This window comes from Solanum dulcamara, chromosome 12, assembly GCF_947179165.1.
Source record: "Solanum dulcamara chromosome 12, daSolDulc1.2, whole genome shotgun sequence".
NCBI lineage: Eukaryota > Viridiplantae > Streptophyta > Magnoliopsida > Solanales > Solanaceae > Solanum > Solanum dulcamara.
Genome location: NC_077248.1, coordinates 6,171,374 through 6,243,462, shown reverse-complemented (window position 1 = coordinate 6,243,462; position 72,089 = coordinate 6,171,374). Strand labels below are relative to the sequence as shown.

Below are 72,089 nucleotides of genomic sequence, written 5' to 3'. Positions count from 1 at the left end.
CTGATTTCGAAATATGATGGACCTTTTAAAGTAATAGTGAAGGTGGGTGAAGTTCCTTATCGGTTGAACTTGCCGAAAAGATTGAAAATTCACCTTACATTTCATGTGAGATTTCTGAATCCTTTTCATGAAGATGTTGAGGATCCAACAACATAAGAAAGCAGTTTGAAGAACAGCTTGAGAGGATTCTGGATCATAGGACTTCAGGTCAAAGCAAGAAGAATCGGCGAACGAAATTTTTGGTTCAATGGAAAGGGAAGCCAGTGTGTGATGCTACATGGGAGAAAGGTTCATTATCGTGGTAGTTTGAGGACGAGATCAAGGCGTACTTAGATTCTGCCTCATCGAGGAAGATGAGCTCATTTGGTGGGAGAAGTTTGTTAGACCCTCAGCTTGATTGTTCGAGTGGCTCGGGCTTGACTAGAAATTTACATGATGAGCCTAGTCAAGGCCCAATGCAATCATTCAAGATTAAGTTCAATTGACAAGACCTTAGCAATGCCGTGGCTAAGGCATGCAAAGCAAGACGTAGCTAAGACACGATAAGGGCTGGGCAAGCTAAGGCAAGGCTAAGGCATGAAAGGAAAGACTTGGATAAGGCATAATAAGAGCTGGGCAAGTTAAGGCAAGGCTATGATCGTGGCAAGGTCGTGGCTAAACAAGTGGGATAAGTGCCGGACGAAGAGGCAAAGGCTGAGGAAACTGGACCACAATGGCAAGTTGTGCGAGGCAGAATCTGGGCACAGTGTAGGCACGTGGGCAAGCGCGAGTTTGGGCGGCCAGAGACTGATTTTGGCACCAGAATTGAAGGTTGAGGCACATGCGTGAGCAATTGGGCGGTTGGACAGTTTCTAGCCGTTTTAGCCTTGTCAGCATTTTGAATAAGCTTGTTTATTTCAAATTTTGAATTAGCTTATCAGTTGAGGATGTCAACTGACTTTGTATGGCACATGACTGGCATGTGACTGAGTGTTGTAGTCTATTTAATGGCACATGCAGACCAGTCATAGGCAGAGAGAGTCATTGGGTCAGAATTTTGTAAGGTTGATTTTGTGTGCTTCTTTGTGGCACGAGTTTAATACAAAGTTAGAACTTTGTCCTGTATGTGCTTGTATGTTTCTATATTCGTAGGCATTGTCTAAGTGTGAAATAAAATTGAGGAAAAAGAAAGAAAGGGTTGAGTCTAAGTGTTAGGCTGCCGAAGTGGGTTAGATCATCGTGAGTTGACCCCCTTACAGACCCCATAGTAACTAAAATAGCAAAATTCCTTGTCGAATAAGTTTCGACTGACATGAAAGGCGTAAGGGCATTATATCGTAAAGAGGCTTATTCAGGGGTTACGTGTTTCTTTCCTTCTTTTTTTTAGTTCGGCTTATTTTGTCAAAATTCCAAGTTCGGCAGATTAAAATCTCTATTCTACTTTTATTAAAATCTCTATTCTACTTTTATCATCCTCAATTCTACTTTTATTAAAATTTCTATTCTAATTTTATCATCGTAAAATTTTGTCTAATTAAACTACATGGCGATATTAAAATTAGCAGTTGGATGATGTTGCATAAAGCCAGTTGGCTCAATTGATCTCAATATCTTCGAATTTCCACACATAGTAAAATATATTTGTGAAAAATCACTAAAATTGTAGAAAGAATTTAATTTTAAACCTATAATTTCAAAAGTGTACTGAATTAATAATAAGAATTTAGAGATTAAAGTCGTTGTCAGCAGTAAAATCTAAATTCCGATCTCTTAATACTAATACACTCATTCTTTTGAAATCCTGAATTTGCCTTTGTTATAATGAACAAAAACCTTTAAAATAATACAATCTTTGATTTGCCACATAAGAAAAATAATGCAACATTTGGTTTGAGGTATTATATAATGTTGCCATTAAAGTATGTGAGAAGTTAAAATATTAGAAAGTAAAAGTAAAAGAGGCGTCACTCGAAAAATTTTATTCCCTCAGGAATTTATGCTTTAAATGAAATAGCAATATGAATTGATCGTGAGAACAAGAATGTTTTTATACACTTGAAATAAATAAAAAAACTTAAATGCATCCGATGTTTACATCAAACAACTAATGACGATAAGACAAGCATTTTGCATATAACCTTTTGCTATCACAAGTCATATGTATTCCCACTAATATTAGATCTTATGATTAAATTTCTTCATTTGGTAGAAACACCGAGTGCGAATAAGTATTTTTCCTTGAAAGAAGACCAAAAAATCAGCAGTGGCAGCCCCTCCTTTCAAAGAGCAGGAAGTGATCAAATCAACAGAATAGATCCAACTGAATGGAGACAAATCTCTACAAGTAATTGATGTCTGAGATGGGCATTTTCCAATAGTTCCATATGTTATAATCTTCCTGCAAACAGAATGAAAATCCAGAAATATGTGACAAAGTGCGTGCTTAGTAAATCACAAATTTAGTCAAATGTCCCAGATAGATCAGTAAATGAAAAGGTGGTTTGTAATGGAAACTGACTAAAGAGAGGACGGAGACGTGTTCATCTAAATAGCCAAAATGATGATGGTGGGGATCGAAAATAACAAGAGATTGATCATTTGTGCAAATAACACGCATTTTGTGGGGAAGATAGTTGTCAACTTCCCAAATGTAGCAGTGATGTTAGATGTGAAAAGTCACGGGAATGGAGGGGTGAACAAGAAGAGACGGAGAGAAAATGGAATTCTCAACATAGATCACACACAAATATATGGTGCTTTTGTTACAGCATCTGACAATGCTAATCTTAACTCTGACAGCATTGCATCTATTTCACCCCTAAACTGTTTCAATTATCTCACCTTTTCAATACTAGAATTACATGCAAACTGACGAGATGATATTACATGGAAAGATGAGAACTGCTTCTTACCTGCTCAGCCATGGATGTCGGCGGGAACATGTCATCAACTAGACTGTGTAATGAAGTATAGGATTTCACATCAATTTGATTATTAATTGATACCTCCCCCTGTAAGTCCACTTTAACATGTTAGGCAAATATTTTACACTAAATTGACAAATCCTGTAGTTGACAACAAAGCATCTGGCAAGGATTGCTGACCTTTGGATTGATTATAAAAATTTTCCCTTTAGGAATACCAATTTTTCTGTAACTGAATTCATCAGTGTCCCTATTCCCGAACCCTGCATAAAATGGGTTGTAATCTTGTGGGAAAAGTACCTTGATGTCCTGAGAAGTACAAATAGCATTAGAAAGGACAACCACTAGAAGATACCATTCGATTGGAGTCCGCATGAAGAACTGTCAGCTTGAGGTGCATACCTCTAAACAGGCTATCTTGAATTCATGAGGAGCTCTTCTTATAACTGTCATAATGAAAAGAGAAGGAAGAAGTAAATCGAATCAGATTACATGTAATCCTTCTTAAAGTAGGAAAATGATTGCCTTCAATGTGCATTCAAATGCAACTTTGAAAATGATGACATGGTATCAAATAATAGGCAAAAAAGAAACAGAAATCCCTACCATAAAGTTTCCATCAGACTATCAGCAGATGCACATGAAGAAAGAGTTACGGAAATGAGGACATCTAACGAATACAATTGAAGAAATATCGTGCTAAGTGTATCTACTTTCACTAGATTTAGATGACCTTATAGAGCTTGAATATAATCTGCATACTCCAAGATAGAGAAAATAGCAAAGTCTATGATGGAGCTAATTATGGCGTACATGCATTCTTTTGCTCAATGGCCGAAACATATGCAACCACCCACACGCACTTAAAATTTTCATGATCCTACCAGAAAATACACCTAAAGCATGCAGTAATATATAATAGTAAATATTCAAGAGGACATATGTTAGATAACCACAACTACCGAGAGAAAGCAACTAAGCCATTTCTTCTTATGCACCGATCAAGCACTTTGACGCAAACAACAAGCATGAGCAGACATTAGAAGGATGCAGCCGTACCTTCTCTATATAATGACGGAAATAAACCGTCGGGAGAAATGACAACAGGTCCAGTGGGTAGGGTTTTTCCATCCTACAAAGCATATAACCTTTATAGTCAGAGAGATCTGTTGGATAATCGGACCACAGAACAATGACAAGACGAACAGAAGCCACATCCAAGAAATTCAAGGTGGCACATACAGTTGAACGACAAGTATAATGAGCAAAAGAAAGGCCAAGTTGTGAGAGTTATGAGTCAAGCTAATCTAAACACCATAAGGCCCACTAGCTATTTGAAAATGTGTAAGCGGAATTTTCAACCAACTGTTTCCCCTAGGATTCAGAAGAAAATGTCGCTATAATTCAGAAGCCTACGACTGGTGTGGTTGATGTCTCAGATGCATATACTAGTACCTGTTTGAGATTGAACAGGAAATTCTTGGTCAGATATGCTTGAACAATTGCACGCGCACTGAGAAAGAGTAGCTGATACCCGTTTTCCTGCAGTTAATAAGCTAAAACATATGAAGTCAAGTCAACATGATAAACTATTAAGGAAAACTTGGGTCAATAGAAGTGAAATAGAAGTGAGGTCAAAAATGTCCAGCCTCATTTGTGTCAGACACCCATGCTATTTCATATAAGTCTTCCTTGGGATATGCAATTGAACTAATTTTGTGAAAATCCGATTGGCCATTAATTTGAACTTTAGGCAGTTTTATAATTAAAGGTCAAAATATTAGAAACATCAAATGTAGACATATTTTGATGATTCGTTTACAAAAGAATAGCATAAAACAGATTCCACTGCACAATATACTCAGAAATTCAGAGAGGAATTCCCAAGAACTGTTACTTTCCTCAAAGAATGGCATCTCATCCAGGAATTCTGCATTGTACTTGATACATATTGTAAAATGTGGTTGTGTAGAAAAGTAGAGACAGTGGTTATCATGATATGGTGCCATTGATGAATAGTCTCAAGCTGGTTCTTAATGTGACTGTTGTCACAACCCAAATGGGTAAGCAAACACATGCCCCTAAAAAGTAAAAGCAAATACACTAACTTTTGTGAATAAGAAACATGTTCTGAAATCCAGATTTTAAGTCCTCAATAAAGCCAAAATACAGATTCTTAATCCTTGAATAAAGCCATATTCAACTTCGGCATGTAATTATCTCAATGGAGAGTGTGGTTAATAAGCTATTTGGAGAAGATATTGATATACATAAATGTGCCTGTATGTGTATACACAAACACACACACACACACGAAGTACCTTGATTGCAGAGAAAAGTCTGGCAGTTCCAAAATGTGTCCAGTCCTTCCCAACCAAAGGCATAAACTGACCAAGAACATCGGACCTGGACGATGAACATGTACCCCAAAGATATGTTGTCATATATATCCACATCCACAGTCAATTTTGACAGTAACTAATAAAGTGGATTATCACTTTTACTTCTAAAGATATAATGATCATTAAGCATATTTTTCTCACATAAATCAGACGAAGCTTACAGCAGCGTATTCCTCAATAGGCATCCCAAAGAAAGATATCTGCTCACTGTACATACAAATCAACTACGCATGAATCAGAGTTTGTGGTACTTCAGTTCTACTCATTTCCGATAACTTTACCCAATCTAACCTTGTCAGACTTTATTGATAGGCTCATAAACTTTTAAGTTTATAGATATTCTTGGGAAAGATATAAGGGTTATAAATGCATTAAGCAACATTCAACTGAGGTCAGAACTTCACCTAATCTAGTAACTTAGACAATGCATAATCCATATGTTGTCTAAAAAGAAGAATAAGAATCATTCCATTTTATGCCTCAGTTCAAGAAAATAAAAACTACCAACTCCATCCCGATTTATTTGACAGAACTTCTATTTTTCTACATAATTTTTAATGACTTCAAAGGGTTTTATAAGTTCAAGCATACAAAAGACAATCTCCTAGATAGCATGTACAAGCTATCAATCTTGAAGGCCAAAAATTTTAGTGCAAAATCTTACTTGGTAATAGTCCCATCAACATCAGAAATAACAATTTTTGCGTTCCACTTCCACAAGTATATATGGGATTCAACCTGTTTCAGAAAGTTGCTTGAGCAACAAAAATAAGAATGCAAAAATATAGTAAACCACATCATTAGAACTAAATTTTTTGAGTGCAAGAAAGACGACAAACCTTTTGCTCCCCTAGGACTCGGGTTGAGAAAATGAAAGTTACCATATTCTGCCCCTCCTTCAAGTTTAAAGATGTGATTTGACTGGAAGTGGGAATATTTGTTCTCACAAGTTGCTCCCGAGGAGATTCCTTTCCTCCTTGAGTGATAGCTATTTGTTCTATAGGCTGGTACGTTGAACTAGATTCAGAATCAACAAAGACCTCTTCATCTGATGAATTACAGTTACTTTTCTCAAGCGTCTTAACCCTTCTAAATGGATTTGGACAGAGAGTCCATCGCCGTCCAGAAGGAACTGAAGAGATCCCACTGTCATCCTCTCCTGATTTTGAGGTCTCCTCCATCTCCACAGGTATGACATCAGCACATTCAACAGGCAGTTCCATATCACATTCAGCCATACCAAGAATGATAGGAGCAGCTCTATCCCACAAAATATAGTTTCCTCGAATTCTGACGACTAAGTTTTCGTTCTTGATTATGGATTCTGCAGAACTTCTGAATTCTTCCTCAGATACGCGATTTGCATCAAAGGCTTCTCTAGCAGCACTAGAACCCATTCCAGCATGAAGCAAGTTTCCACAAAGAGATATCTCAACTCCTGTCACTATTACTAAAAGTGTGTGAAATTAGTGAGAAGGTGCAATAATCAAAGACTAAATGAGAAGCTACATCGTAATCAACATCATAAGGGACACCCCACTTGTGCTGAATCAGCTTTTGTACCTTTGAGAAAAGCTTCTATAAGACGCTTCATATTTTCACATTGAGTACATTCATCTGGTTCTTGCTGGCCACTTTGTAGTTCTTCAGTTGCTAAAGATACATCATTCTGTTTCTCTGTGGGTTTATCACTAACAACCGGATGGTCAATTGAGCCATCAGAACCATTAGAATCCGTCGCTGATTCGCCTTGTGGAAGGGTTTTACTAGGATTTAACGAACTGTTGTCTCCCAGTTTCCCGGGATGCTTCTTTTCTAAATCGTCAACCACTTCCAGGATCTTCGCAGGAGAAACCACATCTGGCTGATTTACCTTGTTCTTAACATGCACGCCAGATGCTTGTAGCTCCAAACAGCTGTTGTACACTTCATCCTTCTTAATGACACATGATGCAACCTCCACATTGCCATTTTCCTGGTTCTTCACATTTACTGGAAATTGACCATCTACTTCAGAAACATCTGTCTGGTGTTCAACCTTACTGCTCTCTTTTTTCACATCGCAAGCGTCAGCAGGAGAAATGTTTGGTGAAGCCTGATAACTCAGATACTCATCAGCCCATGTAGCTTCACCTGAGATGAACTCTGAGTTACTATCAGAAAAATCTGTTCCCTGACCAGGGCCTAGATGAAACCTAGGCGTGTCTAATTTGACATCTTCCACATTTCTTTCAAATGATAAGATGGGTGCCTTCAATATATGGCCATCCACACGCACCATAACAACTTCCGAGCTAGAGTTCTGTGATTCCAACACCTCCTCAACATTATCCGAATCCTCATATCTGCTGGAACCAAATTCTGCTACAACCGAATCCTCCAAAGAAGATTGTTCATCCAGAAACTCATAAGATCTCCTGTCGCCATCGGAATCTCCCCTATCTAATCGTTCTATACCCAATGTCACACCTTCATCTCGCGATGATAAATCATCTTTATTAGAGTCATCACCCTCCTTTACACCTTCATTGTTGTTCACATTATCAAGATCACTAGCATCCACTTCTTCCTTTTTACTTGAATCCCCATTCACCTCATTTTCATTATCAGCAGCAACCTCTCTGATAAAATAAGCCTCACCCGAATTATCAAGATACATATGAAAATCAGCTTCTACACCATTAACTTCAATTCGAACCACTTTTTCTGCCCCTTTAAGTACACCCTGAAATTTACCGAATCGAACATGCCAAGGGGTACTCCTAAAAGTCTTATCATGCTGCTTCACAACAATTATATCAACTGCTCCACCAAAAGGGTGAAATGGGGTGGCAACTGAATACACACCCTGTGTTATAAAGCTACTAACCTTACCAACCACATTCATTTGCACCCCTCAAGAACTCAAAACCCCAGATACAAAAATTATCGAAAATTCCAATTAAACCTAGGAAATATTACAATGTAATTTTCTTCTTAAATCGAAAAAACAACCTTAGAACGATCCAATTCACAATTCAGCGTGGAAAATGACATCTGCATGCAATCAAATAGTAGCAAAATCATGTATGATTATAAATGTTACAAATTCAAAAAACCCAAATAAATTTTATATCTATAAGCTTCAAAATACAAAACCCAAATGAAGATTTTCGATATAAATGCATAAGAACAAAGGATTCACGAAAATAATTTTTTTAAAAAAAAAAATTATAAAGACTTACAGATTGAAGTTTTTAAATGTGACAAAATTGAATGTAGCCCAGAAAATGCTGAAGCTCCACTTATAAGTGGATCAATTCGAAATTGATCTCACCGCTGAATGGGGTTGGAGAAAGGAGAAGAACAAGAAAATATACCCGAAAATTCTCTCTTAGAAATTTTTGTTTTATACTTCCTCTGTGTAATTTATGTGGCACGTAATTCAAACTATATACAATTTTTTATTGAACATTTTATCATACTAATAATAGAAATTATAATTTATATTTTTATATTTTAATTTTAATTTTAAAAATATTAAATTAATTTAAATCATAAATTAATTAGGCATAAAAATAAATTGACATTTTAATTTTGAGGATGCATGTTTAGAATCCTCAAATCTTCTTTACTATATCGGATAAACACTTCAATTTTTAAAATGATCAACTAGATATTTTTAAAATTATGTGTTACATCATCACCAAATATTTACGAAATACTGTCAAAATGAATTGAGAAATTTAAATGTGTATTTTCAAAATTCAAATATTAATTATTAATTGAGACTATATTTAAAATAATTATTTACATATTATGTCAAATAATTATTGAAAACAAAAAGTATAGCATAAGTTGAAAAAGGAAGAGTATGTTTTTGGTATATTATTTATTAGTTGTTTAGAAATTAAATTTAACGTCAAAGATTTTTCTGCAAAGCTTGCTCATAAATTCCTATGTTTTATTTGTTAGGATTATCTCAAAGGATCAAATAATGATCGAAAACTTCTGTATTTCCTCAAGCTTTTCGTGTAAAATATTCTGAAGGTTTATTTTTATTAGTTTATTATTTTAAAAATAATTTTATTTTTATTGATTAAAAATAATTAGAATTATTTTTTTTCCATAATTTATTTTTAATATTAATTATTTTATTCATTAAATTTATTTTCAAAATAGGATAATAAACATTGATTAATATAATATTATAATAAAATACTTATTTCAATCATTATTTTTTAAAGTTGAATTGTTTTTAATTATGAAAATGTGACATTCTTTTTAGGAAGAATTAAAAAGTAAAGAATATCACATAAATTGGGACAGAAGAAGTATTGAATTTTGGGAGTTGGAAGGTGAAACAAAATTGTTAGCCATTATCGAAATTTAGTAAACGGGGCTCACTTGAGTGAGTGTTGTTAGAAAAGACCGAGTATATCTTGACGAGTCTATATCTCGAATTTGAAGAATTTTGATACGATTTTGAGATTGGTTTGACTGATTTTTTTTTCTTAAAAAAATAAGGTTAAAGATAAAAGAAAAATTATGGGATTAAGCAAATGTATATTATTGAATTATTTATTATATCTATAGCTATAAATAATTACCGCTCGCCACTAAATAATTACTAAGAAGAGAGAGAAGGTTTACTTTGTATAATTGGGTAACAACTTTGTTTCACCTTCCACAAGTATTGTATACTATATTACAAGTATTGTATACTATATTTTATATATAATATATGTAATTATACAAATAATAATTGTTTATATATATACAAATATTATTTTCTTGTACATACACACATACTGATTAATTACATATTCATACCAATAATTTATTCACAGATTATACAAATTAACTTTGTATGTATTTTAGATTATTTTTCAGAATATAACTCCAACCACAAGGGAAATTGAAATTATTCCATTACCGCCTGAGTATTTTGAATCAGATCAATTCCACTTTGAATTGATTGTATCATGTACCTATTGTATAATAAGTGAAGAAATCAATTGATTTATTTTGGATTATTTTTGTCGATCTCATGAACCCAGGTGGAATCGTCTTGTCCGTATGAAGGAAGTCATATTTGGTATGAAATTTTAATGTGATACAATACTATGATTTATGGAATTGCTTTTCTATTTTCGAACCAAAATTACCGTCCATTTTCATTAAAAATTTTAAAAATTGAATTGTATAAAATATTAAATGTAAGCAAAATATATTAACAGAAATACTCATAGCTACTGAAACTATAGTTACAGTAAGTAATTGGGTAAACTGTAGCTAAAAAACCTCATTATATTTCAAGTCTTTACTATTTTTGAAAGTTTCTCTAAAGATAAACAATGATGTTACTAAGAACTTTCGTAGACACATCCCAATTTTTTCATACTTACAAAATTAACCAATTTTCGACCCCATTTAAAATAAAACCTTTCCAGCAAGCAAATTTAATCTTGATATTTAATTTTATTTAAACTACGAATAGGCAGGATTAGTAGAGAGGCAATTTTGGCCCAATTCTGAATATAAAATGCAATTTTCTTTTAAGGAGAAGAGTTAAAATGTCTCTAACGCATGAAAATAGTTTAAATTTATCTTTTTTCATATATTAAACCTCAATTATCCTTGACATCAATTTTCATGTTAAAAATACATCTATTGAATCTTAATTGTTTTTAATATTAATTTTCGAGTTAAAAATAAACAAAGTACTTTTTATAAAATAATATCGATATAAGAATTTTTGCTTTAAAAAAAATAAAGCCCTTCGAATCTCATTTTTAGATTTCAAAAAAATCTTAAAGGAATCATCTGATCGTAATGGAATGATTGAGATTTCTTTATGCTTAATAAGACGTTTCAAATTTAAACTTTGAATATAAATTTTCTTTTATTAAAAATGCCGCCTTCAAAAATAAATCTCGCAACTCATAAATCTTGAATAATCGAATTTCAACACCGCCATTAAAAAAAAGGTGAGAAAATCTTGAAGGATATGAAGAGTACTTATAGTTGAGTATGGAGTATGGACAACTGGACAGTGTTCTAGAAGGTGAAATCCAGCTCAAGTTGGTACATGTTTATGTAAAAAAAAATTCTTTTTCACCGTCAATTTGATCATTTTTTATTTTTTTTAATCATATGAGCAATTGCAACTTATATTATTGTTTGTATAATTGTTTGAATATCTGAGCTTTGATTTTAAAAGATTGTGTTGATTTAATTTAATTTAATTTTAATGAATAATCATATTAATTATAAAAAAAAATCTAATTAGAATTTATGTGGTATAATTGAAAATTTAAGATTTAAATTTTTTAACTTTGATCATGAATTCGGAAATAGAGGTTTTAAGTTTTTAAAAATAAAATTTGTATATTTGAAAATAATAATAATAAAAATATTATAAATTATAATAATTAATAATTTAATATATTTAATAGGCGCATGAAAAAATTTGATTGACTCAAAATTTCAAATATGACATATAAATTGAGATAGAGATAATATGTTTTCATCATGTATAAATTTAGGTACAAACTAATTAGGAGTTAGGATATACGAGCAACTAATTTAATCCAACTTCAAACTTACCAATAATAAGAATTTCGTAATATATTAAGTTCTCAAATCTCAATATAATACATACGGATTCATACGTGTGATGTATTGTTTAGGTACATTTCATGCACGACCATTTCCTGACTATCTTTCTTATTACTTTTATTTGTTTTAATTCATGTGACATTATTTGAATTTTGAGAGTTAAACAATTTAATTTTGATTGTGAATTCGAGCATGAAATCTTTAAATTTTTTAAAATAAAATTTACATATTTGAAAATTACATAAAAAGTACTAAAAGATCTCATTTGTTTGCACTTAATGGAGGTTTGAATACGAATGGTTTAGACATTAGATTATTAATTAAGTGCATTTGTTTTCACTAATATTTGAAGTACTTAATTGGTTTGAATAGGTGTTAATCATTAAGATCTTAAACAAAGTCTTAATATCAATAAGATGTATTCTTGTGTGGATAATATTCACCATTACTCTATCCACAATCACTAGCCACCACCACTACCCATCTCCTCCATCACAACCACCACCACTACCATCATTATCAACTACCATTACCATCATTTACCATCAGCCACTCTGACATCACAACCATCACCACCACCATCATTGTCAACCACCATTACCGTCGTCTACCATCACCCACCTCTGCCATCACAAACATCATTGTTGCTAACAATTACTATCAACTGCTACCACACTTATCTTCTTCATCAATATAATCATGTCAATTACCGCCACCACCCCATCTCTGTAGCCGCCTTCACCTCCACCTCCACCCCCACCACTACTACAGTCAATTTCTACGCCCAACAAATTTCTCCATCACAATTAACACGTCGTCAACTACCACCATACATTCTTCCGTCACTACCATCACCGCCATCTCCACCACTACTATCAGTCACTACCACCACTCTGGTAAATCTCTACTACTAACAAGCTCCAACATCATAACTAGTACCGTCATCAACTACTAAAAACACATTATTAACCACCACACATTATTCAGTTACCACCATCAACACCACTAACTACTAATATCAACTAACTTCACCATTACAATCACCAACACCACTATTAATCGACACCATTATAACAGTCACCACGACATCAACCGTCTTTGTCATCCCAACTTTCACCACCATCATTACTAATCACTAACAACAACTATTACATTAACACCACCTCTACAAACTATCTCCACCATTACTAGCAAACACAAGTGTTTCATTTTTTTAATCAAATAATGATTTTATTTCATTAATTATTTTAATATTTAACTAATTTTTATTTGAATAGTATTCTTATTATGTAGATATAATAAATTATATATATTCAGATATTGAAAAACAAACAGTCTTGATCATTCATTGTTCAGAACGTAAGATAACATCTTAATCATTCAAATGTTCATTCAGATTCATACATCTAAATCTTAATGAAAACAAATGAGGCCTAAGTCACAATAATTGATAATTTATGATATTAAAAAATATACAAAGAACTTTCACTCCTCTATATTTAAAATATGCCTTTCCAAGAACATTACGATAATGGTTTGAAGTTGGTTTGTCGAGCAAGAGGAGAGAATGATTAACAAAAATTGATAATGGAAATAAAGATGATGATAGAGATCATACTTAAAAACAAAAGTATGAAAAAATTAGGGTCAAATAAATATATTTTTGAAATTCGAAATCCAAAAGATGATGCATAAATTAGGACGAAGAGAATATTACTATTCATTTACATGTGTGTTCGGTAAAAACGGAAATGTTTTTTGAAAAAAATGTGAATGTTTACTTTGTTTGATATTTAGTATGTATGTAAATAAAGCTTTTATTTCAAAAATATTTATATAAAATCCAAATAAATATTTGGGAGGAAGGAGATGTGGATAGAGTTAGATTTAGAATTGTAAGCTTATGAATTCTAAATTTTAACTTTTTTTATTTACTAAGTTAATTTCTTGATGAATTATATACACATATTTTATGAATATTTTTACACAAATACAAAGTTTAAACTATGATTGATTTGCTCCTAGTGGGAACAAGTTGGTGATACTGAGACTATCAATATAAAATGTCACTTATAAAAATTATCTTTTTCGATTGTTTCCGAAAATTATTTTCTTGAATTTTGATTCCACCAATAATAAAATTTTTGAAAAATCCATACCAAACACACCAAATTGATATTTACAATTTGGTTTGACCTTTGTTAGAGTAATAACGCACATATCCTTTGGTGTTAACTTCAGAATAAAGACTACTATTGTTAACTTTTTTCTCCAAAACAAGATCCAGATCTAATACAAAAGGCTAATTCCGTCATTTTCTTCATATCTTCCCATAAATTTTACTCATTTATTCATTTCGTTTCAGCCTCTACTACCAAAATTCGTAAAATTCCCTCACATCTCTTTTCCGGCCCGTTATCCTCGCCGGCATTGCCGTCCTCCTCCTCCGTAAACCACCATTGACCCACCACACTCGCCGTTTTCATTTTTTCAAAATGACGAAATTACCCCTCCCCTTCCTCCTCCTCCTCCTCTGTCTCGTCTCGTTCACCACCGGCGAGATAAAAAAGCTGAAAATCTCCTCCGATCCACGTGCAATGATCCTTTTCGAGCGGTTCGGGTTTACACATACGGGTCAAGCCGCCATCAGCGTTTCTTCCGTCTCTGTTATCTCAACCTTAGCCTTGCCGGACCCTTCACGGCTTGGGTTTTTCCTCTTATCGGAAGAAGCCCTAATTCAGGTCCTTCTTGAACTCCAACAAAACCCGACATTTTGTGTTCTAGAATCCAAATTCGTCAATCTTTTGTTCACTTTCCGTTATCTTTCTCCACCCCCAAATTCTTCATTTAACCGATCTTACCCTGTTACTTCTCCCAATGAATACTCTCTCTTCTTTGCAAATTGTGCACCTGAATCGAAAGTATCCATGGATGTCCGTACGGAACTGTATAATCTTGATAATCAAGTGAGGGACTATCTCTCTGCTGGTCTTACTCAGCTTCCCACGTTGTATTTTCTGTTTTCATTTGTGTATATTGGGTTTTTGGGGTTATGGTTGTCTGTATGTTTCCGTAATAAGAAATCTGTTCATCGGATTCATATGCTTATGTCTGCTTTAGTTGTAATGAAGGCGTTGAATTTGATTTTCGAGGCGGAGGATAAGCATTATGTTAAGGTTACTGGTACTGCTCATGGTTGGGATGTGTTGTTTTATATTTTTCAGTCGATTCGTGTTGTTTTGCTTTTCACTGTGATTGTTTTGATTGGTACTGGGTGGTCGTTTTTGAAGCCATTTTTGCAAGAGAGGGAGAAGAAAGTATTGATGATTGTGATCCCACTTCAGGTTTTGGCCAATGTGGCATCGGTTGTGATTGGTGAAACGGGTCCATTTATTAGGGATTGGGTGACTTGGAATCAGGTGTTTTTGATTGTTGATATTGTTTGTTGTTGTGCTATTATCTTTCCTATTGTTTGGTCGATTAGGTCGTTGAGGGAGACTTCGAAGACTGATGGGAAGGCTGCAAGGAATTTGTCAAAATTGACTTTATTTAGGCAGTTTTACATAGTGGTGATTGGATACTTGTACTTCACAAGGATTGTTGTGTTCGCATTGAGGACAATTGCTGCATATAAGTATCAATGGGTGGCAAATGCTGCCGAGGAGATTGCCAGTTTAGCGTTCTATATAGTGATGTTTTACATGTTTAGGCCAGTGGAGAAGAATGAGTACTTTGTTCTTGACGAGGAGGAAGAAGAAGCTGCAGAGTTGGCTCTTCGAGATGAGGAGTTTGAGCTGTGAAGTTGAGTTCTGGTGGAATGTGTCCTGTCATTTATGCGGTTTGAAGCCTAACACTGTGAGTTCACTGAAGTGATAGTTAGGTTTGCTGGGATGAATTATCATTTACTGTTCTTTTACTTTTTCATTTTTATGAAAAAATATTTTGGTCTGTAGTAATAGCACTGTAATCATGGAACAGTGGTTTGCATTTTTGGATATTGGAAGTTCTTTCATTGAAAGTGTTATGTAAACCTCATTTTCGATAATATAGTGCATTATCGTGATTTTCCCTTCTTGGTCTTTTATCCTTCTGGAAGTTCATGTGCTTGAATATGAAAGTGTAAAGATTGTTGTTTTCCATTGAGAAATTAGTCTATATGTGCTTATATAGGTTCAGTTGGATGATAATGACCTTGCTGTCTGTCCATTTATGGCCATTTTATTCCATGTTCTGTTGTTTGCTTCATGATTTTCCATCACTCTAGACTGACCAAATTTTTTCCACTTAGAATGCTAAATATTCCACTTAGCTATGATGAACAATATGGTATCTGTGTCCTATTTCTTTACTCTGAATTTCTGAGGTGTGATATTTTAATCTTTCTTAGTATATTACATGGATTCCATATAAACTAGTTGCATCGTCCGGTGTGGAAGCTAAAAGCATCATATTGAGAGGATCAGTATCAGAACTGAAAGAAATTGGTCTTTTTCTATAGTTCTTGTACTTGGTAATCATATTTGCTTCATTGAGGTTAAGCACACGATATCTATCAAGATATCTCGTGGCTGTCCTAGTTATTATTGGCTAGGCATCAGGTTAAAGGTTATAGGATCTTACATTTTTTTCGTGACAATACTTTCCAATTTGAACTGTTGGTGTTGAAAATGTTTTGTATTAAAAGAAAAACACCTTGTGGCCTAATGAGCTGTAGCTTGTATGCTATTCTTCACTTGACTTTACCCTGCAACTCCAATTGGTCCCACGGATAATTCATATTGTTGATACCTTCTGTTACTCTCTTTTGTCACTTCCGCCTCCAATAACTACTCAACAATACTATTACATGCCACTGCCAATAACTTTACCATCAATGTCCCAGCAGAAAATGTTTAAGAACATGTTTTATCCTATAAAGCATTTTACATCAAACAATGAGGAGTAACAAACAACGGGGCATAGGTCAAGGAGCTTATTATCAAAGAATCAGTGGGGAAGGGAATAGGTCAGGGATGGTATATTGGTGGAATTCACAGTTTTTGTATTTGTTGTCTGGACTATCACCGAGATCTGAGACCCCTTCCAGATTTAAGGCTTAAGGAACCATGATGCGATAGAGTACATTAATTGACGGGCTGCTATTCATCAGGATAATTCTGCCTTTATGTGAGAAACTGTTTAACTGACTTTTATATTTTTTCTCTTTGATCTTCTACACCAGAAAGCTGGCTAAATTAAACAATCTTGATTTGGAAACAAGGGTGGTAATATAATTAGGTATTTTCTGCTTGTTGTTTTAGATGCATTTGGGGGTCCTCCCTCATTTGTCAGCATATATGTGAGCGTAGTTGTACTTCCTTTTTGCTATCTTATTTGTTGTCCTTGTCAAAATACATATGTCATTAGATATCTAGTGATAGTCTATTAGATGGAACAGATGTGAAAAATAGAAAGCACCATTACAACCTTGTTTACGCTGATACAATAGATCGATAGACTCTTTCATACATTAGGCCATAATGATAGATTAGATTGCATGGAACTTCTGCCTTGACTTCCATTTTTCTGGTTGCTTCCTATACTTTTCCTAGCTGATATGGTTTCTTGAGATGGTGATAGTATATTATGTTGCGGAAAATGGTAAATTTCAGCATCATACTTGTTTTCACTTCCAGACAGCTAATGAATTTAGTTTCCCCATCCTTCTCTCTTTGCTCTTGCTTATTTTGTGACACCTTTTAGTTATTTTACGCATGGACAAAAACACACTCTGTTTCTTTTGAAATTCAGTTAGTACTGTTCTCCTAGTTAAGTGTTTTGGTGATATGATAGTCGATCAAATATTTGCTTATTCTTGAACAGTATATCAAATATTTCATGGCTCTGCTTTGATCCACTTGTTGGGAGCAGTTAAAGTGTACTAATCACTTAAACAGAAATTGTAACTTCTGAGTTCTGACCATGGAGGGTTTCTTTATATTGTTTTGCATATTTCTTACTTGATAAATAAGGGATTGATCATCTGACTTTTATATTAGGCATGCCTCGTTCTTTGTTTGGTGATACAAGATAATCGATAGATAAGTTAAAACTTGGAAGCATATCAAATAGTCAACAGGGGAAAAAACCTATGTTCTTACGCGGGATGGGAATAAAGGCTACTAAGATCGGAACTCACGACCTAAGTACTAAATAACCTTGGAATGGAGATGCCAATCTTATAAAGAAAATACCGCTATCTAAAGTAATTGAGACTTCCTGGAGAAAAACATAATCCTCCCAGTGAACTGATTGTACACCAAACCGACAAAGGTGAACAAGTATAGTATACTACTATACTTAGGGAGCTTGAGAGCACCTTGTTGAAGGAACTCGACAAAATGACCCCGTAGCTTGAGGAGAAAGGGTACATTCATTACTATCAGCTCATACTTCTTGATGCCTACCCATTGAAAGCGAAATTTGGGCAACAAGAAAGCCCACCTAATGGCTAATGGGACATTTGATCCTCTTTAAAACGTCTATTATTGCGCTGACTATTTGTTTGTTTTTGGTTAAAGAGTATAGAAAGGCCTTAACAGTTTATTCCCCTTAAATGGTTCTTTATTTGCTAAAATGAGTAAGTACAAAATAATAATTTATTTTAAATATGAAGACCAAGTAAAATGAAATGTATGTAATACATAATCTCCTCAAACTATACGAAGAATTGCTATTTATTGCATAACAACAATGAGTAGCAAAATGATTAATTTTCTTTTCTTTTCTTTTCTTTCTTTTGGGCAATCCATGAAACCGTTTGCCATTCAATATCGTCAACGGATTAATAAATCAAACAAAAATAGAAAATTAATTTTGGATCATCGTGCATTGTGAAATTCAGTTCTGAAAACTTCAAATTAATTGCAACGTCTTTTTGAGTATTATGATTATCTTCACAATGGATGATGAGCAGCTAATTAAAACCTCCCACACATCCTTCAATAATATTTTCTCCGTTTTATATTAGTTGTATACTTTCTTTTTTACACACTTTTTATAAATCATAAATAAGATGAGTAGTTTTACAAATTTACCATTTAAGAATTTTTTTTGAAACTTTACAAACTTGTTTACTTTCATTTTTTTTAAAAAAATTAATAGTAAGGGTGAAATGAGAAAAATTTAATTACCGAGGACATGATTTCAGATAAGGCGAGGACGCGAATTAGGATAGAAAGTTAGAAGGTAGGAGTGTGTCTATACTAGTAGGTAGGAGTGCATTGTCTTGTTTCCCTTACTAATACGATCTGCATCTCAACTAAATCAAAATTTGCATCGGAAAGTCCCAAATTGGGATGGGGGTGGTAAAACGCTCCCTAACAAAGGAGACTATGTATTCGGGGGATTCTAACCTCAGACCTTTAGTTAAGGATGAATGAGTATTTACCATTCAACTACAACACTTATTGGTTTGTAAATTGATACTTTTGATAAGTTATCGCAGTTCAATCGACAGGTCCACAATTGAACTTATTACTGACTTTATACGTTTGATCGTGTGATTTGATGAATGAGATAAAGATAATAATTTCAAGATAAAATGTGACTTTCTTTTTTGTATTTGATTATGAATATTAATTAATCTCAAAATTATTTTGTTCCATCATTTATATTAAAATGATAGGATTAACTATCCCATGTAAAAAATGAAATAACTAATTTCATAAAATATTTTTTTCTTTCTCATTTCTCCAACCAGAGGAACCCTTAAATAATAACCCACTCTGCCACTCATATGCTCGATAACTATTTTTCTAAAATTGTTTTTTTTTAAAGTCAAACTAATTCTTTTAAAAGATAATTAATTTGCACGATTAAAGCACTTTCACTGCTAATAATGTGAACTTATTACTATAGTACACCACACATGGAGCATTATCCCACTAATATCAATGTACCACATTTTCCATGCCTCACACTATATAATGTATTTTCTTATTTCACCGTATACGTGTATAATCTATTCGTCTCAATTTACGTAACATATTTTTATTTTTAATCAATTTCAAAATAAATGATATTTTCCTATATTGAGTTAATAATTTAAAAAACACATTTAATTATTATACTTTTGCTAATTTCATATTTTAACAACTCATTCTTTAATTATCATATTAGTTTTTTTGTATTAAAACATGAACAATGATGAATTGCCTACACACTTTATAGTTGATTGAGATAAAATATTTGACCAATTCATCATCGAGGCGTAGGGCTTCATATCGATTGTTTTGTTCGATTTTGAAGTTTATCTGTTTGACTTATCGGTTATCAGTTTATAGACATGTCAAAACGTTATAGAACCATTACGATATTGACTTATTGGTTATCGGTTTATCGGTTATTGACCATTATCGGTTCGGTTATCGATTTAATCGTTAAGATTTGACACACAAAAAAATTATTGAAAATCACTTAGAAATAAAGTGACAAACTAAATGAACCATGCATATGAGTTGATAAATTACGTTTTGCTCAAAAGCAAATGCAAACTAAATAACCAAGAGTTTGAGACAGTCAGAAATAAAATTATGAAAACTAAATCCTAAGTGAAGGACTTTATATACCGAGTGATAATAAATATAAATTATTATGTTACTATTGGGTCATCGGTTAATCTGTTAAGAAAAAACCTTAAGCCGTTAAGAATGATAACTCAATAATAAGAAAAATGAAAATCATTATCAAAATCGCTAAATCAATAACCTATTATCGATAGATTAATAACCTTTTTTTGATTCAGTTTATCAATTATAGTTCGATTTTGAACATCCCTACCGAGGCTTGGTTTAATATGAAGAGAGTGATAACTTAAATAGGTAAAAAGAGTCATAAATAATTAAAATATGATACTAACGAAATAGTAATTGTTTAAATGAGTTATTGACCATTAATTTTTTATATTTAATATTTTGACTAAATTTTTTATTTTTAATAAAATAATTTATTAACTCATAAATATTTTAAATTTGTTTTAGATTATTTCAAAAATCTTGCTTTTACTTTTAGATTTTTTTGTATAATTACACGTCATCACATAAATTGAGCCTATGAATATATAATAACCTCTCTTCTGACAATAGTCTTTCATTCCCATTTATACACAACACAAAAACGTGAAAACAAAAATTTCACTGAAAAATGGCCATAGCTGAATCCAACGTGGAGTTCCTGAAGATTAATTCTCCGGCGTTCTACGGCGGCATAAGACGGCATCTCTGGCAGACGCCTAGGGTGGTGGACACCGTGTCATGCCGCCAGCTGTACTTGAGGAGCGCTTATACGTTCTCGAGAAAAGAAACTATTCCTCAGAAAACTAAGAAGTGTCTCGGAAAAGTCAGAGAAAGAGTGGCGAACGGCGGGAAAAAGAAGGGAAAATCCGGTGGGAGACGGAGGCGCGTGAGGAGGATCGCGGTGGTGAGGAGAGTGAAGAAAATTTGTTGTGCGGCGTTGTGCGGTGTTTTCCGAAAGTTGTTATCGTGCACTGCTACTGTTGATGTTGTGGATCATGAAAGTTAAAAAAAGTTAGTGTTAGTTACAGTATTTTATTTTTTTCTCTCTTTTTGTCCTTTTTACCTTTAATTTTTTTGACTTTTTTTTTGTCTGAGTTAGTATAATTTGTATTCAAAAAAAAAAAAAAAAAGGAAGAGAAGTCTCTGTGTCTTTTTTCTTCGGCCAAATAATAAAGCATCTCTTAGTTTAAATGTTTACTAATATAAATTTTGGTGGATGATTGAGATTCTTTTATCCTTAAATGAAGTTCTTGGATTTGAGCCTTAGAAATAATTTTTTTTTTGGTTAGAAATGTCTCTCCTAAAAATGAGCCCTGCAATATACAAATTTGAATTTAGTCAAATTTCAATTCGAATACTTCGTATGAGAAACAAAAAGAAAAGTTCAAATTTTGAAGGAAAAAAAGGTACAGGGACATGCAAGTGTAGCATTGTCACCCACCAATGGGATTGATGCCGTGAATGAGGCTACTCGTTCCTTAGCCAGATGTCTAGGTTTGAGTCTTGGGTGTGAAAAATTCTTGGTCAGGAGCATTTTTCCTGAATGAGGCCTTACGCGACTTGAATTTGAATTAGCTGGACTCCAATACAGATCCCGAACATCAAATGAAAAAAAGTGTATCATTATCCTTGTTTTAATTTATTTTTCTTGAGATTTCAAATTCGAATTTTAAATATAAAAAAGTATTATGATAAAAAATGTTTTTCCTTTTATTAGCCGAATTTTCATCTCAATATCGGACACCAAATGAAAATCAATTCCTTCGGAAAACCTAGTACAAAAATTTCAATATGGTTCCATCCGTTTGTGATATAAATACAAATTGAATTGCATCATCTTTATTTTCCAAGTTAAAAAATCAGCTTTGCTATGAAAAATTAGTAATTATATTGATTGTCCTCTCTGTTGTAAACAAAGGAAAAAAGCAAAGGTAGAGATGTTACCGTAATTAATGAGGGGAAAAGACGCAAATGATAATGCAAGATTAAATTGAAGATTCCAATTAACGGCTATTGACCATGAGATAAGGTTGTTTATTACTGTAATTAATGTGACATTAAAAGCCCCCAAAGTGGTTAACCTCAAATCATTAACATCACTCAACTATCATCCCCCCCAAAATGTATACTAAATACCTTTAAAATATGAGTACTTGTAATTTAACTCATCACACTCATATATCGCATCACTATAAAATAAAAAATATAAATTATTTGAAAATTTATCTAAAGATGATACAATTTTTTTTACCGATAATTTAATTTACTGCAATTTTTTCTATCAAAAGAAAATTGGAAAAAGCTTTAGGATTATAACTTGGGATCTTTGTTAGTTCCAAAATTCAGACTTTTATATATATAATTTTTATTTTTTTTTAGGAAAAACTTTGCAGTCGATTCTCAAAATTTTGGTGACCACTCAAAGAATCAACATAATGTAAACATGGTTGCTCTAATACAAACATTTATGATTATTTTTTTCGGCTCAAACCCATGACCACAATTTTATCTCCCTTCGAGGTAAAACCTAATAAAATAAAAGTGTAATATGAGTTATAAAATTGGTGTCAAATAAAAATGCTAACCGTTGAACAGCGCGCGAACTGTTCCTCAGCCTTTTGCTGACAAGCAAAATGCCGAGCCTTCTTCCGCCATGAAAGATCTCGTGAAGGTTTGGGAAAAAAACCTTTCATGTAATCTCCTTCATCATCTGTCGCACGCAAAATCAACAATAAACGTTTACATGTCAACGATGCATCGAATTCCGATCGTGTTAATTTTGTGTACCACACTTTTTCACAGATTGCTCCCAAGTATATTTATTTTATTTTAGAAAAAACAAAAAAAAGATGTCCTTTAATTTTTTCAATTAATTGGTTATGAATATCTTATATTCATTCTTACGAATTGATTTATCTAATAGTATAAATATTCATCTCACAACGTTCACTTTTTTTGAGATAATACATATTAGTTGAGTTACCATCTGATAAATCAAATCCATTCTTGCTGTATCCATATTTTCTCGGTTTAAAGGAGATAAACAATTGATCTTTTTTGTTTGTTTAGGATTAGTCAGAGTTGCAGTCGTTACACTTGATTCGATTTAAATATACAAGAAACATGAAGTATTCGGATCCAAACCAATAATATTTTTTTGGTGCAAGGGAGAAAACAAGACAATTCTGCCAGATGTGAAGAAAAAACATGTCTTGTATATCTTCAAGGGCGAAGAGTCTTGGCAGGTTTATATTGACGGAATCTCTCTCAATTCTTTTATTTACTTTTCTATCAATAATTACCTGTTTGGAAGGGAACCTTGGAGCAACGTTAATATTGTCTCCATATGTGTTACCTATAAGTCATGGATTCGAATTGTGGAATCAATTACTAATACTTAAAGTAGGTTACACACACCTCCTATTTTACACCCCCTTGGGTGTGACCCTTCTTCGGACATGCTTGAACACGGGATGCTTCATGCACTGGACTACCATTTGTCACAATGTTTGATCATCAAAATGCTAGCTTGAGCCTCGATGCTACTATCATAGTTGCAAAGAGCCCTTTCCTATTTTCATGTATATTTGCATCTCGACGGATACAATGTAATTACTATCTCGTTGAAAAAAATTAAAACTTGTGCAATTGTATTGTATGTGGGGAAAAAGATCCAATTTCTATATGTTGCATATAAAACATGAAATATGGTAACAGTTACGCCTTTTTTTCCCCTACTAAAACATAACACATTGGAGGTTTGAGTTGCTGTGAGAGGGGAACCTGTTAACCCATGTATTTTCAAAAAACTATTATGTGTAACCTGTTAGCCCATGTATTTTCAAAAAACTATTATGTGTGCTGCTCGAGAGCTTCTGAATTTCTGTTGTTGTAGAAATACCCAGGTTTATGCTTATCTGATGTGCATGGCATAGGATAAATCTCCTTCCAGAATTTGACATTGATTTGAATTTTATGTTTTAGCCTTTGACAGAGCTTACAGATAAAAAGTGCAAGCGATGCGGGATCTATGAGAAGGACACAATAAAACCTGATGATACTTTTGATGAGTGAGAGTTATGTGCTTCTGATTTTACTAGTCCTCATGGCAAGTGTAGTCATTACTTAAAGAAAAAGTTCAAAGCCACATTTTTGTGTCCAGACTGTGTCCACCATCGCGATGGTTAGTCTTCTAATTCCTTAATGGTCTTCTCTTTCTTTATTCTACGTGTATGTTGACATTTTTTCGATCTACCCACGCATATCATAATAAGTATTCAGATAAAATGCACATCAGAATTGTGTAGTTTCACTATTAGTTTCTTAGAGGCAAGAGTATTGGCTATGGTTCAGCTGAATTCAATAGCTTTGGTTCAAATTTTATATTTGTCTTAAATTTTAAAAATCCAATGAATATATACATATTATTAATTTAAATCGCAGTAACTTACCCAAAATCCATAAGCTTTAAATCCCGGCTCTGCCTTTGTAATGGCGGAAACAAGCATAATGTGTTAACTCCCCCCCCCCCCCTTCTTGTGGGGAAGAGTGGTGTTAAACAAAATATTGAATAAGCTTTTTATTTGCATACAAACGTAGGATTGTATTAGCAATTCACCCTTTATTCAATATACTTTCCATGAGACATATACAAATCGGTTTGTTAAACGTCTCTGGCAAGATTTAGCAATTTTGGCAATTACTCTAGCTTCAAATCACTCATCTGGCTCACAAAAAGGCGGAAACAGAATGCACTGGGCTTTCCTGTTTCTCATCTGTGCTTTAGCGTCGATTGTTTTAGTTCTTGGAGCAGTTGCTACCTACAAATGTTGGAAGTAAACAAAGAGGCAGCATGAGCAAGCTCGTTTCTTGAAGTTGTTTGAAGAGGAAGAATTAGGCATTGGGCCGCTAAGTCATGTTATTTAGGAAACTAGTATCATTTTTCACGTCTCAACATACGTGAACATGCTTAACGTAGTTGTATAGTATAACTTAAATTGCAAGATATGTAGCAGATGTAGGTAGAGAGCTACGAGCTTGGAAGTTAGAATCCGACAATTGGAGATTTTTGAAACTTGATAGCCTTTTAAATAGAAGTTTTTATTTTTATTTTTCAGGTAAATTGTATTGGAGTTTAAAGGTGTGAATGAGAAATAAAAGGTTGTAACTTTCTGAAAGGTTGTGACTTTTCCAAAAGTTATGACTTTTTTGAAGAGTTGCAACTTTTCTTAAAGATTGTGACTTTTGTGAATGGTTGTGATTTTTTCGATAAACCACAATAAGCACCTATTCACACTAAACATTGAATTTCTCTCTCTTCTGCATATATATTTTCTTACAAATAAAGTTGAGCCTTTGTGTGATTTGTTGCTGGTTTTTGAGTTCACTGAAATTATTGAAGTTTGAGGTACCACTACTTCTTTAATAGTTTATCCGTTTTAACTTGGGAGGAAATAATCTATAACCTCGGGTACAATGAGTGAATTAAATTCCTTAAGGACACACAGTGAATTCTATGGACTCGGATACTGTTTTTTATTTTCATCTTTATTATTTCTGATTTGCTAACTTTGATACTAGCGTAACAAATTCCACTAAACATACTGTAAGATGACTCGATTAATACACCTTCTGTATTTTACATTCACACTTGCGCGATCTGTTGATTGACTCGATTAATACACCTCCTGTATTTTACATTCACACTTGCGCGATCGGTTGACACTACAAAAAACACGGCTATTAGCCACGCGTAAAACCGTGGCTACATGTTAACCAAACCGTGGCTACCATAACTTTGCCACGGTTGTCAGCATGCCTATAACGGGCGTCGCCAGTAAATTAGCCGCAGTTTTATCGTCCGTGGTAACATTTATTTAGCCACGGTCTTGTGTGTGTATTAGCCACGGTTCAGTTGTAGGTAAAGTTAATTGCCAGAAAATAAATTTTATTTTTAAAAATTAATTAGCGACGATTTAAAATTTTAAGTAGCCACGGTTAACCTAATAAAATGCAGGACATTAATCGTAGCCACGGTTGAACCGTGGCAAAATGTGTAGTTTTTTTTAAACAAAGTAGCAGTTAATTCCCTACAATAACCTGATACTATACACTAACAAATCCACAAATCCTTACTTTAATTGTCTACTCATCTTATATATATTACTAACAAAATATAAGTTTCATTAATAGCACAAGTACTGCTAGTGTAATCAAAATGCAAAAAGGTTTAAGCAACACCATATATATATATATAAACTATGAAGAATCTAAGTTCAAAGTAGGCAATTCACTACCAAATTTAGCTTGTAAAAATCTATGAAGAGTTGCCAAGTGATTCTCATTTTGCGCAAGCCGTTTCTTGGTCTCCTCAAGATTTTCCTTGGTCTCTTCATATCCGATCAGCTTCTCTTCCAAGGTTTCTACATGTTTCTCTAGGTCTTCAACACGTTGATGAGATATGTTACTGGAACTACCGACGTTAGCATGACTAATTGAATGTCTAGGCATCCCAAAAGCTGTTGAAGGACAAACATTACCACCTATACCACGCACACGACCAGAATGTTCAACTCCAAACACTTTTCCAATGACGTCATTAGGATGAGCCAATATCTTCAACGGAACACCTAAAGTAGCAGCACGTTCTTGATCTTCAGGTAGATGCTCCGATATTATATCCTACAAAAAAAATAAAAGACATGATACTAAGTAGTTGCAATATTTGATCCATCCAACACCCTGCAACAACATTAAAGAGTCAGCAGCTGATCATGAAGCTGCAAACATTCATCTGAACTGCAGCAACATACAGAGCTACAAACATTCATCTGAACTGCAGCAACATACAGAGCTGCAACATGTTGTATTCAATGCAAGCTGCAACATTCTTGGAGTTCAAATCAACTAGAGTGCAGATACATAGAGTTCAAATCAAATAGAGTGCAGATACATAGAACTTTAGCTCAACCAAGTCAGAATTCAACACTTCCTGAACTTATAGAGAAACAAGAATTGCTATAGGCACTTCAATACAAAATTCAAGTGCAGTGTTACAACCAAGACATAAGAAAAAAGGAATAGGATGATCTCTATAGCTAGTAACATAAATCATAAATCATTAATATGGCAAAGACCGGAGAAACAGTTAATTCAAAAACATGCTGAATTGCCTATCGCTTTTCACTAAAACTAATCATTCTTTCATGATTCAGTTATAGCTACATGAATCAAATGAGCCAAACAAAATCTTTAACCAGGTCATCATCTTTTTTCCCTATACATTCAGCTATGTTTATGTCTCAGCTTAACAGATAAATAATTATGATTAACTCAATTGGCTAGCAGATCTAACATACTGCAGCACCAACACTGACCATAAAAACCATTAGATATTCTAAAAAGGCAGATGCAATGTCACAATGAGACTGTTAAAAGAAATTTCCAGGTGGTCATTGGCAAATACCCACGTAGTTCAGTTATTTCCACAAAGATCAACAAACCATGTGTAGGATAAAGTTACATAACTTAAGAAGATAAATAAAGTATATTTAAAACAGAATAAAAAGATGTCATTTCTAGACCAAGACTGTCACAAAAAGTAGATAAGTATTTAAATCTTACCGCTAAAATCTTTCCCTCTTCATTAACATAATTGCCATTCTTTTTCAGTAAAGTTGACAAAACAACTTCACTTCGGCACACGGGCCTTCCCAATTTTTGCTCCTATCATTAATCAAGTATAGATAAAAATAATTAACAAGCAACACATTTTATTTTGTATAATAAAGTTGCTCTCAAATAAGAATGGAATTAACACGCAAGCAAAACAAAGAACTACAAGAGTTCTGCTTGTCCCTCTGTTTGTCCCTCTTTAAAGAACTAATAAGTCGATATTTATACAAAATCTTCTAGGAAGAGTTGTCTCAAAAAAGAACACCCTACAAGAGAAAACAACACTCTTCTTCTTTTACGTTACTGCAATAGGATGAAAAACATAGCAAGATACATATAAAAAAGAAGAAAGCTTAAAGATAAACAAAATGAAGGGTAAAGCTGTAAAGTTATAATTCAAATGCATCTCATATTTTCATTTTCATGGCATTAGCATACTTATGGAGTTTTTCATATACTCCTTATCTACATAAGTTAACAAAATTTAAGAATTACAGCTCCATATCAGACTTTGTGAATTTTCTTATCAAAAATAAATTTTTATTCAGAAAATGTTAAAAATTGTTGTTCCACTCTGAGGCTGCAGCTAATTTAGTCTATTCGAAAAGTACTTGTGTTTCAAAGAGATAATATAACATATAATCTTGACACTTCAAAAATTAGGAAGTTCTTGATTTATTTTAAGGCGATATATTGCCGACATGGCTAGTAGATGACGGATTGAGTGAAGATGAACAATTGAAAGCACCAAAAGGAACATTATTTTGTATAATAGAGTTGCTCTCAAATAAACTTCAAGGTAAAGAAACTTACCATTTGACGACCTCTCCTTGCATTGCTTTTACTACCACCGGCATGTGAAACTTTAAGTTTTTTTCTATTTCTCGCATTTTGTGCACTTTGTGTCTGCGATAATCAAACATTCGTCCAAATATATAAACTCAAAGTAGCAATGTCTATACATTAAAGTAGCGACATAGAAATTTGTGAAGCATTACAGTTCTTTAAAAGTCTTTAAGGCAATAAATTTTGGCCAAAAATGTAGAAGTAGTGATTGTTTTGAGTTTCAGGGTGAAGGATGATGAAATAAACTAAAGAGCCAATTACAGACAGCCTAAGGATGGACGAAGGGGGTATTGGTATGAAGAAATATCACTGGGCATCATGGGAGACCCTCAGCTATCCTGTGGAGGCAGAGGTGCAAGCAGCAGCTATTGGCCTCAATTGGTGTCTCCAACATGGATATAATAGAGTGATATTGGAAGTTGACTCAGAACTATTGACTAAGTGGCTGAAACAAGACCTCAAACCACCTTGGAGCATTCACAGATATGTTACAAAGCTACAATCTTTGGTCCAACAATTGGAACTCTTTCAGTGCAAACATATCTTCAGAGAAGCAAACCATCCTGCAGATACCTTATCAAAATGCAGCCACAGGTTCAATGATACACAACACTTCTACAACCTCCAGCAGCTACCACAGGAAACAAAGGGCTACATCAAGATGGACAAGCTAGGAATGGCAAGTTTCAGAAGGAAAACTCTAAAAAAGATCAAACTATCTTCTTGACTGAACTATTTCTCAAATGTGTAATAGACTATCTATTTGTAATTTGTTTTACTCTTTATTCCACCTAGTTATCACCTATTGTAAGGGGAGAGTCTCCCTTGTTTATTACTTCAGTAGAAATAATAACACAATGCTAGAAGTAAAAGATAGAGTAGGAGTGCCCTCTTGTGTGGAAGCCTTGTGCAGGTATTCTACACATCTGCACCCTCCAAGAACAAGAACTTCCACCTATCACAACACTCAAGAGCATACAGCAACAACAACCCAGACCAGCAACACAACATCACACACATGGATCCACACTCAACATCCATCAAAAAGGAAGCTTAAGTTCCAATTCTGTTTACTGTTGGGTGTCTCATTGTTCAGGTATCATGCAACTTTGAGACATGTGGTGGTGTTGCAGCAGCTGAGCCTGGAATTCATGCAACACCTACCATCTACATACATGCAACAACTCCACAGCAGCACATGGAGCAACTATAGTACATCAACAGCAGGTGGAGGCTCATTCAACTCTAGGAGTTCCCTTCTTGTTGGTTTTAATTTTGCAGGAACAATGTTTAAGGACCAACAACCCACCATAGACCTGCATCAACTCAACAACATCAATTGCAAAAGCTCCATTACATCAGCAGAAGTGACTGCCACTAATCATCATCAGCAGCAACCTAACAGCAACAACAGAAGCCAGAGGCAACCACCAACACTCAACAAATACATCATGCAACACCAAAAGAACTCCAAATTGGGCAAGATTACAGCAAATACACCTCCTGTAGAGCCCAAGAAGTTTCAACTCAAATGGATAAGTAGAGACGTTAGTCGAGCGACCTTGAAAAAGTTGGCCGACTTAAGTCTCATGATGGAGCAAGTCTCAATTTGGAACTTCCAACTTGTGGAAAAGTCCTCCAAAAGTTGCAGGACAACAGAAAATACAGTAATTGCAAAGCCCAAGAAGTTTCAACTCCAACGAACAATCGAAGACGTTAGTCGAGTGACCTTGAAAAAGTTAGCCGATTTAAGGTTTGTGCATGTTTGTTTTTGGTCTTGCTGGCTTGGTTCTATGCATTTGCAGATAGCTGGAGGTACACTAAAGCATGTAACACTTGGAGACATGTTCACAAGCCACAACACACAACAACTCCAACAACATGCAGCATACAAGGAGAAACTATATGCCCACAATGGACATTCAGAACTACAGCACAGTTTTTGTTGTGCAGAAGTCTTGGAGGTACTTTTCCTCTGGTTCTTTTACTTGTGCAGGTACAATACACAATTGAAATCTCCAAGAACAAGGTCTCCAGCATACAACAACTCACTAGAACATAAAGCAACATCAACACATACCTGCAACAGATGGGCTACAGCAGTAGCAACATCAGTACTATATTTTTGTTCCCTGTTGTGTGTCTCTTTGTGCAGGTACAACTGCTTCAAGACTAGTAAGAACATGAGGAGCTACAGTCTCAACAATTGGTCCATCCACAGTAACTATACCTTAACCACAACAACTTGGGGATTTCCATTTCTGTTTGTGCCTATTGGTTTTTTGTTTGGTTGGCTTGGTTTTATGCATTTACAGGTAGCTGGAGATACATTAAATCAAGTAACATTTGTGGATACAAGACACAATACACAACACCTCCAATAATATGCAGCACCCAAAGAGATTGCAGACTTGCAGGAATCAGCAGAATTACAACTCTTAATGGCTCTCTATTGCAGGATACCTCCTACAATGCATGCAAGTAATAAAGAAACCAGCTAGAGCTCCATTACAAACTGTCTTCTGCTGGCTACTACAATCACAGCAACACTGGAGTACAACAACCTGGAAGCCCTCAAGATCATGCACACTGCAACTGCAAGATGCTACTTACTTGCTGAGATGCAATCTAGGGACACAAAATGCAGCCAATACATTCCTAAGACCTTTACTTAGGCGAATACAATCTAAATAATGTTGTATTATAGAAAGGAATGTAGTAAACCAAAATAATGCAGTAAAATAATACCAAATCTATAGCAAAATTGAAGAGAAAGAGAGAATAAAATTATGAAGATCAATTACCTTCATCTTGTCCTCTTTATAGTGATGAACAAAAGCAGTCCAATCATTAGAATCCACGCTTGCAGGACGATTAGCAAGTATGTCTTCCTTACTTTTGTTAGGATAGAAGCGCTCACATCTTAACTTATATTTATAGGCCCCCCATCTTTCGCATAGAGAATGCATCACCCATTTAATTCCAACTGCATAATCAAACTCAAAATTCTCCTTCAAACATTTTTATATTTATAATTCAATATCTAATGAAAAAAGATACATTAATTAAAGTAACTTGAAAGAATGTATTACCTCAATAATCTGCCACTGAAGGCGTGTTTTTGCCTCTGGCATTCTATCCCATCTCTCAACTGATATGGGGCAAAATATCAACTTTTGAGAAAGTTTGCCAAGAAATCTTACGAGCAAATTTGAACCATTATCACTTCCTTGTCCATCTCCATTGAGTTCCACCATTATTTTTTTATTTTTTTCCAAGTTCCAAACTCGATCTGGTTGTATCTTTTGAGTAGTAACTTCTCCGGTCAAAGTATCTATTATTGTAACAAGCAAACAACATTAATCAGTTGATTTGTTAATAATAAAACTTGAAAAGTTTGAAGAAGAAAAATATGGTCTCTTATAGATCTGCTAATTTGACAATAAATGTTACGTTTATTGCCAATAAATAAATAATACCAAAATAAGATAGAGATTAAAAAATAATAATCAACTCTAATATGAAATTACTTCTAACCTTTAACCTTGACAACTAAGGGCTCCTCTTTCTCTTTGATGTTGGCTTCATTAGAGCTTGAAGAATAATTTAAGTTGTTATCACTAAGTGCAGGAGTTATTATGTTCTCATTTTCAAGTTGATTTTCTTGTTGATCCTCATTAAATTGTTGTTGCATATCTTGAAAAATTATGCTAATGTTGTCAGCTTGTTGTCCTCGTAAGCTTGCCAACAGTTCTTTTACCGACTTCTTATGTTTTTGCTTCATATGGAACTTATCCTGTAGAGATTACTTTAAAGAAACAAGCTTAAAGTAAAAATCAGCACCTATTATGCACACATACCAGAAAAAAGCTTTTTCATGATCACAAGACTGTAAAATTTCTTAAAATGTAAGTTTTTATTCCAAGTCACTAGCAAGCAAGACAGGAAATCATCCATGCAATAGATTATGCAAAATATCTATCATATGAGTAGATAAATATACTAAAGATACAAAACACACACAATTAATTAAAACAAGGCAAGTAGACTAGAATCTTAGTGCAATTCTTCAATTTCATAACAAGGGAATTGAACTAATCTCGCATTCCTTCACCATTTCATTCACTCCCATCATCATCATCTCCATCACTATCACCATCATCATCATCTCTATTATTGTCACTTTCATAATCATCATTACTGGAATCGTCTTGTTCTTGTTCATCACGAATATCTCGGACTAATGATAAGTCTTCAATATTTTCCAAATGTTGCTCACGAAAAGGTATGTCCTCCATTGATGGCTCCTCTAAATCTACAAAATCCACATCTCCCATATCATATATGTCTCTCGGCTTCATATGACAAACACAACACCAATCTTCTTCAATTGGATCATCAACATAGTACACCATTCTAGCATCAGTTGCAAGTATAAATGGTTCATCTATTTCTTTTGCACCTGTGTGTATCAAACGGGAAAAGTTTTTCACTTGTAATTCCAAATTCATCTATCTTGATTCCCTTGTTAAGTGTAATTGTGACACCCCGGAAAATTTTTCGCAAATAATCAAACATTTCTTCACGTGTGGGTAGACTCGGGCCGGAGGACTTGTAATTCTACATGTGAGTTAGGATTAATTCCTAAGTATTTGAAGTTGTTAGATGTGTTTAGGGGTCATAAGGGATCTCTAACACCAAGTCGAGTCCAAAGAACTCCAATCGATTAAGTTTTCGGATGAGTTAGTATAAGGGTCAACTTTAAACGACCATATCTCCTAGGATATAAAGAACTGGGTGGACCACGACCTACCAAATTAAATGTCTTTGAGTCTTCTTTCCAACGCCACCAAGATTGCAATTTTTGGAGTTCGGAGTCAAAAGTTATGGCCATTTTACTACGGACTAGTACTGCAGGAATATTCAGGCCTGGGCGAAATTCAGGCTTGGCGCTCCAGTGGCGCCCCACGCCACTATAGCGCCAGAAAATAGCCTCAGTAGTTTGGGGCTTGGCGCGATGCGCCACTATTAGGTGTGCAGGGTTTTAAGCCTATTTTGGCTTGGTGCTGCAGTGGCGCAACGCGCCACTATAGCGCCAGCAAGACTTTTGCCCAAATTTCCAGATTTTTGGAAGAGGGGCAACTTGGACTTTTTCCAAATTATATATACACCATCCTTGAGCATTTTGGACCATTATTTTCAGTTCTTCTCTCTCTCTAAAAAGCCCTAAATATTTTCCCTCTCTTCTTCTTCTTCTTCTCCAAATCCATCTCCAACAAAGGGTGCCTTCAAGAGTTTCAAGGATTCAAGTCTTCCATTGAAGACCTAACATCAAGTTCCTTCAAAGTCTTCAAACAAGGTATGTAAGGCTAACCTAAAATATGGATTTAGTTCTTCCATATGCCCATAAATGTGTTGAATAAGAGTTGTGAAAGAGTTGAACCTTCTAAGAAGTTTTTTTTGAAAGTTTTCCTAAACTATAGAATGTTTTTTTGATACTATTGGTTGATTGATGTTTTCAATGATTTGAGTTACTAAATAGTTATCTTTCATATTATTGATTATAAATGTATCTTTGTATATAGATGTTGACGATATTATTGAGTTGAGTTTTGTTGAGAGTATGGATTCATGTTTCATTCACATGAACCCAAGATGAGATTTCTTTGGTCATAATTTGTCTTGAGTTGAGGTGGATGGTTTTGTGTATATATGTATTGATTGGAATGAAAAGGATGAATTAGATAGTTAAGAATGTCCCTTTGTTTCTATAATTTGAACATAGGACTAAAATGAAGATTTGCGGAGTAGATGTTTGATAATGATGTGATGATAATAGTTGATAATGATGTGATGATAATATTTGATGGTGACGTGAATGACGATGTTTTGATGATGGTGTGAGTGATGATGTGAATAGTGATTATTTAATATGCGTAGAATGATTGATGAAGAGGTATGTTGATGAGGATGTTGTGTGATGAAGTGGATTGGAGTCTAATGTGATTTTGTGGTATATGATGTGCATAATTTGAGTTGATCGGACGTCTTAGGAATATTTTGAAAATAAATAATCTTTTGAGGAGGAGCTTTAAATAAATTAATTGTGAACCTTTTTGCATAAACTACTTATACACTATTTTGAGTCTAAAGAATTATTAGTTTTATCTTTGATTTAGAAAAGAGTTTAAGTATGAGTTGAGTATGAGGAGCCTTTAAATGAGTTGAATATTTTTACATTAAAGTATCTATTTTGAGTTTGAGTTGAGGAGTTGAAATTATATTTTTATGTACATAATATTTTCTGCAATCATTGAGTTGAGATTGTATAAATTTTTAAAGAGAAGAGTTTGATGATTTGAGAGGAGTCGATTTGAAAGAAGGTCCAATTAGACTCGTCATTATGAGTTAATTGAGTTGAAATGAGAACAGAGTTGATGAGGTGGTAATGTTCCACATAAAACTAGTCGTGAGGGCTTGTTTGAGATGATTGGAGGAGTTTTATGAGCATGGAGTCATGGGAGGAGTATTGAGCACCGAATTGGGCAAGAGTATAGTCCATACTCGAACCCAATACCTGTGTTGCCAAACGTAGGAGGGATTGAACCGTTAAAGTCGGATGCTTCCCCGAGAGATTTTGTCCTGACATTATAGGACCTGGTTGGATTGGATCCATGAGTGTTCGTCGTTCATGCCCTGGCAAGGTATGAACGGGCGTGGCAACGACGTCGTTTCGTTGTACCTTCACTGGCTCATAAGTGTTGGTTGTCGGTTAAGAGAAACTCCCATATAGGTCTTGATAGTACTCTGAGTCAGTTGAGTTGAGTGAGTTGCTCTATGCTTATGAGTTAGTCATGTCTAAATTATTTCTTGTTAGACTTAGGACACTTGAGTGAGTTGTTACATATTTATTGAGTTGAGTCCTTTGAGTTGAATTATAAAGCGTTGCATAATTTAATTTGCATATTTACTGAGTTGAGTCCTTTGAGCTGATTGTTGAGTTGAATGCTGAGTAGATTGTATATGGTCGAATTAAAATAGATAAATTGTGATTGGATTGAATAGAATGGTATGTGACTAGATTGGATTTGATTATTGAGTTGATTATTGAGTTGAGTGTATATAATCGGAGTGTACATGATTGAAAGGGATCGAATTGTAAATGATTTGATTGAACTGTATCGTGTATGATTGGATTGGACTATATGGTATATGATTGGTCTTTGTCTAAAAATGTATTATTACTTTAGACTTATGACGCCTTGTTGAGTCTCTCTCATCTTTTTGAATTGAGATATGTGGACCGATGTTATTCTTCCTTGAGGTATGTTTCATTCTGCCATTTTACATTCCAGTACATTCCACGTACTGACGTCCATTTGGACCTGCATCGTTTTATGATGCAGAGACAGGTTTAAGAGATCGTCAATAGGAGCATCATTGGGGATCTATTCGCACTCAGCGTATTGGTGAGTCCTCCCCTACATTCGGAGGACACCTTCTGTGTATTCTTGCATCGAGTTAGCCCTTTTCATTTTGATTTGAGGTAGCCATGAACATGTCATTGACACCAATTAGATAGTAGTGATAGAGGCTTCATAGACTAGATAGTGATGAGTCGATTGAGTATTTTTATCCTTGAGTTATTCTTGTCAAACTACTTTTAAATGACAAATATTTTAGTTGATCTGTCGGCCCATGGCCTTTATTCTTTGAGTTGGATGGGTGATTTGAGTTGCCCGCTAATTTATTCTTTATTTTTAAACTTTCCGCTGAATGAATGAATGAACGGATGTGTGATCAGGCTATGTGGTTTGCTTGGGAGCCAGAAATAGTTTTTGAGTGCCGGTTACATCTAGGGTACCCTCCCGGGGCGTGACAGTAGTGTCTACCCAAAGACATTTGAATAACACAACCTTTAACTTGCCATAATAATTTAACTCTATGATGTCAATCAATTTACCATAGTACATGTCATCACTTGATTGTTCAATAGATTCTCTACCATTTGAAAATCTTTTAGTAACAGCAGACATAACAACACCACTATTTTGTGTTTTCAATCCTTGCTCCTTCCACATAGTACGAAACTTAAATCCATGAATGTTATACTCCTTGAATCTCCTCACAATATTATTTGGTCCATTTGCAAGCAATTCGATTTCTGGCGTAATCTCCACACCATTCTGACTTGCAACCTTTGTTATAAATATATATTAGGACAGATATATATAAATTATAAGATTGTGAGTTTAAAAGGGAATGAAATATTTGAGATCTTACATATTTCTTAAACCACTCGTGAAAATGTTTGTGCACATATTCTTCCACAAATTTTGAGGAGTTTCTTTTGCCACGATGCATCCTAGTGACTTCAATTCTAAATTTTCTGAATGTAATTATAAATCATATATCAAGATATATATATATATTAAAATTAAAAAAATGAATAATATGAAAGATCATATAACTTACTCTCGAAATACATCAACTAATTCACAATTAGTTAATACATATCAGTGAGCTTGTATGATTTCCAAGGAAGATATGAATTGAGTCTTAATAGCCCCAATAGGCTTGCCCAATGCAGGAAACAAATTTGACAAGATAGCAGATTCACTACTAGCATTAATTTCACTTTCATCATCATTACGCCTTGGTCGATTAAACCTTGTTTCAATATCACCATCCTCAAAATATCTAGAACAATTAGTAAGGTTTTCCTCTGTAAGGCAACCTTCAGCTATACAACCTTCTGCAGCGGAATTGTTACGAACATAAGATTTAAAATGACCCATTCCCCTAACAAAATATTAAAACAAATCGTAAGATTAAAAAAAATTAAAAATACATAGACTTACTAAGCAAAGAATATACCTTTCTACAGGGTACATCCAATGACCTTGTACAGGATCAGCAAGAATTGCTTCCTCTCTAATGTGAATGACCAGGTGAAACATAATAGTGAAGAAAGATGGAGGGAATATTGCTTCCATATTAGCATGATTTAACCAAATTCGTCGCTGGAGATCCTCTACATGCTTAACATCCAAAACCTTGCTTGATATTTCTCTAAAGTAGTTACATAACTCAATCAACACTGAAGTAACTTCTTTAGGAAGAGATCTTCTACAGGCAATTGGCAAAATATGCTCTATCAAAATGTGGGAATCGTGACTCTTTAAATTAGAGATCTTGCGTTTCTTAAGATCAACACATCTTGAAATGTTTGATGCGTAATTATCCGGAAACACCACATTGTTTAAAACTTTTAGAAAGATATCCTTCTTATCTTTTTTCATGTTAAAGCATGATGGAGGAAACTTAGAAGAATTAGGATATGGATGAAGTTTTTCTCTAATTCCTATCACTTGCAAGTCTTTACGAGCTTGCAAATTGTCTTTTGATTTTTTTTTGTCACCAAGTATTGTAAACAATACATTGTCACAAACATTCTTCTCTATATGCATCATGTCAAGGCAATGACGAATAAGATGGTTCTTCCAATAAGGTAAATACCAGAAGATACTCTTCTTCTTCCATTGTTTTGGGCCAGCCTTACTTGTACTATCATCACGAGGCCTCTTTCGACTCTCCTCAATTTGTCTTAACAAGGTTAATCCTGATGGTGGGATAGGTGCAGGTCTATGCTCCTCAAAACCATTAAAAGACTTCTTATTGTACCTATATTTGTGATCATGTGGCAAAAAACGATGATGTCCCATAAAGCAATTTTTTCTACCAAACTTTAGCCTTATAGAATCTGTATCATAATTACATGATGGATAAGCAAGTAATGTATGTGTATTCCACCCAGACAAGTTATCAAGACCTGGAAAATCACTTATGGTCCACATCAATGTAGCACGCAATTGGAACATTTCCTTAGTTGAGGAATCATAAGCATTTACACCATTCCATAATTGTTTTAACTCAGCAATTAGAGGTTGCAAGTAAACGTCAATGCTATTTCCAGGCATTTTAGGACCAGGAATTATCATCGACATGACAAGAAAAGTTTGCTTCATAAAACACCATGGAGGATAATTATAAATATATAACATCACAGGCCAAATGCTAACACTGGAACTTAGATTTCCAAATGGATTGAAACCATCCGTAGCTAAAGCAAGTCGCACATTACGAGTCTCTGAAGCAAAGTCTGGATAGAATGAATCAAAATGTTTCCACGCTTTTCCATCTCTAGGATGTCGTAATAACCCATCTGGATTAGCTTTTGTAGCATGACACTTCAACAGTTCTGCAGTTTTAGAGCACATGTATAGCCTTTTCAGTCTAGGTATAAGTGGGAAGTACCGCAACACTTTTGCTGGCTTTCGCTTCTTTCTATGTTGGTCATCAATTACAACATTTGCACCAACACCATTTTCATTTAATATATACCTGGAAGTATTACAGACCTTGCATTTATCTTTATTCTCATCCCCTGATGATCCCCAATATAGCATACAATGGTTCGGACATCCATCAATCTTATTGTAGCTCAAACCTAATTTCTTAATTATCTTTTTTGACTCATAAAATGATGATGGTAGTTTCGCTTGGGGAAAAGCATCTTTTAAAAGGTCAAGAATCATTGAAAATGATTTATCTGTTGCACCACATAAGACCTTAATATGATAAAAATGAACAATGAATGACAATTTACTATATTTTCTACAACCATCATAAAGTTCTTGATTCCCATCCTCCAACAACTTCTTAATTTCCTCTCTCTCTTCTTGACTCTTACCTTCATCACCTTTAGGATTGTCATTATTTAGTAGATTTGATGGACTAAAATCTTGAAATTCATTATTATCAAATACACCAAAAACATCATTCAACATATCATGCATAGGATAGTGTCTAGCCGGCTCATTATGTACTCGGGGTAATGATTCTACATTCGATTGAGCACGATTTTCGCCATGCATATGCCAACAAGTATACTTTTCTGGAAACCCCCTTTGAAGTAGATGACTAAACACTTCAGCTCTATTGCGCATAATAGAAAATCCACATAAAATACAAGGACATAAAATTTTTCCATTAATAGATGCATTTGAAAAGGCAAATTCCAAAAATTGAACAACACCATCCGAGAATTCTTTCGATCTAATTGGACTCTCAATCCAACTCTTGTCAATCATGTTGGACTAAAGCTGTTGAAGATATGAACAAATAAAAAATTAGGACTAAGTTTTTTATAAACTTAAGTGGAAAAATTTTCAGTGAATTTAATCGTATACTTACTTCTCCCCTCCAATTAAACCATTCAAATTTTTTAATTACAAGCATATCATAAAAATAACTAATAAAAAAAATCTTTATATTAGATGTTATGGCTTTTTATTACTCTATTTCTTTCCTTTCCTGCATTATTGTTTTAGCAATTTTGCCTATGAATGCCCAAATTGTGACATCTTCATGTACAACAACAATGCAGACTAGTTTTACTCCTTCTGGAATAGAGGCTCCAAATTGTGCCAAACACTTACTAAGTGTAAGTAAATATACTTGTGGATGACGTGACACAATAACTAATTAAAAGAGAACATGTGTGGTATGTAGATGCAAACTAATAATTTTAATATCATAAACTTTATCGTTGCTCACTCTAATCAGTGCACAAATTAAATTAATAATAATGATTAAAAAAAAGTAGATAAACCAGAAATCATGATTACCATGAGGCCAAAAGATATTAGCAAAAGTTTCAACACTTTGAGGATTAAGCAAATCAGGAATACACAAACTCTCATACAAGTGGCAATTGTGGTATCATCCCCATGTAGCCATGTAATGGTATTTCTGAGAAATTTTTCAATTTGGTCTCCAAAGGAAATTCAAATAAACACTAGCCATATATAGACTCACAAAATGGAATAAAGTTAGAAGTATAAATTCAAGTAGTGAAAATGGACACTTCAGGTGCCTTTAGCAGGAATGGATTAAAGTTAGAAGTATAAATTCACACCATTCATAAAATTGAGTACTAATACTTCAGAGTGGATCAATGAAAGACCACAACTTTGTAGCAATTGTCACATGAAAGTAAATAAGAATGGAATTAACACGCAAGCAAAACAAAGAACTACAAGAGTTCTGCTTTTGAGTCTTTCCTAGTACAGCAGAAGTAGAAAAAAGCATTTCAAATCGAGAAGTTAGTTCATGATGTGTAGATTGTCCGACACACAACACATTTGAAGACAACATAAGAAAGTTCAATACCAATAATATGGATTCTTCTTCTACAGAGTGTACATAAGCTAAACTTGGCTCACTTATCATGGACGATTATTAGTAATTATCTTTTAGGTGATGTGATAGTATAAAAGTCCCAATATAAAAATATTTTATTCTTAAATACTTTGAGTACTAGAAGAGCCATCACACATGCACCAGCATAAAGGCTTGTAAAGAAATATTTCTCAACAATATGCCTCTCCTAGCAGTATATATTAAAGCCATTGGTGACTGGGGAGTGGCATCAACATAATCTGTAGTAACAAGTAGTGAAAATGAACCCTTCAAGTGCCTTTAGTAGAAGAGTGAAATCAGAAATTCAACCACAGCAATCAGGACTAGGAATGGATTAAAGTTAGAAGTATAAATTCACACCATTCATAAAATTGAGTACTAATACTTCAGAGTGGATCAATAAAAGGCCACAACTTTGTAGCAATTGTCACATGAAAGTAAATAAGAATGAAATTAAAACGCAAGCAAAAAAAGAACTTTTGAGCAGTTCTTAGTACAGCAGAAGCAGAAAAAAGTATTTCAAACCATAAAATTTCTATTCTACGATTACAAGTCATGTGAAAATAGAAAGTAGTGTTTGTTGGCCAATAGAAGTTTGAAGGTTTCAAAAGACCATTAGCCCCGACAGGTTACTATTATCTTTAGATTTTTGTACTGACTTTGTCATCACTTAATTTATCTATGATTCAAGCAAAACTCACAATGTTCTTTGGTACTTCTCTTCATTTCAGACTCAATATTGTAAGATTGATTGATTTGTTGGATAAGAGTGCGATCACTTGGGAAGAGTTTACTTCCGAGGTCAAGGGTTTACATTCCAACAGATTAGGAGCTCCTTACTCTAGAGAAGCGGGAGAATCACCAAGATTAGAAGAGAACTTTTATGCAAATCCTTTTCCAAGTTGTATTTTGATAGATCTTTGATGGAGGTGAGTAAGCAGCAAATTAAAAAGAGATCGAGTTTGAAGGCTGCTGCACAAAGATAAGGATTTATTTCAAAGTTTAAATTCTAACGAAAACAATACTAGGTGATTTTTTTTTGAGTTACTCAATCCTTGTGTTGATTAGATTGAGTTGATGGGTGGGAGGTGACACATATCTAGTAGGATTAGTCGATTTCAGACAACACCATGTTTTATACACCATCCAATGAACTAAAACTTGCTACACTTCAAATTCAAATTCGACATTTATTCTTCAAACATTGCGTCTGATCAGTAGGATAGTCAGTACAACTTCACTCCCAGTAAATAAGTACTATTTCAGAATGCATAAAAAGCAACAACTGCACAAAAGTCTGCTAAAAGGGTTTAAAACAACATGAAACCTATTTTCTGTTGATATATTTACAGGAAAACAGAGAAGGAAACTCTCAAACCCACAACAAAATTGTCTCCTTAGAAAATCATGTATACACTGATCACTCCTATCTATTTTTGCATCAAAGATGCAGTGTGGAAATGAACTAAAGCTAAACTAAGTTGATATGAAGTACAACAGAGAGAAGATGCTTTTTATCTGACTTTGAAAAGGGTAATTGGTTGTAGATTAGACAAATGCCAGTATTTGATCTACAATACTATTCAAAGGGTTGTCAATATTTCGGCCTTTTAGTATACTAGGGCAGAATCAAAGAGGACTTTGTGAAATAAATAGAGAGCATAGAAAACAGAGGAACGTACTGAAGAACTTCACACTTTGCCGCCGATGAAGTTCGCCGGAGAAGAAGATCACAACAAGTTTTCGCCGATGAAGTTCACTGCGCGCCGATGGGAAGAACTTCACACTTCAATTTTGGGCGTGAATTTGTGTTTATTTTGGGTGAAGTGAGGGAAAGGATTAATAGTGTGGGAATAAGAGGAAAATAATAGAAAAAATGGAGGGAGTAAAATTTGTTTGCCGCTTTTTTTTGGCCACAAAATTTAGCCACAGTTATTAATGTGTAGAGAATTTTAACTTTTAATTTAATTTTGCCACGGTATTTAAAACCGTGGCTAATATACCGTGGCTAACATGCTTTTTTTTGGTAGTGTGATCTACTTTTAATAGCTTAAGCTTGCATTGGTATGGTGATGACTAGAAGATGTATCATAAGATATGTATTTCTACTGGTTTTCGGCTGATCAAGAAGATGTATACGAACAAAGTTTATCCAATTCAGTTTTGAAGCATCCATACAAATCATATCATCCATTAACAAGTTACTAAAGATGAGATTAGTCATGCTTTTATATTTTTCGGCGGAGAAAGCTCAAATATGTCATTAAACAACTTTAAGAAAAAGCTCATTTATATCATTTGTTAAAAGTTGGACTCTTTGTGCCACGGCAGTGGCACAAAGTGCTCGTTTGTGCCATTATTTATTAACGCACATAACTGATTTTGGCATACCACACGTGGCCAAAGATGAAAGATGTCATGTCACTAATTAATGAATCTGTCAAATTATAAAACCCACCTAAATAAAAATACCCACCCAAATTCAATTTACCCTACTCACATCCCCTTTCAACCCAAATCCAGCCAACCGGCCCCTTTGTCTTCTTCACTGCCCTGGTGAACTAGAGCAACCAATGACTCAACAAAGCTCCTTCCCCTCTTCATCTCTCAAGCTCTCAACCGATGATCCTTCATGTCACTGACCAATTGTCATTTGTTGGGAAGTTTGGAAGAGTAGATGTTCATTCAAGTACGGAGAGCAAAATAAGTTTATAAGGAGTCAAATAACTCAATACCAATTCAGTTAGACTGTCAAATAACTGATTTTCAAGATGTTAGAAGAAAGCAACACTGTAAATCTGAAACTAAAGATGACCATATATCTCATGCATTATAGGCCTTACAATATTTAATGCGTTAGGACAATATTAAATAATATATGTGCTAAATGCATATCTATATATTAAGTCCGTCTTAAAAGTTTATAATAACTCATGCTTAAAAGGATAAGTTGGAAACTGAAAATTGTCTCATTTAAAGGGCATATGACTAATGCTCCATCACATTGTGTAAGCAGTGATAGTTAATTATTTTCGTATACTTGATTTGATTTGCCTATGTGATGAACAAACTTTTCAGAAATTTAGCAATTGATGGATTCATAATAAAATTTTGTGCTTGTTATACTTTTATTCGCTGCATCAAGTATTTGGACACATGTTGGAAAATTGGTTATGGTCTGCATACACTTGATTAGCGGGAGTCTCTTATTTGATATATATATTTTAAAGTGATTTCTTAAACATATTTTCATAAATATTGGGCATCTTTAAATTTTTTAACAATACATTATGATCATAAGTGTATTACACATTTGTGGGAATAGATTTGTATAGACAGATTGTGATGCCTAAATTTTTCTCAAGACTTGTTGTGTTATGTAGTTGGTATGTCTCAAGTTTATAAGATCATATTCTTGCCTTATTGGATCTTTCTAGAGACATCTATGACGTATTATTTATATCTTGTGATTTTTCTTAGACATTGCATATAATGACCTGTTGCACATCATGTTGGACTTAGAAAATCATGATTTTCTGATGGTGCACATGTTACACACATGCTATTACTGGAAATTATATTGAAGGTTTTTCGATGGTGTGCATGTTGATTTGTAGCATATATGTTTTTATGGAAAATCATTGAGGACCGAAAATGAAATAACTTTGATTTGGAGTCCATGTTGCTTATTTCTTGCTACACTACCACACACTATTGGGTCTATTGTCATGACCCGCCACTTGATCATGAAGATGGGGGAAAGATCTAGAGTCTTGGAGAGGTTAATAGAAGGCTCTAGAATGTCCAAGAGAATTCTAGAAGAAGGTAGAAGAACCTAGAGTCTTGGAGAGGTTAGTGGAAGACTCTAGATTCTTGTAGAAGCTTGTAGAGAAGTCTTGAAAGACTTGGAATTCTCTAGAGTGTGTGGAGAGTTCTAGAGTAGGGACTTCTTTGTAAATATGGAAGGACTTGTATAGTAAATTTTATTTACACTTAGGCCCCTTAGGAGTAGTATAAATAGAGGGGGTATTCATCTGTAGAAAATCATCAAGAAAACAAGCATTCTTCCAATGCAATATAAAAGCCTTCTTCATAAAAGCTCTCTTGTCTTTCTTACTATATAGCATTCCCTTAGCGATCTAATCTTAAAGGCTTACTTGAGCTTGCAAGATCGTGAAAGATTCGTGAGTAAGTTGTCAAGTGCCGCACGGAAGTCTTAGTTAAAGTCTAAGTCCGTGACACTATGTTGACAAAATTTCAGTGCTTATGATTGTAGATTGGTCTTGTCTAATTAATTGATGCAAGTACTGCATTTCAACATTGATAATTTTGTTTGAAGTGATATTCTACCACTATGTACTTGTGGCCACGGTTCATTTAGCCCGAGAGTCATTTTATAAAATAGCATTTTTTAAAAACTTTAAAATTTTTAAGATTAAGTTAATGATTGTCCAAGTGAAGAATGTTGAAACTTTTACCAAGTATGGACTAACATTAGCTTAATTATTGCGGTTTATAAAATGGGCTAAAAAAGTATATTCAGTGGACCTGACTTAGGCCGTTTTTTTGTTGGATTCCTTTTTGGGCCTAAATAACTTCATGTATTAGTGTAGTTAGGAGATAGTGTAGACCTCGTTGAAGACCTATAGAGATGGGAGGCCCATTAGGTCAAGGCTTGGTGCCTATAAATAGATGGCTAGCTAGGTCGCCTCTCATCTCCTTAACCTTATGGAAACCACTCCATTCGACTGCTAGTTGCAGGAGAAGCAATGAGAGGAAGACCTAGTTGAATGTTCCACATGTCTGAAACACGCTTTTGCATTGATAAACAAGATGACTTAACAGGTATGCATCTTAATCTAGCTTTCTTATGATGTTTATTTACTAAACATAGTAGATCTGGAAAAAAAAAGCCCTTCGAATGATTGGGTTTGGCTCGTCAAAATTCAACTTTAAATAGGCAAATTTAGTGATTCCTTCAACTAAGATCTTCTCCATCTTCATTCCTCCCTTCTCATCTATCGAAGGCAGCTTCTTAATTAAGATTGTATGTTTCCTCCTTCTAGCCAATTTGAAAGATTAGATATGAATGATCTATAAACTTAGCTGAAATTCCAAAAATGATTTTGACTCAAACGTACTTCGTTTCGAGTGGGAAGTTCGAATATATAATTTGGGGTTATTTGGGATAAGGTTTGATCTAGTTTTGATCTAAATTTCAGAAGTTCGACGTTACGGTCGAATTGTATGGCTTTTATTTATTTATTTATCATGACATATGGTAAACGAAGATGAGAATGCAAAGAATTAACAAAAAACACATCTAAAGACATGCAGACAAGAGAGTCATTTGTGCAGCAAAAATTCTGACCAAAGGTGGAAAGAAGACATTCCGTTCACTTGAAATATCAGATCATCGAAAGTGAGCAAGTTGATCATGCACAAGAAATTTGCAGAAGGTTTGTTTTGTTAATGATTTTAATTCTTAATCTTTCAGTATCTTATAAATAGTACTAACAATTATAATTGTAGTGTATATTGAATAGAAAGTTTAGTAGTCAGACGATCATAATCTTCTGCAATTGTACATATTCCAAATTGATAATTGTTGAATGAAGTTGGTAATAGCGGGTTAATTTTTTTTTATTGCAGGAAATGGTGCCCAGTATAAAATGACCAAAGAAGCAGCAGTCCACTTGTATAATGGAAAATGAGAATGTGTCAGCGACAATGGGGGCGATGTCCGTTTGAGGCGAAATCATTTTTGGAACTTCAGCTTCGAGCTCATTTAACTGTGAAAACGATCCGTGAGTAAAATATGAGGAGGGATGGCGTCTGTGCGTTCATTGGCCTTTTTTCCGGAAGATTGTTAATGTAAGGTAAACTATTTCAAGCGTCAATTACCATTGCGAATAAGTTTTCAATTTATGTATATAAATATTCATGATATTTCATTTTTTTTTGTAAGTCACATTTCTTGAAAAACCCGATTAGTATATTTTATTGTATTCTAGCATGCTGGGTAAGAAGCATCAGGATGCTAGAAAATTGCAAAAGTGAAAATAGAAAATAAAGTAGTGTGCCACATTCTGTAGACGTCGTTTGGGCTTATATAAAAAACCATTGAAGCTTTTAGAGAATGTGACATCGACCTTGGAATAGTTCTTTTTCACCGATTGGTAAACCATTTTCGTTTGTTCATCCAACTAAGGCGTTATCGATTATTTATGAATTCTGTAATAGAATTAAGAGTAGATACGAAACTTGTTGCTACCCAAAGACTTAACGATGTGAACTCTGAAATGAAAATTAGACTTGATGAAGTGTTCATCGTCTTACATTGTTATGTGTTTGTGCAACAATAAGTTGTGTACCTTCACTTAATTCTACTGCAGAATTCATTAAACGATCGATGGCCACATTAGTAGTTCATGAACAAAACGCAAACGGTTTACCATTCGATGAAGAAACAACTACTCCAAGACCGACGTTCCATGCATTCTTTAACAAGTTCACTAGCTTTCTCATATACGCCCAAATGACATCTAGAGAGTGCGGCACACGGATCACCCTTTTTTCTTCTTTCTATTTTCACTTTTACAATTTTTTGGTGTCTTGTTGCTTTATTACACTCCATGCTAGAATACAATAAAAATATATAATATATTGATCAATTAATTTCAAGAAATGTGACTTACAAAAAAATGAAATATCATGAGTATTTAAATACCTAAATTGAAAACTTATTGACAATGGCAATTGAATCTTGAAACATTTTACCTTACATTAACTACCTTACGGAAAAAGGCCGAAGTCTAATTTTCATTTCAGAGTTCATATTTCTTAGCCCTTCTCCTATGCTTTTGAGCACATGTCGAATCATATTCAAAATCTTTTCCATGTCGATCTCCATGTAAATAAGCCCATAGTACGGACGGCTTAAGCACAAGAGTGGCCTAAAGCCAAAAATGAATCCAAGGCCTTAAATTTTTAATTTTATTAGTCAAAGTCTATTCTTCCCGTTTTTTAAAATGTAAAGTTGTTAATATATTTGAAACTATTTTTGAGATGCAAAATTGTTTTTTTAAATGAAAAGGTTTACTTTTTTATAAATAGTACTTCCTTTCAATTGTTTGTCGGATTTTTGACTTGACACGAAATTTTACAAAGTAAAGAAGATTTTCGAATTTTTTGGTCTTAAACTAAAGATATGTATAATATATCAAAATGTTCTTTAATCTTGTAGTTATAAACATGTCATGTGGAAAGTTAAATTAAAAAGTTGACAAAGAGAGAAAAAACATTCTTTTGAAACGAATTAAAAAATAAGTATGACAAATAAATTGAAACAACGCATTACTATTTTTTTTACTTTAAAAAAACTATAATAATTCAATTATTACTAAAAAAATGAGCCCCCCCTCAAATTTGGGGTCTAAGGTGGATGCCTTATTTTCAAAGGCATAGAACTGCCCCTGGACCATAGACGCCACCCTTCTCATTTTTTACAAATAGATCATATTCACAGTGCAAACGGTCCAACACTGTAACACCCCCAAAATTTTTCACTAAGATTCGGACTGTTCTTCGTGTACGTATAGGATCGTACTAGACGATTGTAAAGTGCATGAATGAGTTAGGATCAATTTCTAAGAAATTGGAAAGTGTTGGATGTGATGTAGGGTCGTAAGGGATACCTAAAACAAAGCCAAGTCTAAAGAAATCGTTTTGGCTAAGTTTCCGAATGAGTTTGTATAAGGATCGACTTTCAATGACCTTATCTTTTTGAATATAATGAATTGGGTGGCCCATTACCTATTAAATTAAAGGTCATTGAGTCTTCTTTCGAACGCCACCAAGATTACATTTTTTGGAGTTTGGAGTCAAAAGTTATGACTATCTTACGACAGACTAGTGCTGCAGGAATTTCAGGTCTAGACCATAACTGAGGAAAACCTGGGCTTGGCGCCAGGAACAATCCTCAGTAGTTTGGTCCTTGGCGCGACGTACCACTATTAGATGTGCAGGGTTTTTAAGCCCATTTTCCAGAACCCAGGAAATTCAGGCTTGGCGCTGCAAGGGCGCGATACGCCACTATAGTTCTAGGAACAAGCCTCAGTAGTTTGGTCCTTGGCGCGATGCGCCACTATCAGATGTACAGGTTTTAAGCCTATATTCGAATTGGCGCTGCAGTGGCGCGGCGCGCCACTATAGCGCCAGGAGGATTTTAGCCTGATTTTACAGATTTTTGAGGAAGGGCAAATTGGGCATTTCCCTAGTTATATATACTCTAGCCTTGGAATGTTTTGGGACTGATTATTTTCAGTCCTTTGCTCTTAAAAAAGCCTTAGGCTCCACCCCTTCTCTTCCAATCCACCTCCAATAAGATGTTGCCTTCAAAAAATTTCAAGAATTCAAGTTTTCCATTGAAGACCTAACATCAAGGTTCCTTCAAAATCTTCACTAAGGTATGTAAGGCTACTCAAAGCTTGGGTTGAGTCCACCCATGTGCCCTACACCTTATTTGAGGTTAAATGTTCATAAAAATGGAGTTTCTTGATAGGCTTATGTCAAAATGGGTCTTTTTATCTATTATCTTAATTTTTGTTATGTTGATGTTGTTGAGTCAAGAAATTGCTAAATTCTTCATGTTAGTATGAGTTGATTGATATGAGTTGCTAAACATACTTCATTAATTTTCTTAAATTTGTTGATTATCCTAAATTATCTATTTAGAACCTTGGAGTCTTGATGAGTCCCGGAGAGATTTACTAAATGAATAAAGGAATGATTGGATAGGATTGTATGATGTATAAATGGATATTTAAACTACTTTTGAAAGATACGATTGAGATTGATCGGATAGTATGATTGGAAGAGGTTCGACTGTGATAAAATTGATGATTTGACAAGGTTCCAAATGAGACTTGTTGAAATGATTTGGGTGAGTTGATTAGATGGAGTTTTATGAGCATTGAGTCTTGTGAGGAGTATCGAGCACCGAATTGGGTAAGAGTAAGTAATAACTCGAATCCAATAACTACGTCGCCAAACGTAGGAGGGGATTGAACCGTTAAAGTCGGATGTTTCCCAAATTATTGTTCTGACATCTTGGTTGGATATGGATCCATGATTGGTTGATTCGTTCATACCCAGGCAAGGTATGAACGGACGTGGAAACAACGTCGGCTTGTTATACTATCACTGGCTCATAAGTGATGGTTGTCGGATAAGAGAAACTCCCATATAGGTCTTGCTAGTACTCTGAGTCGGATTGGGTTTAATTATATGTGATTGGTCCCGTCTAAACCATATTCTTGTTTAGACTTAAGACACTTGATCGAGTTGTTCTTTCTCTTAAGTTGAGATTTTGAGTTGATTTGATTCTTCCTTGATGTTTATTTTATTTGGCCTTTTTATATACTCGTACATTTCATGTATTAACGCCATTTGGCCAGCATCATTTTATGATGCAGAGACAGGTACTAGAGATCATCAACCGACGCACCATTGAAGATCTTCTCACTTCCAGCTAGTTGGTGAGTCCTCCCAGTTTCTGGAGGATATCGAGATTATCTTTATAGCTTTGTTTTGTTTCTTTATTTTGATTGTTGGTAGCCATGAACTTGTCATTGACACCTCCTGGATTGTTGATACAGGCTTCATAGACTAGAGTGAGTGTTGAATTATTCGTTTTGACTAGTTTTATTCTAGCTAGTTATTGATTGGGTATTTGTTTGACCTTTGGCCCTAAATTATGAATAGTATTCTTATGATTGAGTCTTCCACTGATAGAATGTGAATGAATGAAAGTGTGACTGGATCAGATGGTTCACTTGAAGGCCAGAAATGGCTTTCGAGTGCCGGTCACGTCTAGGGTACCCTCCCGGAGTGTGACAAACATGGTATCAGAGCACAGAGTTCAAAAGCACAGAGTTCAAGAGTCCTAGGGAATCTATGAAGCCGTGTCTAGTAGAGTCTTGCTTATGGGTGTGTTGTGCACCACACTTATAATCAGGAGGCTATAAGACATTAAGAATTGTTTTATTTCTTTCATACTCTGAACTCGTGTGATGGAGTTAAACTCTATAAGACTTCCTTTCTAATTTGTGCGTTTATACGTTGCAGATAATGCCTTCTAAATGTACTGCTAGCTAGAGAAATGCCAATAACACAGAGATTCCACAGTCAGAAATGCACCCATCGAGGAATAGGGGTCGACCTGCAAGGTATGCTGAGGCACCTCAAGTGTCTACTACTCCGCCTACACCAACCTCGGAGGCAGATTTTTGAGGAGCGATTGCCATGCTCACTCAATTAGTGGCTGCCCGCAATGGTAATCAGACTTCGCCAACTCTTAGCTCTTGTTCCCAAGAGCCGTCTGCTGCCACAAGAATTAGAGACTTTCTGAGAATGAATCCGCCGGCATTCACGGGTTCTAAGATTGATGAAGACCCCTAAAATTTTATTGATGAGATGTGAAAGATCCTGAAAGCTATGCATGCTAGGGAGATCGAGGGGGTTGAGTTGGTGTCTTATCAGCTCAAAGATGTGGCAAACATCTGGTATAACCAGTAGTAAGAAAGTAGAGGTGAAAATGCTGAGCCCGCTATTTGGGATGAATTTGAGGGAATCTTTCTTGATCACTTCTTTCCCAGAGAATTGAGGGAAGTGAAAGTGGAAGAGTTTGTGAATCTGAAACAAGAGGGTATGAACATTCAAGAGTACAGTCTAAAGTTCATCCAGCTGTCCAGATATGCTCCAGAGATGATCCCAGATATGAGGTCGAAGATGAGAAAATTTGTCTCCGGATTAGGAAGACATGTGAAGAAGGAGTGCAAAGCGGCGTTGTTGATCTCCGATATGGATATTTCAAGATTAATGGTGTATGCTCAACAGGTTGAGGATGAGAAGAGGAAAGACAGGGAGGAGCATCTGAGTAAGAAGGCAAAATCAGCTGGACATGAGAATGAACAGAGGCAGAACAAGGGCAACAGGTCCTTCTTCCAGAAGAGGTCTTCCAACTATGCCTCGTCCACCGCAAGTGTACTTATGCCGCATAACAGGTATGATCGGCAGGGACAAAGTCACCAGAATTTTAGATCCCAGGGTTCTCAATCCCAGGCTAGCGTGGGTTGAGGTTTGAAAGGGAAGCCACCATGCAGCAAGTGCCGTAAGCTCCACTTGGGAGAGTATAGAGAGGGTGATAAGGGTTGTTATAAATATGGCCAGGTAGGCCATTTTCAGAGGGAGTGTCCAACATGGAGCAACAGGGCCCAGTATTCTACCACTGTACCACCAGCTAGAGGTAATCAAAGGGGCACTACTTCAAGTACGAGCGGAGGTACAAACCGTCTATATGCCATGAGTAGTTGCCAAGATCAGGAGAACTCTCCAAATGTCGTGAAGGGTATGATTCGAGTCTCTTCTTTTGACTGTTATGTTTTGATGGATCCGGGTGCCATACTATCTTTTGTGACTCCTTACATGGCTAGTAAATTTAATAAAATTCCTGAATATCTTCTTGAGCCTTTTAGTGTAGCTACTCCTGTCGGTGATTCTGTCTTAGCTGAGAGAGTCTATAGAGATTGCACTGTGTCAATCCATCACAGGGATACCTTGGCTGACTTAGTTGAGTTGGACATGGTCGATTTTGATGTGATCCTTGGCATGGACTGGCTTTATGTCTGTTATACATCTATTGATTGTAGGACTCAGATTGTTAAGTTCAAATTTCCGAATGAGGCTGTCATAAAGTGGAAGGGTAGTCCTGTTATGCCTAAGGGTAAGTTTATTTCCTACCTTAGGCCCAGAAAACTAATCTCGAAAGGGTGTATTTATCACATCGTCCGAGTGAAAGATGATAGTATTGAGTCTCCATCCCTTGAGTCGGTCCCGATTGTCAACTGAAAGACTTGTTAGATAAGAGATTCATTAGGCCGAGTATCTCACCATAGGGTGCTCCCGTCCTATTCGTGTGAAAGAAAGATGGGTCCCTTAGAATGTGTATTGATTACAGGCAACTAAACAAGGTCACTATAAAGAACAAACACCCTCTCCCCAGAATAGATGATTTATTTGATCAACTTCAGGGTGCCACTTGTTTCTCAAAGATAGACCTAAGATCGGGTTACTATCAATTGAAGGTGAGGGAGTGTGACATCCCAAGGATAGCTTTTCAAACCCTTTATGGCCATTTTGAGTTCTTGGTTATGTCCTTTGGGTTGACCAATGCCCCTGCAGCTTTTATGGATTTCATGAATCGAGTATTTAAGCCATATCTTGATATGTTTGTGATTGTATTCATTGATGATATTTTGGTTTACTCCAAGAATGAGGAGGAGAACGCCTATCATCTTAGAGTCATCTTGCAAACTTTGAAAGACCAGGTATTGTATGCAAAGTTGTCCAAATGTGAATTTTGGCTTACATCAATGGCTTTTCTCGGCCATATTATATCTAGAGATGGTATTCAGGTTGATGCTCAGAAGATTGAGGTAGTGAAAAATTGGCCCAGACCCACATCCCCAACAGATATAAGAAGCTTTTTGGGTTTGGCTGGCTATTATCGAAGGTTTGTAGAAGGATTCTCATCCATATCATCACCATTGACCAAGCTGACCCAAAAGAAGGCTAAGTTCCAATGGTCCGATGCTTGCAAGGAGAGTTTCTAGAAATTGAACGCCAAACTGACCACTGCTCCTGTTCTAACTTTGCCCGATGGAACAGAGGATTTTGCGGTCTATTATGATACGTCTAGAGTTGGTTTGGGCTGTGTGTTGATGCAGAGGGGAAAAGTGATAGCCTATGCTTCAAGACAATTTAAGATTCATGAGAGAAATTACCCAACTCATGACCTTGAGCTGGTAGCTATGGTATTTGCTCTTAAAATTTGGCGCCACTACTTGTATAGAGTGCATGTTGATGTGTTCACCGATTGTAAGAGTTTGTAATACATCTTCAGCCAGAAGAAACTCAACCTGAGATAAAGGAGATGACTCGAGCTACTCAAAGACTATGATATGAGCATCCTCTACCATCCAGGTAAAGCTAATATTGTCACTGATGCTCTTAGCAGGTTGTTTATGGATAGCACTGCCCATATAGAGGAGGGGAGAAAAGAATTAGCTAAAGAGGTGCATAGACTAGCTCGATTGGGAGTTCGGCTTGAAGAGAATAATGAAGGCGGAGTTAATGTTCAGGATGGGTCTGCATCCTCACTCGTGACAGAGGTAAAAGAGAAGCAAGACCAAGATCCCATCCTTTTTCAATTGAAGAAAGTTGTTCACAAATAAATGGTGATGGTTTTTACCAAAGGGGGAGATAGTGTGTTGAGGTACCAAAATAGATTGTGTGTCCCAGATGTTGATGATGTGCGAGAAAGGATTATGGTCGAAGCGCATAGTTCCAGATACTCTATTCATCTTGGCTCTACAAAGATGTATCATGACTTGAGGGAAGTTTATTGGTGTCGTGGAATGAAAAGAGATATCGCAGAATTTGTTTCCAAGTGCCCAAATTGCCAACAGGTTAAAGTTGAGCATCAAAGGCCATGTGAGTTAGCTCAAAACATAGAAATTCCAGAATATAAGTGAGAGATGATCAATATGGACTTTATTACAGGTTTGCCGAGGTCCCAAAAATAACATGATTCGATTTGGGTGATTGTAGATAGGATAACGAAATCAGCTCACTTTTTGGCAGTTAAGACTACTGACACCATAGAAGATTATGCAAAATTATACATTTAGGAGATTGTCAAATTGCATGGGGTCCCTTTGTCTATCATCTCAGACAGAGGAGCTCAATTCATTTCTCAATTTTGGAGATCCTTTCAGAAGGGACTAGGTTCAAAGGTGAATCTTAGTACGACCTTTCATTCCCAGATAGATGGCCAATCGGAGCGCACCATCCAGACATTGGAGGATATATTGAGGGCATGCGTACTTGACTTCAAAGGAAATTGGTATGATCACTTACCTCTCATAGAGTTTGCATACAATAATAGTTATCTTGCAAGTATTCAAATGGCTCCCTATGAAGCTTTGTATGGGAGGAGGTGCAGATCACCAATTGGGTGGTTTGAGATCGGTGAAGTTAAGTTGATTGGGACTAATTTTGTTCACCAAGCTATGGAGAAGGTGAGAGTTATTCAAGATAGCCTAAAGACAGCCCAAAGCCGTCAAAAATCTTACATTAATGTGAGGAGGAAAGACTTAGAGTTTGAGGTGGATGATTGGGTGTACTTGAAAGTGTCACCCATGAAGGGCGTCATGAGGTTTGGAAGAAAGGGAAAGCTTAGTCCTCGATACATTGGTCCTTATCAGGTTGTGAGGAGGATTGGAAGTGTCGCTTATGAATTGGAGTTACCATCGGAGCTAGCCGCTATTCATTCGGTATTTCACATTTTGATATTGAAGAAGTGCTTGGTCGATCCCTCATTGGTAGTCCTCATTGATAGTATTGGAGTTAAGGATAGCTTGTCATATGAAGAGGTTCCGGTCCAAATCCTTGATCGCCAGGTTCGCAAATTGAGAAACAAAGAGATTACATTGGTCAAAGTCTTGTGGAGAAATCAATTTATTGAGGAAGCCACATGGGAAGCGGAGGAAGATATGAAATCTAAATATCCGCATCTATTTTTGCCCATCGATGAGGATATTGAAGGTAATGTTCATTTTCTTAATTTAAATTTGTATGCGACTTTTGAGTTCGGATAGTAAATTATTTTGAGAATTTGATTGGTTGAATGACTAAATTCTGATTGTGATTTGTACCAAGCCAAGTCCAAAGAACTCGCCTTGGCTAAGTTTTCGAATGAGTTTGTATAAGGGTCGACTTCTAATGACCTTATATTTTTGAATATAACAAACTGGGTGGCCCATGAACTATTAAATTAAAGGTCTTTGAGTCTTATTTCCAACGCCACTAAGATTGTATTTTTTGGAGTTCGAAATACAAAGTTATGACTATCTTACGACGGACTAGTGCTGCAGAAATTTCAAGCCTGGACCATAATTGAGGAAAACCTGGGCTTGGCGCCGCAGTGGCGCGACGCGCCAGGAATAAGCCTTAGTAGTTTGTTCCTTGGCGCGACGTGCCACTATTAGATGTGCAGGTTTTTTAAGCCCATTTTCTAGAACCCAGGAAATTTAGGCTTGGCGCTGCAAGGGCGCGATGCGCCACTATAGCACCAGGAACAAACCTCAGTAGTTTGGTCCTTGGCGCAATGCGCCACTATCAGATGTGCAGGTTTCAAGCCTATATTCGACTTGGTTCTACAGTGGCGCGGCGTGCCACTATAGCGCCAGGAGGGTTTTAGCCTAATTTTGCAGATTTTTGAGGAAGGGCAAATTGGGCATTTTCCTAGTTATATATACTCTAGCCTTGGAACGTTTTAGGACTGATTATTTTCAGTCCTTTGCTCTCTAAAAATCCCTAGGCTCCACCCCTTCTCTTTTAATCCATCTCGAATAAGATGTTGCCTTCAAAAAATTTCAAGGATTCAAGCTTTCCATTGAAGACCTAACATCAAGGTTCCTTCAAAATCTTCACCAAGGTATGTAAGGCTATTCAAAGCATGGGTTGATTCCACCCATATGCCCTACACCTTTTTTGAGGTTAAATGTTCATAAAAATAGAGTTTTTTGATAGGCTTATGTCAAAATGGGTCTTTTTATCTATTATCTTAATTTTTGTTATGTTGATGTTGTTGAGTCAAGAAATTGCTAAATTCTTCATGTTAGTATGAGTTGATTGATATGAGTTGCTAAACATACTTTGTTAATTTTCTTAAATTTGTTGATTATCCTAAATTGTCTATTTAGAACCTTGGAGTCTTGATGAGTCCCGGAGAGATTTACTAAATGAATAAAGGAATGATTGGATAGGATTGTATGATGTATAAATGCATATTTAAACTACTTTTGAAAGATACGATTGAGATTGATCGGATAGTATAATTGGAAGAGGTTCGACTGTGATAGAATTGATGATTTGACAAGGTTCCAAATGAGACTTGTCGATATTTTGAATGAGTTGATTAGATGGAGTTTTATGAGCATTGAGTCTTGTGAGGAGTATCGAGCACCGAATTGGGTAAGAGTAAGTAATAACTCGAATCCAATAACTACGTCGCCAAACGTAGGAGGGGATTGAACTGTTAAACTCGGATGCTTCCTAAATTATTGTCTTGACATGATAGGACTTGCTTCCCAAACATCCGATTTTAACGGTTCAATCCTCTCCTATGTTAGGCGACGTAGTTTATTGGTTCGAGTATGAACTATACTCTTACTTAATTCGGTGCTCGATACTCCTCCCAAGACTCAATATGCTCATATCTATCAAGTGAGTAAAATACTCAAAATACTCGTTTAGTCTCATTGGATCCTTTCAAATCAAATCATTTAGTCTCATTGGACTCTTTTCAAAACTCAATCAAATCTGGCCTTATTGGACCTTCTTTCTAATTGACTCATCTCAAATCATCAAACTCTTCTCTTTAAAATTGATACAATCTCAACTCAATCTCAAAAATTGACATTTTAAAGCAAAAATGCTCAACTCATTTATACTCTAAATACTCATGTTCAAAAATGAAAATTTAAGAGACTTTTTCAAACTCCATTTATGGTTAAACCCTTTCTAAATCAAAGATGAAAATAATCACCCTTTAAACCCAAAATAGTGTATAAATAGTTTATGCAAAAATGTTCACAAATCATTTATTTAAAACTCATTCTTAAAAGGTCATTTATTTTCAAAATGTTCATAAGACTCCAATCAAATCAAATTATGCAAATCACATATCACATAATCACATTAGACTCCAATTCACTTCATCACACAACATCCTCATCAACATAACCTCTTCATTCACATCATCATTAAATATCATCATTCACATCATCATCAAACATCATCATCACATCATCACATTATCATCAAATATCTACTTCAAAATCCTTATTTAATTCTATGTTCAATTTATAGAGACAAAAAGACATTCTAACTCTACCAAAGTTTCATTCCTTTTTATGCCTTTCATATTCATAACTACCTCCAATTCATTCTTTTCATCCCAACCAATGTATACACACAAAACCATCAATCTCAACCTCAAGACAATTATGACAAAAGAAATCTCATCTTGGGTTCATGTGAATGAATACATGAATCCATACTCTCAACAAAACTCAACTCAAGAACACCATCAATACATATCAATTCATATACAAAGATTCATTTGTAGTCAATAATATGAATGATAACTGATATGGCACAGTTGCAGCTCTCCGAGGACATGACCTTAGATAGGAGGCTATGGAGGACTCAGACTAAGATAGTGGGCTAGGTGGCCGATCGGTTCTCCATAGTAGTCGTAGTCGCGCTCATTTGTCTTAACATAGGATTGTGCATGGGTTTACTGCTTATATTAGTTGGCCCAGTCTACTTTGGGTATCCTATTTTATCTATAGTAGTTAATGCCCCTTTATCCCCGATCTTTCCTACCCTGACTTTATCGCTTTATCGCTCTCATTATTCATTATTCATTATTCATTATTCATTATTCATATCTTTATATTGTCTGTTATATGCCTGGCTTTACTGACCTATGTCTTGTTTTTCCTTGTTTCTCCTCCCTTGTTTCTTCTCTCTTAAGCCGAGGGTCTTTCGGAAACAGCCGCCCTACCTTTTAAGGTAGGGGTTAGGTCTGCGTACACTCTACCCTCCCCAGACCCCACATGGTGGGATCACACTGGGTTTGTTGTTGTTGTTGTAATATGAATGATAACTATTTAAGAATTTAAGTCATGAAAATCACCAATCAATTACTAGTACATAAAAATATTCTAGAGTTTAGGAAAATTTCAATAAAACCTTCATAGAAGGTTCAATCCCTTCACACTTTTCATCCAACATATCTATAGGACATATGGAAGAACTCAATCTATATTTTAGGTTAGCCTTACATACCTTGCTTGAAGATCATCCCATCGGAAACTAAGACTTGACTTGAAGATCTTGAATCCTTGAGCTTTTGAGGGCAAATCTTGTTGGAGATATTTGGGAGAGAAGAGAATGGAGATTAGGACTTTTTAGAGAGAGGCATAAGACTAAAAATATGGTCCAAATCATTCAAGGCTAGATTATATATAATTAGGGAAAAAGTCTAATTTGCCCTCCCTAAAAAAATCTGGAAAATTGGGCAAAATCCTGGCGTCGCGCTAAGAAAAAAACTACTGAGGCCATTTTCTAGCGCTATAGTGGCGTCAGGCGCCACTGGAGCGCCAAGCCTAAATTTTCTGCAGTTAGAGTCCAAGCCTGCAGTACTAGTCTGTAGTAAAAGGGTCATAACTTTTGACTCCGAATTCCAAAAATTGCAATCTTAATAGCGTTGGAAAGAAGACTCAAATACTTTTAATTTGGTAGGTCATGGTCCACCCAGTTCATTATATTTAAAGAGATATGGTTGTTTGAAGTTGACCCTTATACTAACTCATCCGAAAACTTAATCGATTGGAATTTTTTGGACTCAGTTTGGTGTTGGAGATCCTTTATGACCCCTAAACACATCTAACACACTTTAAATACTTAGGAATTAATTCTAACTTATATATAAAATTACAAGTCCTTCAGTTCGAGTCTTCACACACGTGAAGAATTATTCTAGTCTTTGTGAAAAATATTCTGAGGTGTTACATTATCTCCCCCTTGGGATCATTCGTCCTCGAATAAAGATCAAGCAAAGCTGTAATCGAGGAATGAATAACAATAAAGACTCATTCAAATCAATTAATCAACCAAATCAAGAATTCTAGGCATTCAACTATTCCGACTCAAGAATAGCCAAATCAATTCAAGTCAAGAGTAGGGACATTTCCTTCATCATTCTCATTATTAGGCACGAATAGAACATCGAAACCCTATCAATCAAATCATTCAAACATCTAGATCATCAACCATCGAACTCCAATTCATGAGTGACATTCCTAATCCTCTTCATAATTTCGTACGGCTAATATATCGGTGCCCAAGCTTCCCTTTCTTTCCAAGCCTCATAACTAGGGGTGCTCACGGTTCGGTTTGGATCGGTTTTTATTTAAAAAATAACCAAACCAATTGAGTCGATTATTCAAATTGTCAAATCAAACCAAACCAAACTATATCGGTTTTTACTATTCGGTTTTTGTCGGTTTTTATCGGTTTTTTCGGTTTTTGTCGGTTTTTAAATCACCTTGTAGACACTAGTCACTATTTGAATTTAAACTTATTTGAAATAGTATTGCCAAGAATAGTCACTCCTAAAACTAAACTCAGGAGCATAATTATTCTTAGCAATGATGATATGAAGTCCACATTTAGTTTACTTTTACTTTGGGTCCAACCATGCAAGATGGACTCATTTCATTAGAAGTCCATCAAAATATTTTGACCCAATCTAGTATAATTCAAAAGCATGGCCAAGATCAAGAATATAAAAATTCAATATAAATTGTATTTTTTCATAAAAAAATTAAAATACACACACATATATATACAAATTTAATTTTTAAAATATGTATATATAAAGTCGGTTTGGTTCGGTTTTTTCGGTTTTTTTTAGACTTGAAACCAAAACCAAACCAAATATAGTCGGTTTTTAAATTTAAAAACCAAACCAAATCAAACCAAATAAATGTCGGTTTTTTTTTCCGGTTTGGTTTGGTTATCGGTTTGGTTCGGTTTTTCGATTTTTCGTGTTCAGCCCTACACATAACACCCTTCACGTACATCCAATCATTCCCCAAATGTCAATAATAACCTAATTCCATCACTCTCATAGTGACCACCACACACTTAAGCCTATCACTCTAACCACCTCAACCACATCTAAAAAATGTCATGCTTACTTTAACACTTCTACCTTCATTATTGTATAAGCTCTTACCCGGAGACATACTAACATACTCTTACCTATTTATTGCACATCACAAGGTCTCATCTCGCTTCTCTTCCACACATCTATCCTCAACTAGATGCGTACAATCACAACTATCACAATTGGGAAATACTTACTTTCCCCCATTTACTCTCACTCAACTTCGTCTACTATTATCTTGGTCAACTCATCACTATCGAAAGCTCAAGACTTACTTTGGTTCATTACCCTATCATCTCCCTCTTAGCTCAAAGGCATCAACTAAATGATATTAACTAGTCACCCAAAGCAACTCATAAATTTAGAGCCCATACAACTCTATACTATCTCATACACACCTCTTAAGCCGCTTCTTACCAAATGACTTAGCCTTAATTCACAATTTATAATTGAGGGTCGCATACCCCTCCATTCATAATACACACTCCTCGCAAGTTAATATCTTAATCTTTCGCATACGTCATGTCAAGCCTACTAAATAAAATCTTAAAACTAGCACTATCATAATCATTCATTACATCTCACTACTCACCTCATAGATACTTCACTCTAGTTACAGGCCTCAACTAACCACAATTCTCACTATTTCAGTTATACTCCTCTAACTCCCTCTTTCTAACTCTACAATCATTCTACCAACCATAGCTCACCATGCCTCAAATCACATTAATTGGCTCCTCTCAAGCCTTGTGCAACCTCTGCACTTCCTCAAGACTTTATCTTAACTTATCAACAAGAATCTCATATTTACTGTTCCAATTACCCTGAGTATGAGGGGTAGTCAAATGGATTTGAGCAACGCATGAATTAGAAGGGAACACTCATAGAGTTAAACTCTATTGCACAAATTTAGAATATGAAAGAAGTGAAACAATTCCTAATGTCCTATAGCCTCCTAATTATAAGTGTGGTGCACAATACACCCATAAGCAAGATTCTACTAGATACGATTTTATAGACTCCCTAGGACTTTTGAACTTTGTGCTCTTATACCATGTTTGTCATACTCTGAGGAGTACCCTAGATGTGACCGATACTCGAAGACCATTGCTGGTCCCCAAGCAAACCACTCGGTCCAATCACACATCCATTCACTACCAATCAATCAATAGAAAGTTTAAAATAACACAATAATTTGGCGGGCAATCCAAATCAATGATCTAACTCAAGGAAGAAAGGCCATGGGCCAACAAATCAAACTCCAGTCTTTGTCATTAAAATACTTTTACAATAATAATTCAAGGAAAGAAAATACTCAATCGACCCATCACTATCTAGTCTATGAAGCCTCTATCACTACTATCTAATTGGTGTCAATGACATGTTCATGGCTACCTCAAAACAAAATAAAAAGGCTAACTCGATGCAACAATAACATAAGCGATGTCCTCCGAATGTAGGGGAGGACTCACCAATATGCTGAGTGTGTATAGATCCTCAATAGTGCTCCTATTAATGATCTCTTAAACCTATCTCTGCATCATGAAATGATGTCGATCCAAATGGATGTCAGTACATAGAATGTACGAGTATGTAATATCGCAGAATGAAACATACCTCAAGGAAGAATAATATTGGTTCAAATATCTCAAATTAGAAAAATAAGAGAGACTTAATCAAAGTGTCATAAGTCTAAAGTAAGAATACATTTTTAGACAAATACCAATCATATACCATACAATCCAATCCAATCATGTACAATACAATTCAAACAAATCATTTACAATTCGATCCCATCCAATCACATACTACTTTATTTAACCCAATCAGACATCATTCTATTCAATCTATTCTAATCGTACAGTACCTGATCATATATTATTTAATCCAATCCATCACATATCACCTAATCCAATCCAATCATACTGTAACACCCTCCAAAAATTTTCCCTAAGATTCAGACCTTTCTTGTATTTATATAGGGTCGAACTCAATTATTGTGAAGCATGTGCATGAGTTAGGATGAGTTCCTAAGTAATTAAAGAGTGTTAGAGTTGATGTGGGGTAATAAGGGATTCTTAGAACCAAGCTAAGTCCGAAAGATATCATCTTGGGTAAGTTGTCGAAGGAGTTCGTATAAGGGTCGACTTCTAATGACCATATCATTTGGAATATGAAAATATGGGTGGCCCATGACCTATTAAATTAAAGGTCGCCGAGTCTTCTTTCCAACGCCACTAAGAGTGTAATTTTTGGAGTTCGGAGTCAAAAGATATGATGATCCTAAGACGGATGGGTACATCAGGAATTTCAGGCCTGGGCTGTGACTGCAGGAAACCTGGGCTTGGCACCGCAGTGGCTCGACACGCCACTATCACGCCAGGAACAAGCCTCAGTAGTTTTTTCCCTGGCGCGATGTGCCACTAGGAGATGTGCAGGGTTTTCAAGCCTATTTTCCAGAACCCAGAAAACTTAGGCTTGGCGTTGTAAGGGCGCGACGCGCCACTATCGCGCCATAAAACAGTCTCAGTAGTTTGGTCCTTGGCACGACGCGCCACTATCAGATGTGCAGGTTTTAAGCCTAAATTCGACTTGGCGCCGCAGTGGCGCGATGCGCCACTATCGCGCCAGGAGCATTTTAGCCGTTTTCCAGATTTTTGGAGAAAGGGCAATTTGGGTATTTTCTCAAATTATATATACACCATCCTTGGACATTTTGGGACCATTTTTTAGTCCCTCTCTCTCTCTCTAAAAGCCCTAATATTTTCCCTCTCTTCTTCTTCTTCTTCTTCTCCAAATTCTTCTCCAACAAGAAGTGCCTCCAAGAGCTTCAAGATTCAAGCTTTCCATTGAAGATCCAACATCAAGATTTTCTTCAAGTCTTCACTAAGGTATATAAGGCTAACCTAAAATATGGATTGATTTCTTCCATATGCCCATAGATGTGTTGGATAGGAGTTGTGGAAGAGTTAAACCTTCTAGGAAGGTTTTCTTGAAAGTTTTCCTAAACTATAAAATGTTTTTAGATACTATTGATTGATTGATGATTTTAATGACTTGAGTTCCTAAATAGTTATCTTTCATATTATTGACTACAAATGGATCTTTGGATATAGATTTATAGGTATTGACGATATTCTTGAGTTGAGTTTTGTTAGGAGTATGGATTCATGTTTCATTCACATTAACCCAAGATAAGATTTCCTCGTCATAATTGTCTTGAGGTTGAGAGGGATGGTTTTGTGTATATGTGTATTTATTGGAATGAAAAGAATGAGTTGGATAGTTAAGAATGTCCTTTTGCTTCTATAAATAGAACATAGAACTAAAGTAAGGATTTTTGGAGTAGATGTTTGATGATTGATGTGATGATGATTTTTGACAATGATGTGATGATAATGTTTGATGATGATGATGATAATGTGATGATAATGTTTGATGATGATGTGAATAATGATATTTGACAATGATGTAAATGAAGAGGTTATGTTGATGAGGATGTTGTGTGATGAAATGGATTGGAGTCTAATGTGATTATGTGATATGTGATTTACCTAATTTGATGTGGTTGGATTCTATGAATATTTTGAAAATAAATGATTTTGGAAACATTTTTACATAAACTATTTATATACTATTTTGAGTTTAAAGAGTAATTATTTTTATCTATGATTTAAAAAGAGTTTAAGCATGAGTTGAGTTTGAGGAGTCTTTTAATTATTTTGAACACGAGTATTTTGAGTATAAGTGAGTTGGGTAATTTTACTTTAAAATGTCGATTTTTGAGATTGAGTTGTGATTGTATAAATTTTAAAGAGAAGAGTTTGATGATTTGAGATGAGTCGATTTGAAAGAAGATCTAATGAGGCCAAATTTGAGTTGAGTTTTGAAAAGAGTGCAATGAGACTAAATGAGTATTTTGAGTATCTTACTCAATCGATAGATATGAGCATATTGAGTTTTGGGAGGAGTATCGAGCACCGAGTTGGGTAAGAGTAGTCCATACTCAAACCAATAAACTACGTCGCCAAATGTAGGAGGGGATGAAACCATTAAAGTCGGTGCTTCCCCAAAATTATTGTCCTGACATTATAGGACTTGGTTGGATTGAATCCATGATTGGTTGATTCGTCCATACCCTGGCAAGGTATGAACGGATGCGGCAACAACGTCAGTTTGTTGTACTATCACTCGCTCAGGTGATGGTTGTCGGTTAGAGAAACTCCCAAATTGAGTGGATTATGCATGATATGATTGGTTTGATTGTGATTGTAGATGATTGAGTTGAATCGTAAAACATTGCATAATTTAATTTGCATATTTTTTGAGTTGAGTCCTTTGAGTTGATTGTTGAGTCGATTATATATGATTGAATTGGATTGAATGATTGAATTGAATTGTATAGTACATGATTAGACTAGATTGTATAGTTTATGATTGGTCTCTGCCTAACTGTGTTCTTACTTTAGATTTATGATACTTTGATTGAGTCTCTCTTATCTTTCTGATATTAAGATATTTGAACCAACGTTATTCTTCCTTGAGGTATGTTTCATTCTGCCATATTACATACTCGTACATTTCATGTACTGACATCCATTTGGACTTGCATCGTTTCATGATGCAGAGACAGGTTTAAGAGATCGCCAATAGGAGCACCATTGAGGACCTATTCACACTCAGCGTATTGGTGAGTCCTCCCCTACATTCGGAGGACACCGCTTATGTTATTCTTGCGTCGAGTTAGCCCTTTCATTTTGATTTGAGGTAGCCATGAACATGTCATTGACACCATTTAGATAGTAGTGATAGAGGCTTCATAGACGAGATAATGATGGGTCGATTGAGTATTTTATTTCTTGAATTATTCTTGTCAAACTATTTTTAAATGACAAATATTAGAGTTGATTGTTGGCCAATGACCTTTATTCTTTGAGTTAGATTGATGTTTTGAGTTGCCCACCGACTATCCTCTTTATTTTAAGTCTTCCACTGATTGAATGGATGAATAGATGTCTGATCAGGCTATGTGGTTCGCTTGGGAGCCAGAAATGGTTTTTAAGTGCCAGTTACGTCTAGGGTACCCTCCCGGGGCGTGACACATACACAATCCAATCATACATAATCCAATCATATATTTAACACCCCCCAAAAATTTTTCCTAAGATTCGGACCTTTTTTGTATTTGTGTAGGGTCGAACTCTATTATTGTGAAGTATATGGCTGAGTTAAGATGAGTCCCTAAGAAATTGAAAAGTGTTAGAGGTGATGTGGGGTCACAAAGGACCCCTAGGACCAAGCTAAGTCCAAAAGATTCATCGTGGCTAAGTTTTAGGATGAGTTCATATAAGGGGGTCGACTTCTAACGATCCTATCTTTTGAAAGACGATAATCGGGGTGGCCCACGACCTATTAAATTAAAGGTCGTTGAGTCTTCTTTCCAACGCCACCAAGAATATAATTTTTGGAGTTCGGAGTCAACAGATATGACGATCCTAAGATGAACTAGCACGATAAGAATTTCAGGCCTGGGTTGCAACTGCTGGAAATCTAGGCTTGGCGTCGCAGTGGCGCGACGCACCAGGAACAAGCCTCAGTAGTTTGGTTCCTGGCGCGGCGCGCCACTAGAAGATGTGCAGGGTTTTTAAGCCTATTTTCCAGAACCCAAAAAATATGGGCTTGGCGCTGTAAGGGCGCGACACGCCACTATCGTGCCAGGAACAAGCCTCAGTAGTTTGATCCTTGGCGCGACGCGCCACTAGCAGATGTGCAGGTTTTTAGCCTATTCGACTTAGCGTCGCAGTGGCGCGACGTGCCACTATCGCGCCAAGAGTGTGTTTGGCCTATTTTCTAGATTTTGGAGAAAGGGCAATTTGGGTATTTCCCCCAAATTATATATACACAGCCTTGGGATATTTTTGGGACCATTTTCAGTCCCTCTCTCTCTTTCTAAAAGCCCTAACATTTCCCTCTCTTCTTCTTCTTCTTCTTCTCCAAATCCTTCTCCAACAAAGAGTGCCTTCAAGAGTTTCAAGATTTCAAGCCTTCCATTGAAGACCTGACATCAAAGTTTTCTTCAAAGTCTTCACTAAGGTATGTAAGGATATTCAAAATATGAGTTGATTTCACCCATGTGCCCTACATCTTCTTTTGATTTATTGTCCATAAGAATGAAGCTTATTGATAGAGGTAGGTCCAAATAGGTCCTTTTCATCTATTACCCTAATTTCCATTATGATGATGTTGTGGAGTCAAGAAAGTGATGTGCTTCATGTTGTTATGAGTTGATTGAGATGAGGTATCGATCATATATTGTTAATTTCCTAACTATGTTGATTTTGATAAAGAAATGTTCATTTTCTTAAATATGTTATTTATCTTGAATTATTGTTTTAAAACCTTGGAGTTGTGTTGAGTTCCAAAAGATTTGTTAAATGACTAAAGGAGCGATTGGATAGGTTTACATTTGTTATAAATGCATATTTAATCTACTTTTGAAAGATATGATTGAAATTGATCGGATAGTGGGATTGGGAGAGGTTTGATTGTGATAGAGTTGATGAGTTGACAAGGTTGTAAATGAGACTTGTTGATATGATTTGATTGAGTCGATTGGATGGAGTTTTATGAGCATTGAATTTTGGGAGGAGTATCGAGCACCGAATTAGGTAAGAGTATAGTCCATACTCGAACCAAATAACTACGTCGCCAAATGTAGGAGGGGATTGAAACGTTAAAGTCGGATACTTCTCCAAATTTATTGTCCTGACATTATAGGACTTGGTTGGACTGTATCCATGATTGGTTGATTCGTTCATACCCTGGCAAAGTATGAACAGACGCGACAACAACGTCGGTTTGTTGTACTGTCACTGGCTCATAAGTGATGGTTGTCGGATAAGAGAAACTCCCACATAGGTCTTGATAGGACTCTGAGTTGGATTGAGTTAAATTGTATGCGATTTGGTCCCGTCTAAACTATATTCTTGCTTAGACTTAGGACGCTTGTTGAGTTGTTCTTCTTTCTGAGTTGAGATTCCCGAGTTGATTTGATCCTTTCTGATGTTGTTTCATTTGACCATTTTACATACTCGTACATTTCATGTACTGACGTCATTTGGCCTGCATCATTTTATGATGCAGAGACAGGTACCAGAGATCATCAACCGGCGCACTATTGAAGATCCACACACTCCTAGCTAGTTGATAAGTCCTCCTAGTTTTCAGAAGATGTTGAGTCTTCTGTATAGTTTTGTGTTGTTTCCTTTATTTTGATTGTAGGTAGCCATGGGCTTGTCATTGACACCTCCTAGATTATTGATAGAGGCTTCATAGACTAGAGTGTGGAAATGATGATTCATTCGTTTTGATTAGTTTTATTCTAGCTGATTAATAATTTGATGGTTGTTCGACCTTTGGCCCTATATTATGGTTAGTAGTCCCATAATAGAGTCTTTCGCTGATAGAATGTGAATGAATGAAAGTGTGATTGGACCAAGTGGTTCACTTGAAGACCAAAAATGGCTTTCGAGTGCCGACCACGTCTAGGGTACCCTCCCGGGGCGTGACAGCGGGTTTGATCTGAGGAAGAGAAAGAGAGATATTTGAAGGAGAATGGGCAAGAATTTGAATTTTGCAAGGGTTATAATGAGAGTGAAGAGAGGTGTATGGTCCCTATGGTAGCGTCGCTTTAGTGTTTACTTTGAAAAGACAGCGAATTAGAAGAGGGGTGTTTGACATGTGGCAGTTTTAGCATATTCTAGAACATAGTTTAAAATCAATATATAGAATGCTAACTTGTGAATAGGGACCTGGTCCCTCTCAAGTTTGAATGTCGATTGTTTAGATCTAACATCTCATTTCCTTTCCTTCATTTGATCGACCATGGGTGTATACCTGTACAGGCATAAAACTGAATTTAGACCTCATGTATATAGTAGGAGTAAGGATACCTGTGTCCTGAATCTAGTCAATAAGAGGAAGTGAATGAGTCACTTAGTTGGTCAGTTTGGTTTAATCATTCCAAGCTTTAAGCGATTCCTTTCAAATTGATCCTTGCTCAACGCCTTTATGAAGATATCAACAATTTGATCCTCAGTCTTGCAGAACTTCACATATATATTTCCTTTATCGATCAGTCTTGCAGAACTTCACATATATATTTCCTTTATCGACATTATCTCTCAGAAAATGATGTCTCACATCAATATGTTTCATTCTCTTGTGTTGGTGTGAGTTCTTGGCTATGTTAAGAGCACTGGTATTTTCATATCAACAAAATAGTATTAGTGAGGACTCCAAAATCCTCCTACTACTGTTTGATCCACAATAATTGAGCACAGTAAGAGGCAGCTATAACATACTTAGCCTCTGCAGTAGATAGAGCAACTGAGTTTTGTTTTTTGGTTCCCCAAAAGATCAACGAGGATCCTAGAAAGTGAGCCCTTACTGAGGTACTTTTTTTATCAACCAGGTACCCTGCATAATCAGCATCAGCATATCCCACCAGGTTAAAAGAGTCTCCAGCCGAATAGTATAGGAACAGGTCCTCAGTTCCCTTTAAGTACCCTAGAATCCTTTTTGCAGCCTTTAAATGGGTTTTTTTTAGACACGCTTGAAACCTTGCACACATTCCTACGCTAAACACAATATCAGGTCTACTCACTATCAGATATAATAGAGACCCAATCATTCCTCTATATATGGTTTCATTAACTGCAGGACCAGGTTCATCAATATTAAGTTTTGAATTTGTTCCCATAGGGGTATCAATTGGCTTTGAGTCTGTCATGTGAAACTTCTTCAGGAGATCCTTGATGTACTTTTCTTAGAAACTAGAGGTACCATGTGATGATTGCCTTATTTACAATCCCCAAAAAAATGTTAATTCCCCCATCATGCTCATCTCACATTCACTTGACATGAGGGTAGCAAAGTCCTTGCATAAAGAGCTTGAAGTGGCTCCAAAAAATGATGTCATCTACATAAATTTGAACAATCAGCAAGTCTCTTCCTCTTGCCTTTAAGAAGAGTGTATTATCAATATCCCCTCTCTTAAATCTGTTGTCAAGTAAAATTTTTGACAACCTCTCATAGCAGGCCCTGGAGGCCTATTTCAGACCATAGAGTGCTTTTTCAAGCTTGAGAACGTGATTTGGCCGATCAACATCTTTGAAACCAGGAGGTTGTTTAGCATATACTTCTTCTTTCAAGCATCCATTCAAAAATGCACTCTTGATATCCATTTGAAAAAACTTGAATTCCATAAATGTGGCAAATAAAATCAGAATTCTAATTGCTTCCATCCTGGCAATTGGAGAAAATATTTCATCGTAATCAATTCCTTCTTCTTGATTTTATACCTGAAATACCAACCTTGATTTATTCCTGGTTATTACTCAATTTTCATCCATCTTATTGCGGTACACCCACCTGGTTCCTATAATGGTTCTGTAAGAGGGACGAGGGACCAGGTGCCATACTTTGCTTCTCTCAAATTGATAAAGTTCTTCTTGCATGGAGTTTACCCAATCAGCATCCTTTAGTACTTCCTTCACATTTTTAGGCTTAATGGTAGACAAAAATGCTGAAAACTCTACTAGATTTCTAGTCTTGGACCTTATATGCATTTCAAAATCTAACGGTGAGACAAAATTGTCCAAGGATGAGAAGATTGATGCTTCCAATCTCGTAGCTATTGATTAGTGGAAGTATTCATCCATTCATCATCAGACAAAGTCTTTTTAGATTGAGCTTGACTGTTATCCACATTCTTGGTAGGCTGAACTGGTTCTTTTTCTCCTTGAATTGAACTAGGTCCCTTCATTGGTTCCTCATCTTTATTTGTTTCATCATCATTTTCAGCTTCATCGGCCTGAACTTCATCACTTGCAACAGCATTGTCTCTTTGAATCTGAAAAAGCTCTTCAATCTCAGAATCATCTTTATCCTTGATATTGTCTATTTTTCCAGATTCGTCAAAGATAACATGGACACTTTGTTCAATGCACAATGTCCTTTTGTTTTACACTCTGTAGGCTTTTCTGTAAGAGGAGTATCCAACAAATATCCCTTCATAGCTCTTGGGATCAAATTTACCCAGATCATCCTTCCCATTATTCAACATAAAGCACTTGTACCCAAAAGCTCAAAGATAACTCAGCTTGGGCCTTCGATTGTTCAGCAATTCATATGGAGTTTTGTTGAGTATCCACCTGATCATGCAATAATTAGTTACATAACAAGTCATGTTTACTGCCTCAGCCTAGAAATTCTTTGGCAGTTCGAAGTCTATTAGCATAGTTCTTGCAATGTAAACCAGGGTTCTGTTCTTCCTTTCAACTACCCCATTTTTTGCGGAGTTCTAGGAGCCGAGAAATTGTGAGTATTCCCTGTTCTGCAAAAAAGCTTTTGACCTTAGCATTTTCAAACTCTGTTTCATGGTCTGACCTGATCCCAACTATCTTACAGTTCAGCTTGGCTTGGATCATTTTTGCAAAGCTTATCAACAATCAGTTGTCTCATTCTTTTTTTTAAAAAAAACATTGTGCAGGTGAACCTTGAGAAATTATCAACAATAACAAAAATGTACTTCTTCCCTCCTCGACTTTGTATCATGACCGGTCCACACAAATCCATATGAATGAGTTCAAGAGGTCTGGTGGTGCTTACCTCTTTCTTTATTTCGAGAGAAGTTCTGGTTTCCTTTCCTTTGTCACACGCATCAAAAACTCCATTGTTAGTAAAGTTCACCTTTGGAAGTCCTCAAACCAGGTCCCTGGTTACAAGTTTGTTAAGCAAGGATGAACTAAAATGCCCCAGCCTCATATGCCACAGTTTTGTACTTTAATCTTGAACTCTGAGGCATGTTTAATTGTCTCCTTAAGCAGATTTCAAATAAGCTACATACATGTTCTTACATCATTTTGCAGTCAAGATTAGACCAGGTGCCTTTTTCTGACTGTCTTTATACAGGAAATAA

At 35.4% G+C, this 72,089-nt stretch overlaps 5 protein-coding genes, 1 long non-coding RNA gene and 1 pseudogene across 9 annotated transcripts; 4 read left to right on the top strand and 3 right to left on the bottom strand.

Annotated features, from left to right (window-relative positions):
- Positions 1–1,955: 1,955 nt before the first annotated feature.
- LOC129877766 (phosphatidate phosphatase PAH1-like) lies at positions 1,956–8,683 on the bottom strand. Of its 3 annotated transcripts, none has more exons than XM_055953294.1 (11): positions 8,530–8,683; positions 6,869–8,341; positions 6,145–6,755; positions 5,970–6,043; positions 5,225–5,309; positions 4,359–4,445; positions 3,963–4,035; positions 3,306–3,349; positions 3,084–3,212; positions 2,892–2,990; positions 1,956–2,377 (listed from the first exon to the last, which is right to left on the bottom strand). In XM_055953294.1, the coding sequence occupies exons 2-11, from the start codon at positions 8,190–8,192 to the stop codon at positions 2,318–2,320; spliced, it is 2,586 nt and encodes an 861-aa protein (XP_055809269.1). In that variant the 5' UTR covers positions 8,193–8,341; positions 8,530–8,683; the 3' UTR covers positions 1,956–2,317. The 3 variants fall into 3 exon arrangements, with proteins under 3 accessions (XP_055809269.1, XP_055809270.1, XP_055809271.1); XM_055953295.1 differs by having other exon boundaries at positions 6,145–6,749; XM_055953296.1 differs by lacking the exons at positions 1,956–2,377; positions 2,892–2,990; positions 3,084–3,212; ... (1 more) ...; positions 3,963–4,035; positions 4,359–4,445 and adding an exon at positions 5,447–5,512 and having other exon boundaries at positions 5,244–5,309.
- A 5,492-nt stretch (positions 8,684–14,175) lies between these two features.
- LOC129877392 (protein CANDIDATE G-PROTEIN COUPLED RECEPTOR 7-like) lies at positions 14,176–15,968 on the top strand. Its single transcript, XM_055952889.1, has one exon. The coding sequence runs from the start codon at positions 14,401–14,403 to the stop codon at positions 15,703–15,705; it is 1,305 nt and encodes a 434-aa protein (XP_055808864.1). The 5' UTR covers positions 14,176–14,400; the 3' UTR covers positions 15,706–15,968.
- A 5,077-nt stretch (positions 15,969–21,045) lies between these two features.
- On the top strand, positions 21,046–21,627 carry LOC129877211 (uncharacterized). The gene has a single exon (XM_055952698.1). The coding sequence runs from the start codon at positions 21,089–21,091 to the stop codon at positions 21,464–21,466; it is 378 nt and encodes a 125-aa protein (XP_055808673.1). The 5' UTR covers positions 21,046–21,088; the 3' UTR covers positions 21,467–21,627.
- A 1,576-nt stretch (positions 21,628–23,203) lies between these two features.
- LOC129875547 (uncharacterized) lies at positions 23,204–25,386 on the top strand (annotated as a pseudogene).
- Positions 25,387–33,098: 7,712 nt separating this feature from the next.
- LOC129876921 (uncharacterized) lies at positions 33,099–40,133 on the bottom strand. Its single transcript, XM_055952396.1, has 4 exons — positions 37,858–40,133; positions 37,548–37,782; positions 36,944–37,178; positions 33,099–33,442 (listed from the first exon to the last, which is right to left on the bottom strand). The coding sequence occupies exons 1-4, from the start codon at positions 40,131–40,133 to the stop codon at positions 33,099–33,101; spliced, it is 3,090 nt and encodes a 1,029-aa protein (XP_055808371.1).
- Positions 40,134–45,308: 5,175 nt separating this feature from the next.
- LOC129877630 (uncharacterized) lies at positions 45,309–48,335 on the top strand. 2 transcript variants are annotated; one of them, XR_008763581.1, is made up of 3 exons: positions 45,309–45,432; positions 46,574–46,703; positions 46,897–48,335. It is a non-coding gene; the product is annotated as an uncharacterized LOC129877630 (long non-coding RNA). The 2 variants fall into 2 exon arrangements; XR_008763582.1 differs by lacking the exon at positions 45,309–45,432 and adding an exon at positions 45,925–46,089.
- Positions 48,336–69,419: 21,084 nt separating this feature from the next.
- Positions 69,420–69,899, bottom strand: LOC129876920 (secreted RxLR effector protein 161-like). Its single transcript, XM_055952395.1, has one exon. The coding sequence runs from the start codon at positions 69,897–69,899 to the stop codon at positions 69,420–69,422; it is 480 nt and encodes a 159-aa protein (XP_055808370.1).
- Between the last annotated feature and the right edge of the window lie 2,190 nt (positions 69,900–72,089).

Coding starts and splice junctions, on each gene's coding strand:
- LOC129877766 (XM_055953294.1), bottom strand. CDS start 8,192: ATGAATGTGGTTGGTAAGGTTAGTAGCTTTATAACACAGGGTGTGTAT. Junction 3,350..3,962: donor TCCGTCATTATATAGAGAAG/GTACGGCTGCAT, acceptor TCATTATGACAG/TTATAAGAAGAGCTCCTCAT. Junction 3,213..3,305: donor TCAAGATAGCCTGTTTAGAG/GTATGCACCTCA, acceptor TGTACTTCTCAG/GACATCAAGGTACTTTTCCC.
- LOC129877392 (XM_055952889.1), top strand. CDS start 14,401: ATGACGAAATTACCCCTCCCCTTCCTCCTCCTCCTCCTCTGTCTCGTC.
- LOC129877211 (XM_055952698.1), top strand. CDS start 21,089: ATGGCCATAGCTGAATCCAACGTGGAGTTCCTGAAGATTAATTCTCCG.
- LOC129876921 (XM_055952396.1), bottom strand. CDS start 40,133: ATGATTGACAAGAGTTGGATTGAGAGTCCAATTAGATCGAAAGAATTC. Junction 37,783..37,857: donor TGGATGTACCCTGTAGAAAG/GTATATTCTTTG, acceptor ATATTTTGTTAG/GGGAATGGGTCATTTTAAAT. Junction 33,443..36,943: donor AAGTGATGACATGTACTATG/GTAAATTGATTG, acceptor TGATACACACAG/GTGCAAAAGAAATAGATGAA.
- LOC129876920 (XM_055952395.1), bottom strand. CDS start 69,899: ATGACAGACTCAAAGCCAATTGATACCCCTATGGGAACAAATTCAAAA.